The sequence below is a fragment of the Drosophila tropicalis genome, unplaced genomic scaffold, assembly GCF_018151085.1.
Source record: "Drosophila tropicalis isolate 14030-0801.00 unplaced genomic scaffold, ASM1815108v1 contig_629, whole genome shotgun sequence".
Classification (NCBI taxonomy): domain Eukaryota; kingdom Metazoa; phylum Arthropoda; class Insecta; order Diptera; family Drosophilidae; genus Drosophila; species Drosophila tropicalis.
The window spans coordinates 6,513-78,601 of record NW_027173108.1 but is presented as its reverse complement, the minus strand read 5'-3'; the positions used below and the strand labels follow the sequence as shown (position 1 = coordinate 78,601).

The 72,089-nt window shown below is 40.4% G+C and overlaps 3 protein-coding genes across 3 annotated transcripts; all 3 read right to left on the bottom strand.

The window, feature by feature from the left end:
- Window positions 1–15,145: 15,145 nt before the first annotated feature.
- LOC137578664 (E3 ubiquitin-protein ligase NRDP1-like) lies at window positions 15,146–15,772 on the bottom strand. The gene has a single exon (XM_068292236.1). It carries the CDS (start codon window positions 15,770–15,772, stop codon window positions 15,146–15,148), a length of 627 nt encoding a protein of 208 aa, XP_068148337.1.
- Window positions 15,773–16,430: 658 nt separating this feature from the next.
- Window positions 16,431–16,899, bottom strand: LOC137578663 (E3 ubiquitin-protein ligase NRDP1-like). The gene is made up of 2 exons (XM_068292235.1): window positions 16,817–16,899; window positions 16,431–16,719 (listed from the first exon to the last, which is right to left on the bottom strand). The coding sequence occupies exons 1-2, from the start codon at window positions 16,897–16,899 to the stop codon at window positions 16,431–16,433; spliced, it is 372 nt and encodes a 123-aa protein (XP_068148336.1).
- Window positions 16,900–24,804: 7,905 nt separating this feature from the next.
- On the bottom strand, window positions 24,805–50,766 carry LOC137578662 (E3 ubiquitin-protein ligase NRDP1-like). The gene is made up of 2 exons (XM_068292234.1): window positions 50,743–50,766; window positions 24,805–25,761 (listed from the first exon to the last, which is right to left on the bottom strand). Exons 1-2 carry the CDS (start codon window positions 50,764–50,766, stop codon window positions 24,805–24,807), a joined length of 981 nt encoding a protein of 326 aa, XP_068148335.1.
- Between the last annotated feature and the right edge of the window lie 21,323 nt (window positions 50,767–72,089).

The following is a 72,089-nucleotide window of genomic DNA, read 5'->3' as shown; positions in this document are numbered from 1 at the left end:
GTTTGTCCCATTGCACGGTATTTTATATACTACGTTACTTTTGTCCATTGTATCAATCTTGCTTTTTGTCCTGTTGAAAATACTCCGTAGCGTGTTGTTGGGTTTATGTGCTATCTGTATTTGTTCTGCGTCATAGCAATCGGAGTTTGCCAATCTTTCCGACAGTTGTGGGACATATGTGACAGACATAAAGCGTTTTGTCGAAACCTCTTTATTGGTTTTCTTATTGTTGGATTTTAGTAAAGTCCTTATGGTGTAGTTTGGAAAGTCATTATCCTTTAAAATTCGTCGTATTTCTTTCTTCGTGAAAAATTGGGTCCGATATGTTGAGCATCCGTTGTATACAACCTCTTGCTGTATTCATTATCATCGACTTCGGATGTTTGGAGTTGAAGTTGATGATTCGTCCTGATGATGTTGGCTTTTTGTACCATTTTAATTTTAGCTCGTTTCCTCGTCTGTGTATTGATGCGTCTAGATATGTCAATTTGTTGTCATTTTCTAACTCTATTGTAAACTTTATGTTTCTGTCAAATGAATTTAGGTTGTCAAGTGCGTTTTGGATCTCGTCTTCTTTAATTATGGCAAAGAGGTCATCTACATATTTCGTCATAACTCTAGGTGGTCGCTGCAGTGTTCTCATCATTTTGTCTAAGAGTTCTTCCATAATTATATCGGCTATTATTGGTGATGCTGGTGAGCCCATAGGCATTATTTTTATTTGTGTGTATATCTTGTCCTTGTATTTAAAATATCTGTTCTCTTGTATACAAAAACGTACTATTTCCATGAATGTTGATTTTGGAATGTTAGTGTGCGCTTTTATTTTTATCCACTTTTCCCTAATATTGTCAAGTGCCAATTCTATCGGAATACTTGGAAAAAGGGAGTCTACGTCAAATGATATCAATCGTTCATCATCGCAAATAAATGTGTCATTGATCCTTGTCTTAAATTCTGAGGCGTTCTTTACGTTGTATGTTGAGTCTGCTGTTATATTTTTTTAATATGTTGACTATGTATTTACATAGTCCGTATGATGGAGAACCAATTTAATGAGCAGATTGGTCTCAAAGGCTTACCTTTTTTATGAATTTTAGGTAATCCATATATTCTTGGTGGAATTGATGTGTTTATTATAAGCTTATAAGTTCTTGTTTGTATAATTTTTCCACCAATTCGTTGTTTCTGGTCTGTAGTCTAGTGGTCGGGTCCTTCCTTAAAGTTCTATATGTATTTAAATCGTTAAGTATATTATCCATTTTATTGTCATACTCAGTTTTATCCATTGCAACTGTCTTATTCCCTTTATCAGAAGTTAAAATTAATATGTCGTCATTCTGTCTAAGAAATTTCCTTGTTTGCTCCACTGTGTGAAGTATTGCACGATCAGCTGCGTCTTCTTTGTTAGATGTTTTGTGGTCTTTTATTAATAAAGAGAATTTTGTGCGTGCTTCCTCTTGTTTCTCTTTGTCTTTTAGAGTCTGTACTAGCTCCTCTCCGTCTGCTATATATTTAAAGAGAGGGAATTTTCTCTTCTCCACTGGGATTGCGAACTTAGGCCCTTTCGCCAGTAACGCTTTTACGTCGGTCGGAAATTCTATATTCGTCTTATTTACAAACCAATCGTTTGTGTTGTTGTTGTTCTTGTTCAAGAGAAAGCTGTTCCGTTGTTTTCGTTGTCTCTCATGTTTGGATTCGTGATGTCTCTTCAAAGTTGTTGATAATTTTTCGGCTATCGTGCTCTCACTCTTCATGAATGTTTTAAAATCATTTTCGTCCACCTATTCTTGTAACTTTTTTGTTGCTTTTTCCTTCTCTTTGTTTTGTCTGGCTAGTATGTTATGTTTATGTTTTATTAATAAGCTTAATATCTTCGTGTTAAAATTATGAGTATGTCTTTCTAATATTTTGTTAATGTCCGAATATGTGTCAGTATCTTTTGTGAAAATCCTATCGTATTTTGAGTTATTGATAATAAATTTTGGGACTAATTTTGATTTCCTACATTTTAAGAGAAATTTTATGCTAGACTTAAGTTTTAGTGATTTTTTTGTTGTTTATTGGTACTTGTTAATTTCCGTCTTATATTTGCTATAGTTGGACTTAATTTCTGCATAAGCCATGGTGTTGGAATATGCTTTCGGCGTGCCTTCCGTTCAAGTTAATTGTTGATTTTTTGCGACCTTTTATTGTTAGATGTATGTTTTGCCGGCTCGAAGTCAAATTTTCTTTTGTGAATAAAACAAAATAATAATATTTTGTGTTGTTCTTTTCCGATATATTTCGACCACTCATCGGTGATCGTCTTCAGGGCAACTATAAAAACATTTAATTGTGATTAACTTTAACATAACATAATTTAACAACAAGAAACACCTACTTATTTTTACACGTCCGCACACTGTGACGTGGAGCTACACACTGACTTGTCCCTAATAAATGCCTGTATAAATGCGCGCAGTTGTCTGTATCTACCTTATAATTAAGTCTTATATTTGTCGGTGTATCTCCAAAGTATAACGTTTGTTGTAATGTTGTTCTTGGTCTATTATGTTTACTTCGTCAAAAGGATAATGACTTTCCAAACTACACCATAAGGACTTTACTAAAATCCAAAAAGAAAATTTGACCTCGAGCCGGCAAAACATACATCTAACAATAAAAGGTCGCAAAAAATCAACAATTAACTTGAACGGAAGGCACGCCGAAAGCATATTCCAACACCATGGCTTATGCAGAAATTAAGTCCAACTATAGCAAATATAAGACGGAGATTAACAAGTACCAATCAACAACAAAAAAATCACTAAAACTTAAGTCTACCATAAAATTTCTCTTAAAATGTAGGAAATCAAAATTAGTCCCAAAATTTATTACGAGACATCACGAATCCAAACATGAGAGACTACGAAAACAACGGAACAGCGTTCTCTTGAACAAGAACAACAACAACACAAACGATTGGTTTGTAAATAAGACGAATATAGAATTTCCGACCGACGTAAAAGCGTTACTGGCGAAAGGCCCTAAGTTCGCAATCCCAGTGGAGAAGAGAAAATTCCCTCTCTTTAAATATATAGCAGACGGAGAGGAGCTAGTACAGACTCTAAAAGAAAGAGAAACAAGAGGAAGCACGCACAAAATTCTCTTTATTAATAAAAGACCACAAAACATCTAACAAAGAAGACGCAGCTGATCGTGCAATACTTGACACAGTGGAGCAAACAAGGAAATTTCTTAGACAGAATGACGACATATTAATTTTAACTTCTGATAAAGGGAATAAGACAGTTGCAATGGATAAGACTGAGTATGACAATAAAATGGATAATATACTTAACGATTTAAATACATATAGAACTTTAAGGAAGGACCCGACCACTAGACTACAGACCAGAAACAACGAATTGGTGGAAAAATTATACAAACAAGAACTTATTTCATGGACCGAACGAAATAAGCTTATAATAAACACATCAATTCCACCAAGAATATATGGATTACCTAAAATTCATAAAGAAGGTACGCCTTTGAGACCAATCTGCCCATCAATTGGTTCTCCATCATACGGACTATGTAAATACATAGTCAACATATTAAAAAATATAACAGCAGACTCAACATACGACGTAAAGAACGCCTCAGAATTTAAGACAAGGATCAATGACACATTTATTTGCGATGATGAACGATTGATATCATTTGACGTAGTCTCCCTTTTCCAAGTATTCCGATAGAAATGGCACTTGACAATATTAGGGAAAAGTGGATAAAAATAAAAGCGCACACTAACATTCCAAAATCAACATTCATGGAAATAGTACGTTTTTTGTATACAAGAGAACAGATATTTTAAATACAAGGACAAGATATATACACAACTAAAAGGAATGCCTATAGGCTCACCAGCATCACCAATAATAGCCGATATAATTATGGAAGAACTCTTAGACAAAATGATGAGAACACTGCAGCGACCACCTAGAGTTATGACGAAATATCTAGATGACCTCTTTGCCATAATTAAAGAAGAAGAGATCCAAAACGCACTTGACAACCTAAATTCATTTGACAGAAACATAAAGTTTACAATAGAGTTAAAAAATGACAACAAATTGACATATCTAGACGCATCAATACAAAGACGAGGAAACGAGCTAAAATTAAAATGGTACAAAAAGCCAACATCATCAGGACGAATCATCAACTTCAACTCCAAACATCCGAAGTCGATGATAATGAATACAGCAAGAGGTTGTATACAACGGATGCTCAACATATCGGACCCAATTTTTCACGAAGAAACAATGAAAGATATACGACGAATTTTAAAGGATAATGACTTTCCAAACTACACCATAAGGACTTTACTAAAATCCAACAATAAGAAAACCAATAAAGAGGTTTCGACAAAACGCATTATGTCTGTCACATATGTCCCACAACTGTCGGAAAGATTGGCAAACTCCGATTGCTATGACGCAGAACAAATACAGATAGCACATAAACCCAACAACAATGGACAAAAGTAACGTAGTATATAAAATACCGTGCAACGGGACAAACGAAGAAAGCTGTGATAAAATGTATATAGGGACAACCAAATCGAGGCTAAAAACTAGACTATCACAACATAGATCTGACTATAAACTTCGGCAACACTTCAATATACAAAAAACAGCACTTATGGCCCACTGTGCTGCCAGTGGACATTCCCCAAAAAATTTTGACGAAGTAAACATAATAGACCAAGAACAACATTACAACAAACGTTATACTTTGGAGATGCTGCACATAATAAATACACCGACAAATATAAGACTTAATTATAAGGTAGATACAGACAACTGCGCGCATTTATACAGGCATTTATTAGGGACAAGTCAGTGTGTAGCTCCACGTCACAGTGTGCGGACGTGTAAAAATAAGTAGGTGTTTCTTGTTGTTAAATTATGTTATGTTAAAGTTAATCAAAATTAAATGTTTTTATAGTTGCCCTGAAGACGATTACCGATGAGTGGTCGAAATATATCGGAAAAGAACAACACAAAATATTATTATTTTGTTTTATTCACAAAAGAAAATTTGACCTCGAGCCGGCAAAACATACATTTAACAATAAAAGGTCGCAAAAAATCAACAATTAACTTGAACGGAAGGCACGCCGAAAGCATATTCCAACACCATGGCTTATGCAGAAATTAAGTCCAACTATAGCAAATATAAGACGGAGATTAACAAGTACCAATCAACAACAAAAAAATCAGTAAAACTTAAGTCTAGCATAAAATTTCTCTTAAAATGTAGGAAATCAAAATTTGTCCCAAAATTTATTAGCAATAACTCAAAATACGATAGGATTTTCACAAAAGATACTGACACATATTCGGACATTAACAAAATATTAGAAAGACATACTCATAATTTTAACACGAAGATATTAAGCTTATTAATAAAACATAAACATAACATACTAGCCAGACAAAACAAAGAGAAGGAAAAAGCAACAAAAAAGTTACAAGAACAGCTGGACGAAAATGATTTTAAAACATTCATGAAGAGTGAGAGCACGATAGCCGAAAAATTATCAACAACTTTGAAGAGACATCACGAATCCAAACATGACAGACTACGAAAACAACGGAACAGCGTTCTCTTGAACAAGAACAACAACAACACAAACGATTGGTTTGTAAATAAGACGAATATAGAATTTCCGACCGACTTAAAAGCGTTACTGGCGAAAGGCCCTAAGTTCGCAATCCCAGTGGAGAAGAGAAAATTCCCTCTCTTTAAATATATAGCAGACGGAGAGGAGCTAGTACAGACTCTAAAAGAAAGAGAAACAAGAGGAAGCACGCACAAAATTCTCTTTATTAATAAAAGACCACAAAACATCTAACAAAGAAGACGCAGCTGATCGTGCAATACTTGACACAGTGGAGCAAACAAGGAAATTTCTTAGACAGAATGACGACATATTAATTTTAACTTCTGATAAAGGGAATAAGACAGTTGCAATGGATAAGACTGAGTATGACAATAAAATGGATAATATACTTAACGATTTAAATACATATAGAACTTTAAGGAAGGACCCGACCACTAGACTACAGACCAGAAACAACGAATTGGTGGAAAAATTATACAAACAAGAACTTATTTCATGGACCGAACGAAATAAGCTTATAATAAACACATCAATTCCACCAAGAATATATGGATTACCTAAAATTCATAAAGAAGGTACGCCTTTGAGACCAATCTGCCCATCAATTGGTTCTCCATCATACGGACTATGTAAATACATAGTCAACATATTAAAAAATATAACAGCAGACTCAACATACGACGTAAAGAACGCCTCAGAATTTAAGACAAGGATCAATGACACATTTATTTGCGATGATGAACGATTGATATCATTTGACGTAGTCTCCCTTTTTCCAAGTATTCCGATAGAAATGGCACTTGACAATATTAGGGAAAAGTGAATAAAAATAAAAGCGCACACTAACATTCCAAAATCAACATTCATGGAAATAGTACGTTTTTGTATACAAGAGAACAGATATTTTAAATACAAGGACAAGATATATACACAACTAAAAGGAATGCCTATGGGCTCACCAGCATCACCAATAATAGCCGATATAATTATGGAAGAACTCTTAGACAAAATGATGAGAACACTGCAGCGACCACCTAGAGTTATGACGAAATATCTAGATGACCTCTTTGCCATAATTAAAGAAGAAGAGATCCAAAACGCACTTGACAACCTAAATTCATTTGACAGAAACATAAAGTTTACAATAGAGTTAAAAAATGACAACAAATTGACATATCTAGACGCATCAATACAAAGACGAGGAAACGAGCTAAAATTAAAATGGTACAAAAAGCCAACATCATCAGGACGAATCATCAACTTCAACTCCAAACATCCGAAGTCGATGATAATGAATACAGCAAGAGGTTGTATACAACGGATGCTCAACATATCGGACCCAATTTTTCACGAAAAAACAAAGAAAGATATACGACGAATTTTAAAGGATAATGACTTTCCAAACTACACCGTAAGGACTTTACTAAAATCCAACAATAAGAAAACCAATAAAGAGGTTTCGACAAAACGCTTTATGTCTGTCACATATGTCCCACAACTGTCGGAAAGATTGGCAAACTCCGATTGCTATGACGCAGAACAAATACAGATAGCACATAAACCCAACAACACGCTACGGAGTATTTTCAACAGGACAAAAAGCTAGATTGATACAATGGACAAAAGTAACGTAGTATATAAAATACCATGCAACGGGACAAACGAAGAAAGCTGTGATAAAATGTATATAGGGACAACCAAATCGAGGCTAAAAACTAGACTATCACAACATAGATCTGACTATAAACTTCGGCAACACTTCAATATACAAAAAACAGCACTTATGGCCCACTGTGCTGCCAGTGGACATTCCCCAAAAAAATTTTGACGAAGTAAACATAATAGACCAAGAACAACATTACAACAAACGTTATACTTTGGAGATGCTGCACATAATAAATACACCGACAAATATAAGACTTAATTATAAGGTAGATACAGACAACTGCGCGCATTTATACAGGCATTTATTAGGGACAAGTCAGTGTGTAGCTCCACGTCACAGTGTGCGGACGTGTAAAAATAAGTAGGTGTTTCTTGTTGTTAAATTATGTTATGTTAAAGTTAATCACAATTAAATGTTTTTATAGTTGCCCTGAAGACGATTACCGATGAGTGGTCGAAATATATCGGAAAAGAACAACACAAAATATTATTATTTTGTTTTATTCACAAAAGAAAATTTGACCTCGAGCCGGCAAAACATACATCTAACAATAAAAGGTCGCAAAAAATCAACAATTAACTTGAACGGAAGGCACGCCGAAAGCATATTCCAACACCATGGCTTATGCAGAAATTAAGTCCAACTATAGCAAATATAAGACGGAGATTAACAAGTACCAATCAACAACAAAAAAATCAGTAAAACTTAAGTCTAGCATAAAATTTCTCTTAAAATGTAGGAAATCAAAATTAGTCCCAAAATTTATTAGCAATAACTCAAAATACGATAGGATTTTCACAAAAGATACTGACACATATTCGGACATTAACAAAATATTAGAAAGACATACTCATAATTTTAACACGAAGATATTAAGCTTATTAATAAAACATAAACATAACATACTAGCCAGACAAAACAAAGAGAAGGAAAAAGCAACAAAAAAGTTACAAGAACAGCTGGACGAAAATGATTTTAAAAATTCATGAAGAGTGAGAGCACGATAGCCGAAAAATTATCAACAACTTTGAAGAGACATCACGAATCCAAACATGACAGACTACGAAAACAACGGAACAGCTTTCTCTTGAACAAGAACAACAACAACACAAACGATTGGTTTGTAAATAAGACGAATCCAGAATTTCCGACCGACGTAAAAGCGTTACTGGCGAAAGGCCCTAAGTTCGCAATCCCAGTGGAGAAGAGAAAATTCCCTCTCTTTAAATATATAGCAGACGGAGAGGAGCTAGTACAGACTCTAAAAGACAAAGAGAAACAAGAGGAAGCACGCACTAAATTCTCTTTATTAATAAAAGACCACAAAACATCTAACAAAGAAGACGCAGCTGATCGTGCAATACTTGACACAGTGGAGCAAACAAGGAAATTTCTTAGACAGAATGACGACATATTAATTTTAACTTCTTATAAAGGGAATAAGACAGTTGCAATGGATAAGACTGAGTATGACAATAACATTTATAATATACTTAAAGATTTAAATACATATAGAACTTTAAGGAAGGACCCGACCACTAGACTACAGACCAGAAACAACGAATTGGTGGAAAAATTATACAAACAAGAACTTATTTCACGGACCGAACGAAATAAGCTTATAATAAACACATCAATTCCACCAAGAATATATGGATTACCTAAAATTCATAAAGAAGGTACGCCTTTGAGACCAATCTGCTCATCAATTGGTTCTCCATCATACGGACTAATACATAGTCAACATATTAAAAAATATAACAGCAGACTCAACATACAACGTAAAGAACGCCTCAGAATTTAAGACAAGCATCAATGACACATTTATTTGCGATGATGAATGATTGATATCATTTGACGTAGTCTCCCTTTTTCCAAGTATTCCGATAGAATTGGCACTTGACAATATTAGGGAAAAGTGGATAAAAATAAAAGCGCACACTAACATTCCAAAATCAACATTCATGGAAATAGTACGTTTTTGTATACAAGAGAACAGATATTTTAAATACAAGGACAAGATATACACACAACTAAAAGGAATGCCTATGGGCTCACCAGCATCACCAATAATAGCCGATATAATTATGGAAGAACTCTTAGACAAAATGATGAGAACACTGCAGCGACCACCTAGAGTTATGACGAAATATGTAGATGACCTCTTTGCCATAATTAAAGAAGAAGAGATCCAAAACGCACTTGACAACCTAAATTCATTTGATAGAAACATAAAGTTTACAATAGAGTTAGAAAATGACAACAAATTGACATATCTAGACGCGGAAACGAGCTAAAATTAAAATGGTACAAAAAGCCAACATCATCAGGACGAATCATCAACTTCAACTCCAAACATCCGAAGTCGATGATAATGAATACAGCAAGAGGTTGAATACAACGGATGCTCAACATATCGAACCCAATTTTTCACGAAGAAACGAATTTTAAAGGATAATGACTTTCCAAACTACACCATAGGACTTTACTAAAATCCAACAATAAGAAAACCAATAAAGAGGTTTCGACAAAACGCTTTATGTCTGTCACATATGTCCCACAACTGTCGGAAAGATTGGCAAACTCCGATTGCTATGACGCAGAACAAATACAGATAGCACATAAACCCAACAACACGCTACGGAGTATTTTCAACAGGACAAAAAGCAAGATTGATACAATGGACAAAAGTAACGTAGTATATAAAATACCGTGCAACGGGACAAACGAAGAAAGCTGTGATAAAATGTATATAGGGACAACCAAATCGAGGCTAAAAACTAGACTATCACAACATAGATCTGACTATAAACTTCGGCAACACTTCAATATACAAAAAACAGCACTTATGGCCCACTGTGCTGCCAGTGGACATTCCCCAAAAAATTTTGACGAAGTAAACATAATAGACCAAGAACAACATTACAACAAACGTTATACTTTGGAGATGCTGCACATAATAAATACACCGACAAATATAAGACTTAATTATAAGGTAGATACAGACAACTGCGCGCATTTATACAGGCATTTAGGGACAAGTCAGGGTGTAGCTCCACGTCACAGTGTGCGGACGTGTAAAAATAAGTAGGTGTTTCTTGTTGTTAAATTATGTTATGTTAAAGTTAATCACAATTAAATGTTTTTATAGTTGCCCTGAAGACGATTACCGATGAGTGGTCGAAATATATCGGAAAAGAACAACACAAAATATTATTATTTTGTTTTATTCACAAAAGAAAATTTGACCTCGAGCCGGCAAAACATACATCTAACAATAAAAGGACGCAAAAAAATCAACATTTCCATTTAATGTTTCGGGGCGCGAAAAAGCATTTAAAACTTCAGATTTTTTTAATTTTTGTAGGCAATAAAAACGCTACAAGGTCCTCAAGAGTTTACAAAAGCGAAACGCAGCATAAAACAAAGTTCAAATGACCGGAATAGTACATTGCTTATTATTTTTGTTTTTTTTTTTTTTTTTGCTTTTTAACTTTCTTAAAATTTAATTTATACGAGTATTATTCATATGAATATAAGTATATGCTTCTGCGCTTACGATACATTTTTCGGCTCCTTAAGTTTAAGGAATGTAACAAATTTAGATTGTTCTGTCGTTTGTCGAGTATCTTATATGTATGAATTCAAAATAGTATTAATTGGGTATATAAGATACATAGATGCGGCTAATGATAAGAACATTGCTTTAAATTTCAACTTGAGTGAACCACGGACAATATAAACTTTAGAAAAATATACAGCAACGGACCAAGACAGACGCTACTTAGGCCATCGCCTCCACGACTCCATCATCAAAGATGATGGCCATACCGATTCCAGGACCAAGATTCTCGGGCATGTGTCTGTTGTCGCAGCCCAGCATAACTACACAGGACTTAGCAGTCATAGTAATGGGCAAGATCCGTAAGACATACAGGACGAGGCTTTGATGATTTGCTCGAGCTGATCCCCAATATTTCCCACCACCGAATTTGTGTACGTCAAACCGGTGATATAATGCTGCAACATCTCTAGTTCCCGATAGTAGTACGACATGCGCTGCTGCTGACCATCCAAGGCCTCTTTCATTTTCAATACTAATTCGCGCAACTTTACCACGCAAATATGTTCAGGCATTTCATCTTTGGGCACCGTCATTCCGCAGCCCTTAAGGCACCGAACATCCATTTTGGGATTATGGTCACAGCTAGCCAAATGCGATCGAAAATCCTCCACCTCACGGCATCCGTTCTCAAAATAGCAGCATGAGCTTGAGCATCAGGCAAGAGGCTGGCACCAACTGACTATTGAACAATTGTGTACGATCCTCCGGGCAGTTGTTCTTCACACTAATGCATTTCGCAATGCACTCACGGCAATAGGCGTGCTCGCAAATGGACGACTGAACCGGATTCCAGGATATTGGTACATATCGGACATAAAAGTTCTTCGTCGGTGCGACCGATAATAAGAGCTATGTCGAAGCCCATGTTTGATTTTTGTTTCTTCTCAGGATTAGGTTTTCAATGATGCTCTGGCTAAAACAAAAAAAAAAAAAAACGAATAAAAATTTCAAATTTTAATTTGTTAAAAATAATGTTCTTAATCTTGGGCAAATTACCATAGACTTTTATATAGATATTGTCCGAACAACTTGATTCTAAAAATTTTCGTTCGAAATGAATGTGTCGCGTTCAGTCGGTAAGTAATGTTTTTTTAGCACTGACATTAAATCTCTCAGCCTACTAAATTTTAAATTCAATTCGAAAACATGAATTAATTCATCACGCCGACTTTGGTATACCCTATTGACCATTTATATTCTTGTCACTTCACTTCATCATCTCATCTTACGCCTTTGTTGTCAAATGTGTTTGAATTGAAACAGGACTTAAATTTATCCAATACAAGAGACTTAATAAATGTTAAACTAAAAAATAGTCAGAATCGGAGAAAGGAGGAAATATTGTAAGATCTTTCTGAAAAAGGTTAATTAAATTGCTTGTTTTGCTGAGAATGTACCACACATTTACGAGTCGTTTATTTGGTGTGTTCTTATTTTGCTGCCTTTACTTAACAACGAAATAAGCCCTTAAATTTGTCGACCTCATTTGTTGCCGCCATAGTCCTTCTTTTAGCCTTCGGATGATTATCATCAAATGAGTGGGACGCATCGTCGCTGCCAACGACAACACCAGTATCAGCAGCAACGGCAACAGCAACTTGGCAACTGTGGCACGTACGCTCTTTACAATGAAAGGACAACAAAAGCAAATTTTAATAAACAATTAATAAACGAAATAAAAAAAAAACCCTTAACGAGTCTCACGTATATAAAGTGTTTCTGGTTGGAGTTGAGCCAGCGTTGTTAGTTAGTTGCGAGTCGTTGGAATCCTCCTGCCAGCCGGAAGTGTCGATTTTCATTAAATAGCGTTAGTTAAATTGGAAAAATGTTGTTGCCCTACTTATCAAATGAGACCGCTTCAGTGGGTCGAGAATCAAGTCAAATGAAAATTGCTGATAACTTTTTAATTCGCTTTATCATTTAAAAATGTAGCAAAATATATTAATACGTATGTATATACGTGTTATTAAAGGAGCTGATTGATTGATTACAGCAACACATTTAGGGAAAAAACAGAACACTTTTCGAATAATAACTGTTTTTTTATCCTGGTGGACAAAAGTTATTCAAAGAGATGAAAACTTTCACAGAGACAGCTGCATTCGGAGAAAAGCAAGCTTTGGTCACTTGGAAATGCAATTCAAAAAGAGTTTTCAAATTATGAATTTTCGCGCATTGTTTGCCATTATATTGACTGCTTGCTGTCCTTCACCTCCAACTGAGTTGTGGGAAAGAAAACATTCGCATTTGGTTGAGGATATTTTGCACATGGAACTGACAGAAGACATTTACAATGAATCGTTAATAGACATCGTAGACAAATAGTGGAGGTGGGCGCATCTTCTTAGATGCTCCATTCCTCATCAGATTGATAGCTTTATCTCTTGCTTCATCTGGAATAGGTGCGACATTATTAGCTGGTGAAAGGACTGCTCATTCTGCGCTGAAGTTGCCATTGAATATGCAAATCATCGAGGCTCCCATGAGCAACATTTCCAGAGGATCAAGTATGGGAAAAGTATTTCAAAAATGTAACCCCATTGGTTGGGATGAATGCACGATGGCACATAACAAATCGCTGGAGACACTTGATGGATCATTACGGGACTTACGTAGAATCGCTCATTGAGGAATGCGTTGATAATGTTGCCAAGAGATTTCAGACAAACGTTGCCTGTAATTTCTCGATCGACACCAGCGGACGAAATAAATACTTGCCTGAAATATTCAACATTGTGGCGACACGTACGTACATTGCAGGTGAAGACAAATAGGGGTGGTATTCTCAAAACACTTCCTGGACATTGTGAAGGGCAAGCTGCCAGCCGATGAGACGTCAAGAAAAATGTCAACGCCGGAAAATTTTGGTAAGTTTTGTCGATGGAGAATAATATCTCGAGGTTGGAACTGATCCCCAGTCGGCCAATAGCCACTTTGTCTGTAGCTGGAGCATTATATCTCCTGACATGTTCTTCAGTGGGTGTTTTGTCTGCCTGGATGAAAATTTAGTGAGAAACCGAGGGGATCAAATCAAGTGCTATTTTGAACAAACACACCAACTTGTTTCGATTGTGAAGAAGCTCCTGTAGCTGCGAAATGATGGATCTCCTTACGGAGGTTGCCTTCGTTTCTATCATCACGGATAAAGTACATTTAAAGAAATTTATGTTCAACATCTGGGAAGGGGAGCAGGGCGCCAGCTTTGTGACCGATTTTCAGTGACTTTGAAAGTTGGCACGAATTGGGCAGCCACAATTTCCGCCTCAACTGACGTCATTTGGAAGCAGGAATTATATTTCGTAATGTTTGATAGTAAATGCTTTGATTCAGTAGTGGATCCGGAAAAAAGAGTTCGCATTGGCTCTTGTGGTGCTTCAAGTTAAGGTAATTTGATTTTGCCGCCAGCACAACACATTCCTTGCGTTTCATTATGGATCTTCAGAGCCTGACAGTAAGTGCATACGTGACTCATCTGGCCAATGAAAACATAGCGTCTGGAGCTTTAATCAGCACCTGGGTCATATCGAAATACAATAAGATGTTATTACTTATGTGGATATAGTCTTATCTGTACGCGGGATTCAACTACATTTCCGCCGACGACCCAAATTCGCTTTTATAGGAGGCATTGTTTCGTTAATGCCTGGTTGACAGGTAACTGACCTCTGGTCTTTGTCAGGACGGTGTGCTTTCGTTTCAGGTATCAGCCTTGAGTATTAGTTGGCCCCGATGCGGAATTTTCACATTTCCATTAAATGTTTCGGAGCGCGATGGCATCACAAAAAGTCATGAAGAGTTTACAAAAGCGAAACGCAGCATAAAACAAAGTTCAAACGACCGGAATAGTACATTGCTTATTATTTTTGTTTTTTTTTTTTTTGCTTTTTAACATTCTTAAAATTTAATTTATACGAGTAATATTCATATGAATATAAGTATGCTTCTGCGCTTACGATACATTTTTCGGCTCCTTAAGTTTAAGGAATGTAACAAATTTAGGTCGTGTTCTGTCGTTTGTCGAGTATCTTATATGTATGAATTCAAAATAGTATTAATTGTGTATATAAGATCCATAGATGCGGCTAATGATAAGAACATTGCTTTAAATTTCAACTTGAGTGAACCACGGGCAATGTAAACTTTAGAAAAATATACAGCAACGGACCCAGACAGACGCTACTTAGGCCATCGCCTCATCAAAGATGATGGCCATACCGATTCCAGGACGAAGGTTCTCTGGCATGTGTCTGTTGTCGCAGCCCAGCATAACTACACAGGACTTAGCAGTCATAGTAATGGGCAAGCTCCGTAAGACATACAGGACGAGGCTTTGATGATTCTCTCGACGGTTTTCGAGGTTCGCCAAACCTTCTGGCCAACGATCCTCGTTACACCGTTCAGCGATCTTGGTGATAAAATGCCAGGGACAATTACTTGCGCCGAGTCCATCCCTGATCCTCATGTGTAAAAATATATCTGGCGTAGATATGATACTTGCACAGTTAGTAATATGGGCCAGTCTCAAGCCGTTGCGCCACTGCGTTAGTGAGTAGCGATCGAGCTGATCCCCAATATTTCCCACCACCGAATTTGTGTACGTCAAACCGGTGATGTAATGCTGCAACATCTCTAGTTTCCGACAGTAGTACGACATGCGCTGCTGCTGACCAGCCAAGGCCTCTTTCATTTTCAATACCTCTTGACGCTGTTGCATCACTAATTCGCGCAACTTTACCACGCCATTATGTTTAGACATCTCATGTTTGGGCACCGTCATTCCGCAACTCTTGGGGCACCCAACATCCATTTTGGGATTACAAATGCGATCGAAAATCCTCCAGCTGCACCACCTCTTGGCATCCGTTCTCAAAATAGCAGCACTTTATCGTCAAGCTCCCGAGCATGTTGCGCATCAGGCGAGAGGCTGGCACCAACTGACTATTGAACAATTGTGTAAGATCTACCGGGCAGTTGTTCTTCACACTAATGCATTTCGCAATGCACTCACGGTGACTGAATCGGATTCTCCAGGATATTGGTACATATCGGATATAAAAGTTCTTCGTCGTTGCGACCGATAATAAGAGCTATGTCGAAGCCCTTGTTTGATTTTTGTTTCTTCTTAGGATTAGGGTTTCAATGATGCTCTGGCTAAAACAAAAAAAAACGAAAGAAAATTTCAAATTTTAATTTGTTAAAAATAATGTTCTTAATCTTGGGAAAATTACCATAGACTTTTATATAGATATTGTCCGAATAACTTGATTCTAAAAATTTTCGTTCGAAATGAATGTTTCGTTAGTCGAGTATCTTATGTGTATGCATTCAAAATAGTATTAATTGGTTATATAAGATCCATAGATGCGGCTAATGATAAGAACATTGCTTTAAATTTCAACTTGAGTGAACCACGGACAATGTAAACTTTAGAAAAATATACAGCAACGGACCAAGACAGACGCTACTTAGGCCATCGCCTCCACGACTCCATCATCAAAGATGATGGCCATACCGATTCCAGGACGAAGGTTCTCGGGCATGTGTCTGTTGTCGCAGCCCAGCATAACTACACAGGACTTAGCAGTCATAGTAATGGGCAAGATCCGTAAGACATACAGGACGAGGCTTTGATGATTCTCTCGACGGTTTTCGAGGTTCGCCAAACCTTCTGGCCCACGATCCTCCTGACACCGTTCAGCGATCTTGGTGATAAAATGCCAGGGACAATTACTTGCGCCGAGTCCATCCCTGATCCTCATGTGTAAAAATATATCTGGCATGGATATTATTCTTCCGCAGTTGGTAATATGGGCCAGTCTCAAGCCGTTGCGCCACTGCGTTACTCACTAACGCAAAATAGCGATCGATCTGATCCCCAATATTTCCCACCACCGAATTTGTGTACGTCAAACCGGTGATGTAATGCTGCAACATCTCTAGTTTCCGACAGTAGTACGACATGCGCTGCTGCTGACCAGCCAAGGCCTATTTCATTTTCAATACCTCTTTACGCTGTTGCATCACTAATTCGCGCAACTTTACCACGCAATTATGTTTAGACATCTCATGTTTGGGCACCATCATTCCGCAACTCTTGGGGCACCCAACATCCATTTTGGGATTACAAATGGATTACTATCCACCGGGCAGTTGTTCTTCACACTAATGCATTTCGCAATGCACTCACGACAAAAGGCGTGCTCGGAAATGGACGACTGAACCGGATTCTCCAGGATATTGGTACATATCGGACATAAAAGTTCTGCGTCGGTGCGACCGATAATAAGAGCTATGTCGAAGCCCTTGTTTGATTTTTGTTTCTTCTCAGGATTAGGGTTTCAATGATGCTCTGGCTAAAACAAAAAAAAAAAAAAAACGAAAGAAAATTTCAAATTTCCATTTGTTAAAAATAATGTTCTAAATCTTGGGAAAATTACCATAGACTTTTATATAGATATTGTCCGAATAACTTGATTCTAAAAATTTCCGTTCGAAATGAATGCGTCACGTTCAGTCGGTAAGTAATGTTTTTTTAGCACTGACATTAAATCTCTCAGCCTACTAAATTTTAAATTCAATTCGAAAACATGAATTAATTCATCACGCCGACTTTGGTATACCCCATTGACCATTTATATTCTTGTCACTTCACTTCATCATCTCATCTTACGCCTTTGTTGTCAAATGTGTTTGAATTGAAACAGGACTTAAATTTATCCAATATAAAAGACTTAATAAATGTTAAACTGAAAAATATTCAGAATCGGCAATTTAGTAACTGAAAGGAGCAAATATTGTAAGATCTTTCTGAAAAAGGTTAATTAAATTGCTTGTTTTGCTGAGAATGTACGACACAATTACGAGTCGTTTATTTGGTGTGTTTTTATTTTGCTGCCTTTACTTAACAACGAAATAAGCCCTTAAATTTGTCGACCTCATTTGTTGCCGCCATCGTCCTTCTTTCAGTCTTCGGATGATTATCATCAAATGAGTGGGACGCATCGTCGCTGACAACGACAACACCAGTATCAGCAGCAACGGCAACAGCAACTTGGCAACTGTGGCACGTACGCTTTTTACAATGAAAGGACAACAAAAGCAAATTTTAATAAACAATTAAGAAACGAAATAAAAAAAACCCTTAACGAGTCTCACGTACATAAAGTGTTTCTGGTTGGAGTTGAGCCAGTGTTGTTAATTAGTTGCGAGTCGTTGGAATCGGATCCTCCTGCCAGCCGGAAGTGTCAATTTTCATTAAATAGCGTTAGTTAAATTGGAAAAATGTTGTTATTGCCCTACTTATCAAATGAGACCGCTTCAGTGGGTCGAGAATCAAGTCAAATAAAAATTGCTGATAGAAAAAATCATCTTTCACTCGTTGCAGAGGACGGACGTGTTTTTTTGCGCTTATCAATTTTTATTTTTTACTCGCGATTAATTACTTTTACAAATTTAAATTAAATTAAATTCATTATCGGTTTAATTAATAAAAATTTCAACATCCGAATTTTATTTTCATTTCGCGAATTCTTGCTGTCGCTTTTGTTTAAATTTAAATAAAATCAACACTTACAACAATACTTGCATTAGCGGTGTTGTTGTTTTGCTTATTTCTTTTGCCTTTTGTCTTTACCGTTTTAACTAACTCTCGCGCTCTTGCGTACAAATTGTTGTTGCATGTGTTCAATTTGACGCGCTCTCCCGCTCTTTCCTATTCTTGATTGATTTGCGCTCTCGTCTTTTGCCTACCCGCGACTCTGTGATACGTGTTTTTGTTTTTGTGCTTTCATCTCTTTTTATTCTTTAGTTGTGAAGGCTTACTCTGCACATTAACCCTTGTGTCAGAACTGGTCAGTATATTCTTTACACAGAATTTTTACCTTTAGAATTTTTATTTTTTGTATTTCCTTTTTTAATTAAATTAAACTTTTTGATAAAATGGTTGTCTGCTCAAAAAATAATTGCATAGTTGCCACTAATGCGGTTGACTCCCATGATTATATTCTGTGTTGGTTGTGTGACAATGCGGTTCACGTTAAGTGTGCAGGTTACACAGGCAGAATCAAGGAGTCTATTGCTAAAGGTGGTGGCTTAAAATATGGATGTGATGCTTGCCGAGAGGTCGAGAATGAGATGCGCTCTTTCATGAGGCGGACTAGAGATAGTTTTGACACTTTAAGGGCAGGTTTTAATAAACTCCAAGCGGAGTTTACTGCGGTGGAGACTCAGTTCAGAAGTTTATCGCTTATGAATGAGTCTCCGAAACGTAAAAGGACCAGTCCTTGGGGTGTTTCTGCATCTGTAGACCCGCCAGCGTCTCTTATCGTCCCCGACCGGTCTCATGCACCGTCCACTCCTAATGTACAGCAATTGATTTCGTTTAAGAGCCCGGTTGTGAATGCTATTAGTAAGGAATTACCGGTATCACCTGGGAATGATCTCTTAAAAACGATGCCTATTGTAGTGTCCGATGTGTCCGGGCAATTACCCATTCCAATGGAAATTGCCGATAGTTCTAAAAGTATCGAGGGCCCCGTAAACAAGTCGACTGCTGCAGTGGGTAACTTGTCCAACGTTACTGCTGCGGCTGACGCTTCGGGACCGCGGCCTCTCGTTGGCATACCACCAAAGAAACATATATTTGTTTCTAGGCTAGACCCTGTTGTCACATCTGATGATGTAATAGCCTATATTCGGAAGAAAGTTAACGTCTCGAATATTGCGGTGGAGAAGTTTAAATTTTCTTATTCTCGGGACATTTCGTCTTTTAAAATTAGTGTTTCTGCCAATATCTTCGACACTATATGTCGAGAAGATTTTTGGCCAAAGCATATAATAGTTAAGGAATATACTGTGAAAAAGAAAAATCGGAAACCGATTCGCTTGCCAACAACAACAACTAATACTAATCCTGTCACATCAGCATCTGCTGGTGTGTCAAAAAACTAGCTTCGTCCCTTAACCTGGGTTACCAGAATGTTAGAGGGCTGAGATCTAAACTTTCTAATCTCTTTGTAGATAGTCTTTCTTTTGAACATAACATTCTAGCTTTTACAGAGACGTGGCTAAAACCTGATATTGCTGATGCATCGGTTTTTTCCACAAACTTTTCTATATTCAGACGTGACCGGATTTCTCGTATAGGTGGTGGCGTTCTAATAGCTGTTGATGCTGCTTTATCATCTGAAATGATTCAATTTTCTAGTACCCAGGAGATTGAGTTTGTCGGTGTTAAAGTAAATTTTAAATCTTTTAATGCTTTCATTACTTGTTCCTATATTCCACCATTGTCAGACATGGCGGTATATTTAAATCATTTAGAGGCAATTCAGTTTGTCTCCTCTTTAGTTTCCAGTCAAGACTTGCTCATAGTTGTAGGTGATTTTAATTTACCCGCTTTAGCATGGTCACTAACAGATGAATCTACCACGTTGCTGCCCTCTTTGTCACATGACTTTATTGATGGCCTTCTAGGCTTATCTTTATCCCAAGTCAATCCCGTCTTAAATTCTAATAGAAAATCGTTAGATCTTATTTTTGTATTGGATTCTTCTTATTGTGAGGTTTCTAGGATCGAACCTTTTGTTCTTCCAGAAGACAAATTTCATCCTACATTAAATTTAAAAATTGATTTGCCCTTGCTTTCACCATTACTTGGTTCAAATGAGTTACCTCTAACTAGGTGCTTTCGTAAGACTGACTTTGCCAGCCTTAATGAAAACATTGCTACTACTGATTGGTCTTATCTGTACAATTGTAGAGATATGAACTCAGCTGTTCGTTTTTTCTATGATACTCTGAATTCACTCTTTGATATTTGTGTGCCTCTTGGTAGGCTGGAGCGGCTTAACAAACCTCCCTGGTTCTCTCGTGAGTTATCCAATTTGAAAAATGTGAAGACACGATATTATAAGAAGTTTCAAAAAACACGTCGTTCATCAGATTATGCTCTGTATACAGTCGCTCGTTCAAAATTCATGATGCTTAATACACAATGCTATAAGAATTATCTTCAGCGGTGTAAGCTTCAGTTTTCTTCCGACCCTAAACAATTTTATAACTTTGTTAATTCTAAACGTAAGACCTCTGTGCACCCATCTTTTTTGTCTTTTCAAAATAAAAAAGCAAGCACTGATCAGGCAATTGCCGATATGTTTGCGAGTTTTTTTCAAAACAACTTATTCCTCAACGGAATATCGAGCAAGTCCGTATCCTTATCATTTAAAAAAGGCTAATTGCATTTTCAATCCAGTCATTGATGAAAGTTCTATTCTTAGCGAACTTAAATTAGTTAAACCTGTTTATTCTCCGGGGCCAGATGGTCTTCCTGGATGCGTACTCAGGTTCTGTGCAAACGCATTATGTAAACCCATTTTAAAATTGTTTCTATTGTCTGTCGAATCTTCCTCTTTTCCATCTATTTGGAAGGAGTCGTATATCATTCCTCTGCATAAAAATGGCAAAAAGTCCGAAGCCTCTAACTATAGGGGTATCTCAAAATTGTCCGCTATTCCGAAAGCTTTTGAGAAAATTATAACTTCTCAATTGCAACATTTTTGCAGTTCTATTATTTCACCATCCCAACATGGGTTTGTGAAACGTAGATCTACAACCACTAACCTTTTAGAATTTACATCAGTAATTATCAAGGGGTTTAAAAATGGTAAACAAACTGATGTAATATATACTGACTTTAGCAAAGCCTTTGATTCCGTTAATCATACCCTATTACTTTCTAAGCTGAGCGACATTGGGTTTCCACCCCTTTTCCTTTCTTGGGTTCGTGAATATTTAACAAATAGAAAACAGAAGGTACTTTTTAAGTCTTCTTTTTCCGCTTCCATTCCTGTGACTTCTGGTGTACCTCAAGGTAGTCATCTTGGCCCTCTGCTCTTCACACTATTCATTAACGATCTTCCATCAGTCATTGTTCATTCGCGTGTGCTTATGTATGCTGACGATGTCAAGCTTTGTCTTACTCATAAAGATACAGATTCATTTAGTCGGCTACAAGCTGATCTTAAAAACTTTCAATCCTGGTGCCAGTTTAATCTACTAAATCTTAACACTACCAAATGTAAGGTAATGACTTTTTTCCGTAACTCTCCTCAACTGGTCACTTATTTTCTAAACAATAGCCCTCTGGAACGTCTAAATAATATGAATGATTTGGGCGTACTTATGGACCATAAGTTAAATTTTAACACCCATATTTCCACCACGGTCGCAAAGGCCATGAGTGTCCTGGGTTTCATTAAAAGATGGTCAAAAGAATTTGATGACCCCTATACAACTAAAGTTCTTTTCACTTCGCTTGTCCGTCCTATTTTAGAGTATGGATCTTGCATTTGGTCACCTCAATATGAGTCGCACCAGATTAGACTTGAATCCGTTCAAAAGCAGTTCTTGTTATTTGCTCTTCGTGGCTTAAGCTGGGATCGCAATGTCAATTTGCCTTCGTATTCTAGTAGACTTCTCTTGATTAAACTTCCATCCCTAACTAACCGTAGAATTATGCTTGGTGTCATTTTTATGCACAAGCTCCTAATTGGTGATATCGACTCGCCTGAGTTATTAGCTCAGGTGAATCTGTCGGTACCATGTAGACGGAGTAGACATCCTTTGATACCTTTATCCCTTAGTCGTTGTTCTTCTAACTATGCTATGCATGAACCTTTTAGGGTCCTCTGCTCTGATTACAACCTTCTATTCCCTGTAATCGGCTCAGAGTTTTCTATTAATATGCTTAAAACATCTATCCTATCCCATTTAGTTAATAGATAGCTGTAGTATTATTTGTTTGTCTGTTTTTTCTATTGTGTACTTGTCCACGCGATTCGTGCCGTGCGTTATACGGCTGCACCCCTCGGTCGGTCGGGTGGGAGGTGGTGCTTGGGCTCGCGCGTAACAGGCTATGTCCTGGTGTCGTAGGGGCCACTTGAACGTACTGCGCATAGTATCGTCAACGTCCGCTAAAACTTTTTAATTCGCTTCATCATTTAAAAATGTAGCAAAATATATTAATACGTATGTATATACGTGTTATTAAAAGAGCTGATTGATTTATTTACAGTAACACATTACGGGAATTAGCTGGTGGAAGGACTGCTCAATCTGCGCTGAAGTTGCCATTGAATATACAAATCATCGAGGCTCCCATGAGCAACATTTCCAGAGGATCAAGTATGGGAAAAGTATTGCAAAAATGTAACCCCATTGGTTGGGATCAATGCACGATGGCACATAACAAATCGCTGGAGACACTTGATGGATCATTACGGGACTTACGTAGAATCGCTCAACCATTCAGGAATGCGTTGATAATGTTGGCAAGAGATTGCCTGTAATTTCTCGATCGACACCAGCGGACGAAATAAATACTTGCCTTAAATATTCAACATTGTGGCGACACGTGCGTACATTGCAGGTGAAGACAAATAGGCGTGGTATTCTCAAAACACTTATTGGACACTGTGAACGGCAAGCTGCCAGCCGATGAGACGTCAAGAAAAATGTCAACGCCGGAAAATTTTGGTAAGTTTTGTCGATGGAGAATAATATCTCGAGGTTGGAACTGATCCCCAGTCGGCCAATAGTCACTTTGTCTGTAGCTGGAGCATTATATCTCCTGACATGTTCTTCAGTGGGTGTTTTGTCTGCCTGGATGAAAATTTAGTGAGTAACCGAGGGCATCAAATCAAGTGCTATTTAGAACAAACACACCAACTTGTTTCCATTGTGGAGAAGCTCCTGTAGCTGCGAAATGACGGATCTCCTTACGGAGGTATGTATTCTATATCGTGCATTGGGTTCGTCTCTATCATCACGGATAAAGTACATTTAAAGAAATTTATGTTCACTATCTGGGAAGGGGAGCAGGGCGCCAGCTTTGTGACCGATTTTCAGTGACTTTGAAAGTTGGCACGAATTGGGCAGCCACAATTTCCGCCTCAACTGACGTCATTTGGAAGCAGGAATTATATTTCGTAATGTTTGATAGTAAATGCTTTGATTCAGTAGTGGATCCGGAAAAAAGAGTTCGCATTGGCTCTTGTGGTGCTTCAAGTTAAGGAAATTTGATTTTGCCGCCAGCACAACACATTCCTTGCGTTTCATTATCGATCTTTAGAGCCTGACAGTAAGTGCATACGTGACTCATCTGGCCAATGAAAACATAGCGGCTGGAGCTTTAATCAGCACCTGGGTCATATCGAAATACAATATGATGGTATTACTTATGTGGATATAGTCTTATCTGTACGCGGGATTCAACTACATTTCCGACGACAACCCAAATTCGCTTTTATAGGAGGCATTGTTTCGTTAATGCCTGGTTGACAGGTAACTGACCTCTGACCTCTTTGTCAGGACAGTGTGCTTTCGTTTCAGGTATCAGCCTTGAGTATTAGTTGGCCCCGAGGGGGAATTTTCACAAACAGTCCTGAAGAGTTTACAAAAGCGAAACGAAGCATAAAACAAAGTTTAAATGACCGGAATAGTACATTGCTTATTATTTTTGTTGTTTTTTTTTTTTTTTGCCTTTTAACATTCTTAAAATTTAATTTATACGAGTATTATTCATATGAATATAAGTATATGCTTCTGCGCTTACGATACATTTTTCGGCTCCTTAAGTTTAAGGAATGTAACAAATTTAGATCGTGTTCTGTCGTTTGTCGAGTATCTTATATGTATGAATTCAAAATAGTATTAACTGGGTAGATAAGATCCATAGATGCGGCTAATGATAAGAACATTGCTTTAAATTTCAACTTGAGTGAACCATGGGCAATGTAAACTTTAGAAAAATATACAGCAACGGACCCAGACAGACGCTACTTAGGCCATCGCCTCATCAAAGATGATGGCCATACCGATTCCAGGACGAAGGTTCTCCGGCATGTGTCTGTTGTCGCAGCCCAGCATAACTACACAGGACTTAGCAGTCATAGTAATGGGCAAGATCCGTAAGACATACAGGACGAGGCTTTGATGATTCTCTCGACGGTTTTCGAGGTTCGCCAAACCTTCTGGCCAACGATCCTCGTGACACCGTTCAGCGATCTTGGTGATAAAATGCCAGGGACAATTACTTGCGCCGAGTCCATCCCTGATCCTCGTGTGTACAAATATATCTGGCGTGGATATGATACTTCCCCAGTTGGTAATATGGGCCAGTCTCAAGCCGTTGCGCCACTGCGTTAGTGAGTAGCGATCGTGCTGATCCCCAATATTTCCCACCACCGAATTTGTGTACGTCAAACCGGTGATGTAATGCTGCAACATCTCTAGTTTCCGACAGTAGTACGACATGCGATGCTGCTGACCAGCCAAGGCCTCTTTCATTTTCAATACCTCCTTACGCTGTTGCATCACTAATTCGCGCAACTTTACCATGCAATTATGTTTAGACATCTTATGTTCGGGCACCGTCATTCCGCAACTCTTGGGGCACCCAACATCCATTTTGGGATTATGGTCACAGCTAGCCAAATGCGATCGAAAATCCTCCAGCTGCACCACCTCTGGGCATCCGTTCTCAATATAGCAGCACTTTATCGTCAAGCTCCCGAGAATGTTGCTCATGAGGCGAGAGGCTGGCACCAACTGACTATTGAACAATTGTGTACGATCCACCGGGCAGTTGTTCTTCACACTAATGCATTTCGCAATGCACTCACGGCAATAGGCGTGCTCGCAAATGGACGACTGAACCGGATTCTCCAGGATATTGGTACATATCGGACATAAAAGTTCTTCGTCGGTGGGACTGATAATAAGAGCTATGTCGAAGCCCTTGTTTGATTTTTGTTTATTCTTAGGATTAGGGTTTCAATGATGCTCTGGCTAAAACAAAAAAAAACGAAAGAAAATTTCAAATTTCAATTTGTTAAAAATAATGTTCTAAATCTTGGGAAAATTACCATAGACTTTTATATAGATATTGTCCAAACAACTTGATTCTAAAAATTTTCGTTCGAAATGAATGTGTCGCGTTCAGTCGGTAAGTAATGTTTTTTTAGCACTGACATTAAATCTCTCAGCCTACTAAATTTTAAATTCAATTCGAAAACATGAATTAATTCATCACGCCGACTTTGGTATACCCTATTGACCATTTATATTCTTGTCACTTCACTTCATCATCTCATCTTACGCCTTTGTTGTCAAATGTGTTTGAATTGAAACAGGACTTAAATTTATCCATTACAAGAGACTTAATAAATGTTAAACTGAAAAATAGTCAGAATCGGCAATTTAGTATTGTAAGATCTTTCTGAAAAAGGTTAATTAAATTGCTTGTTTTGCTGAGAATGTACGACACAATTACGAGTCGTTTATTTGGTGTGTTTTTATTTTGCTGCCTTTACTTAACAACGAAATAAGCCCTTAAATTTGTCGACCTCATTTGTTGCCGCCATCGTCCTTCTTTTAGTCTTCGGATGATTATCATCAAATGAATGGGACGCATCGTCGCTGACAACGACAACACCAGTATCAGCAGCAACGGCAACAGCAACTTGGCAACTGTGGCACATACGCTTTTTACAATGAAAGGACAACAAAAGCAAATTTTAATAAACAATTAATAAACGAAATGAAAAAAAAAACCCTTAACGAGTCTCACGTACATAAAGTGTTTCTGGTTGGAGTTGAGCCAGCGTTGTTAGTTAGTTGCGAGTCGTTGGAATCGGATCCTCCTGCCAGCCGGAAGTGTCAATTTTCATTAAATAGCGTTAGTTAAATTGGAAAAATGTTGTTGTTGCCCTACTTATCAAATGAGACCGCTTCAGTGGGTCGAGAATCAAGTCAAATAAAAATTGCTGATAACTTTTTAATTCGCTTCATCATTTAAAAATGTAGCAAAATATATTAATACGTATGTATATACGTGTTATTAAAAGAGCTGATTGATTTATTTACAGTAACACATTACGGGAAAAAACAGAACACTTTTCGAATAGAATTTTAATAACTGTTTTTTATCCTGGTGGACAAAAGTTATTCAAAGAGATGAAAACTTTCACAGAGACAGCTGCATTCGGAGATAAGCAAGCTTTGGTCACTTGGAAATGCAATTCAAAAAGAGTTTGCAAATGATGAATGTTGTAGATAAACAAAGTTCGCGTATTGTTTGCCATTATGTTGACTGCTTGCTGCCCTTCACCTCCAACTGAGTTGTGGGAAAGAAAACATTCGCATTTGGTTGAGGATATTTTGCACATGGAACTGACAGACTGAACTGACTTAATAGACATCGTAGACAAGTGCTTAGCTATGACAAATAGTGGAGGTGGGCGCATCTTCTTAGATGCTCCATTCCTCATCAGATTGATTCTGGCCACGGTTCGATCAAAAAAAAAAAAAGCTTTATCTCTTGCTTCATCTGAAATACGTGCGACATTATTAGCTGGTGGAAGGACTGCTCAATCTGCGCTGAAGTTGCCATTGAATATGCAAATCATCGAGGCTCCCATGAGCAACATTTCCAGAGGATCAAGTATGGGAAAAGTATTGCAAAAATGTAACCCCATTAGTTGGGATCAATGCACGATGGCACATAACAAATCGCTGGAGACACTTGATGGATCATTACGGGACTTACGTAGAATCGCTCAACCATTCAGGAATGCGTTGATAATGTTGGCAAGAGATTGCCTGTAATTTCTCGAACGACACCAGCGGACGAAATAAATACTTGCCTGAAATATTCAACATTGTGCCTGGATGAAAATTTTGTGAGTAACCGAGGGCATCAAATCAAGTGCTATTTTGAACAAACACACCAACTTGTTTCCATTGTGGAGAAGCTCCTGTAGCTGCGAAATGACGGATCTCCTTACGGAGGTATGTATTCTATATCGTGCATTGGGTTCGTTTCTATCATCACGGATAAAGTACATTTAAAGAAATTTATGTTCAACATCTGGGAAGGGGAGCAGGGCGCCAGCTTTGTGACCGATTTTCAGTGACTTTGAAAGTTGGCACGAATTGGGCAGCCACAATTTCCGCCTCAACTGACGTCATTTGGAAGCAGGAATTATATTTCGTAATGTTTGATAGTAAATGCTTTGATTCAGTAGTGGATCCGGAAAAAAGAGTTCGCATTTGCTCTGGTGGTGCTTCAAGTTAAGGTAATTTGATTTTGCCGCCAGCACAACACATTCCTTGCGTTTCATTATGGATCTTCAGAGCCTGACAGTAAGTGCATACGTGACTCATCGGGCCAATGAAAACATAGCGGCTGGAGCTTTAATCAGCACCTGGGTCATATCGAAATACAATATGATGGTATTACTTATGTGGATATAGTCTTACCTGTACGCGGGATTCAACTACATTTCCGACGACGACCCGAATTCGCTTTTATAGGAGGCATTGTTTCGTTAATGCCTGGTTGACAGGTAACAATTGGAGTTAATGGTTGTAACACAAAGTTGATAATATTTTCGCGCACAGTTGGCGTAAATATTTTTCACTGTTGTAGACTTTTGAGCAGTACCCGTAAGTTCTTGATGTCGGATCGGAGTTTTATAGTGATTATTTACTAATTCTATGTAACACGCGGATAGAATAACAGGTTCACTATAGTGATTATTCCCTAATTCTATGTAACACACGGATAATAAATCTCTTTGTAACACGGATACAATAACAAGTTCACTTTTACCGATCCTACCATACAGCAATTAAATATCTGGTTTTCTCAAAGAGAAAAAAAAAACCAGCGGGCCGGGGCTAACTTCGACCGCGTCAAAGTTTGTATACCCTTGCAACTTTTTTGGTAACTCTTTCCTTACCTATTAGCCATCAATGTGGAAGAACGTTTTATCCAAAAAGGCTTATGTTTGCGAAAGAGTGGCCTACAATCATAGGAAATAACGAAGATATTGATCATAGTCACTGTTTTCCACCGATCGTTCCTATGGGAGCTGTATTATATAGTCACCCGATCTTTATCAAATTCGGCACAGTCATTAACAGATATATCAAACTAACAAATGTTTAATTTGAAAGCAATCGCGTTAAAAGTAACGAAGTTATTTACAAAAGTCACTGCTTTCGACCGATCGATACTATGGGAGCTATAGTCATCCGATCTTGATCAAATTTGGCACAGTCGTTTATAGGCGTAGTAAACTCTCTAATATTAAGCTTCTTGAAAATAGCACAGAAAATAACGAAGTTATTGAGAAAAGTCACTGTTCGTGAATTTGGGGTTTGTATGGGAGCTATATGATATATTGGTCCGATCCGGATGAATCCGAGATATACAACCCCTGCAGTATATACAAGCCTATGTGCGAAATTTCAGCTCCGGAGCTCTTACGGTCTAGGAGGAGTTTGCGTTGATCCAGACGGACGGACGGACGGACGGACGGTCGGACGGTCGGACATGGCTATTTGAACTCGTCTCGTCGTGCTGATCAAGAATACTTTGTATGGTCGGAGATGCTTCGTGCAATGCGTTGCACACTTCTGACCAAAATTGATATACTCTTTTTGCAAGGGTATAAATATAGTGAGTTAAAAGCAACGTACTTTATTATTTATTTTATTTATTTATTTCTTTACGTCAACTAACACAGCAGTCGACGAAAAAGCTTAAGCTAAAGACAGATAGTAATTAAATGAAGAAGGTAGCTTAGCTTTATACACAACTAAACATCCCCGACCCGGCCATGCTGACAAGGAGAAATAGTAGATCTGGATAGATGTTGAAAGGAAGACGTAATAATTTTCTCAAACAGTTTAGGTATTGCCGAAAGTTTGGCAATGCGACGGTATCCGATTTGCTACCCTTTTTAAAAAGCGGAATAATAAAAGACTCCTTCCAAATATCAGGAAAGCTACAAGTCTCACTATATAACGAATATATATATAACGAATGAACGAGCTAAAGGCTTAGATAGGGAAATCGAACACATTTTAAGGATGCAACTAGGTATATTATCAGGCCCGGGAACGAAGGAAGACGTCATAGATGACAAGCTAGAGATAATACAGTCTTTAGTAATACTGGGAAAAAACATACAATTTAAATGTGGGATTGAAAAGAGATAGGGTGTGGGATCCGAAACAGTAGTAGAATAAGTCGACTGAAAGAATGTATATTAGTTGACGTTGACGATGCTATGCGCAGTACGTTCAAGTGGCCCCTACGACACCAGGACATAGCCTGTTACGCGCGAGCCCAAGCAGATAACTGCCCACCTCCCACCCGACCGACCGAGGGGTCGACCGCCACGAATCGCGTGGACAAATACACAATAGAAAAAACAGACAAACAAATAATACTATAGCTATCTATTAACTAAATGTGAAAGGATAGATGTTTTGAGTATATTAATAGAAAACTCTGAGCCGCTGACCGGGAATAGAAGGTTATAATCAGAGCAGAGGACCCTAAAAGGTTCATGCATGGCATAATTAGAAAAACAACGACTAAGGGATAAAGGTATCTACTCCGTCTACATGGTACCGATAATTATTTACATCAACAGATTTACATCATATAATTTAAACGTTCTAAAGTACTATTGTTTAGAAAATAACTGAACAGTTGAGGAGAGTTACGGAAAACAGACATTACCTTACATTTGGTAGTGTTAAGATTTAATAGTTTAAACTGGCACCAGGATTGAAAGTTTTTAAGAACAGCTTGTAGCCGACTAAATGAATCTGTATCATTATAAGTAAGACAAAGCTTGACATCGTCAGCATACATAAGCACGCGCGAATGAACAATGACTGATGGATCGTTAATGAATAATCTGAAAAGCAGAGGGCCAAGATGACTTCCTTGATGTACACCAGAAGTCACAGGAATGGAATTGGAAAAAGAAGACTTAAAAAGTACCTTCTGTTTTCTATTTGTTAAATATTCTTGAACCCAAGAAAGGAAAAGAGGTGGGAACTCAATGTCGTTAATTTTAGAAAGTAATAGAGTATGATTAACAGAATCCAGTTTGTTTAGCATTTTTGAACCACTTGATAATTATAGAGGTAAATTCTAAAAGGTTAGTGGTTGTAGATCTACGTTTCACAAACCCATGTTGGGATGGGGAAATAATAGAGCTGCAAAAATGTTGCAATTGAGAAGTTATAATTTTCTCAAAAGCTTTCGGAATAGCGGACAATTTTGAGATACCCCTGTAGTTAGAGGCTTTTTGCCATTTTTATGCAGAGGAATGATAAAAATAGATGGAAAAGAGGAAGATTCGACAGACAATTGAAACAATTTTAAAATGGGTTTACATAATGCGTTTGCACAGAACCTGAGTACACATCCAGGTAGACCATCTGGCCCCGGAGAATAAACAGGTTTAACTAGTTTAAGTTCGCTAAGAATAGAACTTTCATCAATTACTGGATTGAAAATGCAGTTAGCCTTTTCTAAATGATAAGGATACGGACTTGCTTGATATTCCGTTGAGGAATAGGTTGTTTTGAAAAAACTCGCAAACATATCGGCAATTGTCTGATCAGTGCTCGCTTTTTTATTTTGAAAAGATAAAGAAGATGGGTGCACAGAGGTCTTACGTTTCGAATTAACAAAATTATAACATTGTTTGGAGCGTAACCTGATGAACGACGTGTTTTTTGAAACTTATTATAATATCTTCACGTTTTTCAAATTGGATAACTCACGAGAGAACCAGGGAGGTTTGTTAAGCCGCTCAAGCCTACCAAGGGGCACACAAATATCAAAGAGTGAATTCAGAGTATCATAAAAAAAATCAAAGAAGCTAAGATCGGCTATGCCGAAGTTTATATACCCTTGCAGTCCTTGGTAATAATAATTTTACATGTTCAAAATTTGTTTTCTGCAACTCAATTCATCAATATACAAACAAAACAATTTTACTCTCTATTTTTATTTATCACATATGTAAATTTCATAGCATACTCGATTTTTATGAAAATGTTTCTTCTAGTTCTTCTAGAGCTATATGATATAGTGGTCCGATCCTGATGGTTTTCAAACTTTATTTTTGACGGGTAATAAAAACCCCCGAAAAAAAATTTCAGCCCGATAGCTCTTTTGACACACCAGCAGATGCTGATGTGGCAGGAATAGTGTTAGTTGTTGTTGGCAGGCGAATCGGTTGCCGATTTTTCTTTTTACAGTATATTCCTTAACTAGCCTAGAAACAAATATATTTTTCTTTGGTGGTATGCCAACGAGAGGGCGCGGTCCCGAAGCGGAAGACGCAGCAGTATCATTGGACAAGTCACCCACTGCAGCAGTCAACTTGTTTACGGGGCCCTCGATACTTTTAGAACTATCAGCAATATCCATGGGAATGATATGGACACTATAATAGGCATCGTTTTTAAGAGATCATTCCCAGGTGATACCGGTAAGTCCTTACTAATAGCATTCACAACCGGGCTCTTAAACGATATCAATTGCTGTACATCCTAATGTGGACGGTGCATGAGACCGGTCGTGGACGATAAGAGACGCTTGCGGATCTACAGATACAGAAACACCCCAGGGTCTGGTCCATTTACGTTTCGGAGACTCATTCATAAGCGATACACTTTTGAAATGAGTCTCCACCGCAGTAAACTCCGCTTGGAGTTTATTAAAACCTGCCCTTAAAGTGTTAAAACTATCTCTAGTCCGCCTCATGAAAGAGCGCATTTCAATCTCGACCTCACGGCAAACATCACATCCATATTTTAAGCCACCACCTTTAGCAATAGACTCCTTGATTCTGCCTGTGTAACCTACACACTTAACGTGAACCGCATTGTCACACAACCAACAAAGAATATAATCATGGGAGTCAACCGCATTAGTGGCAACTATGCAATTATTTTTTGAGCAGACAACCATTTTTTCAAAAAGTTAATTTATTTTAAAAAGGAATAAAAAAACCAAAGGTCCGGGGCTAACTTCGACCGCGTCAAAGTTTGTATACCCTTGCAACTTTTTTGGTAACTCTTTCCTTACCTATTAGCCATCAATGAACGTTTTATATAAAAAGGCTTATGTTTGCGAAAGAATGGCCTACAATCATAGGAAATAACGAAGATATTGGTCATAGTCACTGTTTTCCACCGATCATTCCCATGGGAGCTATATGATATAGTCATCCGATCTTGATCAAATTTGGCACAGTCGTTTATAGGCGTAATAAACTCTCTATTAGTTTCACGATAATAGCACAGAAAATAACGAAGTTATTAAGAAAAGTCACTGTTCGTGACTTTGGGGTTTGTATGGGAGCTATATGATATAGTGGTCTGATCCGGCTGAATCCGAGATGTACAACCCCTGCAAGCCTACGTGCAGCTCTGTAGCTCTTACGGTCTAGGAGTTTGCGTTGATCCAGACGGACGGACGGACGGACATGGCTATTTGAACTCGTATTGTCGTGCTGACCAAGAATATATATACTTTGTATGGTCGGAGATGCTTCGTTCTATGCGTTGCACACTTCTGACCAAAATTAATATACCCTTTTTGCAAGGGTATAAAAATAAAAATTGCAAATGTAAAAAATCTGTGTATAAGAATATACTGACCAGTATTGACACAAGGGTTAATGTGCAGAGTAAGCCTTCACAACTAAAAAAAATTAATAAGCAAGAATACACAAAAACAAAAAACACGTATCACAGAGTCGGGGGGTAGGCAAAAGACGAGAGCGCAAATCAAACAAGAATAGGAAAGAGCGGGAGAGCGCGTCAAATTGAACACATGCAACAGCAATTTGTACGCAAGAGCGCGAGAGCTAGTTACAACGGTAAATACAAAAGGCAAAAGAAATAAGCAAAACAACAACACCGCTATTGCAAGTATTGTATGTTTTGATTTATATATATTTTAAGTTTAAACAAAAGCGAATGCAAGAATTCGCGAAATGAAAATAAAATTCGGATGCTGAAATTATTATTATGAGATTAAAAGTTATAGAAATGTATTTAATCACGAGAAAAAAAAAATTGATAAGCGCAAAAAAAACACGTCCGAGTGCAACGAGTGAAAGTTTAGTTTTAGGAATGTAACAATTTAGATCGTGTTGTGTCGTTTGTGGAGTATCTTTTGTGTATGAATTCAAAATAATATTAATTGGGTATATAAGATCCATAGATGCTCTTCACCCTAATGCATTTCGCAATGCACTCCCGGCAATAGGCGTGCTCGCAAGTGGGCGACTGAACCGGAAGCTCTAGGATATCGGACATAAAAGTTCTTTGTCGGTGCGACCGTTAATAAGAGCTCTGTCGAAGCTCTCTCAGGACTTTTATTTATCCAATACAAGAGACTTAATAAATGTTAAACTGAAAAATAATCAGAATCGGTAATTTAGTAACTGAAAGCAGCAAATATCGTCAAACGCGGACTTCAAACACAAAAATTACTGCAAACAACACTATCCACGTTCATCATTTGGTTCAAACACAACACGTTTGTCTTAACCTATTGTTACATATATATTCTTATGCTGTGATTTAGGCGACAGCTACAAAAGAGAGGGAGAGTGTCAATACATACATACATTGTTTGGAGCGCTTGCATCATGTCGCTTGATCAGCGTTCACACGCTGGCCTGGCCCTAGCTCATGTTACGCCTGTACATTGCCGCTCATGTGTATACAATTTATATATATATACTATTTATTATTTATTATTTATTTATATATACTATATACATATATGAACATGTTTAGCTGTATATTTATGTTTTTTTTTTTTTTTAATTCATTTATTAAGAAATAGAAATATGTACAAGAAGAAAAAGAAAATTTGGAAAAAAAGGTTTGCGAGGGGAAGTAGCTCGTGTGGTACTGCGAGGGTATTGCTTCACAGGTATTGCGAGGGTATTGCTTCACACAATCGTCCTTCCACCCGCTTCCTGCTCTCAGGTTCGACTCAGCTGCTCCACTCTGTCCGACGACCTATCTTCTGAAGCCATAAAAACAGACATGAAATCTGCGTTAAGTGTCCTAGATCCACTATCTTGGGTCCTGTGTCCGACGACCTAATATCTATAGCCATAAAAACTGACTAATGTCTTCTTGCCATAAAAACTGAATGATGTCTTCTAAAACTACTATCTTAGGTGTTTTAAGAGACACTTTGGCTTTCAAAGCCATAAAAACTGAATGACATATTTTAGACCCACTATCTTGGGTCTTTTGACAGACACCTTACCTTCTACAGACATGAACGCTGCATTATGTGTCCTAGATCCCCTTTCTTGGGACCTGTGTACGACGACCTAACTATGGCCATAAAAACTAAATGATGTCTTCTTGCCATAAAAACTGAATGATGTCTTCTAAAACTACTATCTTAGGTGTTTTAACAGACACTTTGGCTTTCAAAGCCATAAAAACTGAATGACATATTTTAGACCCACTATCTTGGGTCTTTTGACAGACACCTAACCTTTACAGACATGAACGCTGCATTATGTGTCCTAGATCCCCTTTCTTGGGACCTGTGTCCGACGACCTAACTTCTGAAGCCATAAAAACAGACATGAAATCTGCGTTAAGTGTCCTAGATCCACTATGTTGGGTCCTATGTCCGACGACCAAACATCTATAGCCATAAAAACTGAATGATGTGTTCTAGAACCACTATCTTCGTTCTTTTGACAGACACTTTTTCTTCTACAACCGCTATCTTGAGTCCTGTGTTCGACTACCTAACTTCTATAGCCAAAAAACTGAATAATGTCTTCTAGAACTACTATCTTAGGTGTTTTAACAGACACTTTGGCTTTCAAAGCCATAAAAACTGAATGACATATTTTAGACCCACTATATTGGGTCTTTTGACAGACACCTTACCTTCTACAGACATGAACGCTGCATTATGTGTCCTAGATCCCCTTTCTTGGAACCTGTGTTCGACTACCTAACTTCTATAGCCAAAAAACTGAATAAAGTTTTCTAGAACTACTATCTTAGGTGTTTTAACAAACACTTTGGCTTTCAAAGCCATAAAAACTGAATGACATATTTTAGACCCACTATCTTGGGTCTTTTGACAGACACCTTACCTTCTACAGACATGAACGCTGCATTATGTGTCCTAGATCCCCTTTCTTGGGACCTGTGTCCGACGACCTAACTTCTGAAGCCATAAAAACAGACATGAAATCTGCGTTAAGTGTCCTAGATCCACTATGTTGGGTCCTATGTCCGACGACCAAACATCTATAGCCATAAAAACTGAATGATGTGTTCTAGAACCACTATCTTCGTTCTTTTGACAGACACTTTTTCTTCTACAACCGCTATCTTGAGTCCTGTGTTCGACTACCTAACTTCTATAGCCAAAAAACTGAATAATGTCTTCTAGAACTACTATCTTAGGTGTTTTAACAGACACTTTGGCTTTCAAAGCCATAAAAACTGAATGACATATTTTAGACCCACTATATTGGGTCTTTTGACAGACACCTTACCTTCTACAGACATGAACGCTGCATTATGTGTCCTAGATCCCCTTTCTTGGAACCTGTGTCCGACGACCTAACTATGGCCATAAAAACTAAATGATGTCTTCTTGCCATAAAAACTGAATGATGTCTTCTAAAACTACTATCTTAGGTGTTTTAACAGACACTTTGGCTTTCAAAGCCATAAAAACTGAATGACATATTTTAGACCCACTATCTTGGGTCTTTTGACAGACACCTTAGCTTCCGCAGACAAGAAAGCTGCATTATGTGTCCTAACGCCGCCATCTTGGGTCCTGTGTCCGACGACCTAACATCTATAGCCATAAAAACTGAATGATATTTTTTAGACCCACTACCTTGGTTCTTTGAACAGACACTTTGCATTGCACTTGGTTCCTGTGGTCGACGAGCTAACTTCTAAAGCCATAAAAACTAAATGATGTCTTCTAGACCCACTATCACACTTTTTCTTCTACAGACATGAACGCTGCGTTATGTATCCTAGATCCACAATCTTGGGTCCTGTGTCCGACGACCTAACTTCTATAGCATAAAAACTGAATGATGTCTTCTAGACTCTGGCTTCTACCGACAAGAAAGCTGCATTACGTGTCTTAGATCCGCTACCTTACCTTGGCTTCTACAGACATGAAAGCTGTATTATGTGTCCTAGATCAGCCATCTTGGATCCTGTGTCTGACGAACTAACTTCTATAGCCATAAAAACTAAATGATCTCTTCTTGCCATAAAAACTGAATGATGTCTTCTAAAACCACTATTTTAGGCCTTTTAACAGACACCTTGGCTTCCAAAGCCATGAAAACTGAATGATATATTTTAGACCCAATATCTTCGGGCTTTTGACAGACGCCTTGGCTTCTACATACATGTAAGCTGCGTTATGTAACCTAGATTTACTATCTTGGGTCCTGTGTCCGACGACCTAACATCTGTAGCCATAAGAACTGAATGATGTTTTCTAGAACCACCATCTTAGGTCTTTTAACAGACACCTTGGCTCCTACAGACATGAAAGCTGTAGCCTGTGTCCTAGATCCGCCATCTTAGGTTCTGTGTCCGACGACCTAACATCTATAGCCATAAATACTGAATGATGTCTTTTAGAACCACTATCTTAAATCTTTTAACAGACACCTTGACTTCTACAGACATGATAGCTGCGTTATGTAACCTAGATCCACTATCTTGGGTTCTGTGTCCACTTCTAAAGCCATAAAAACTGAATGATGTCTTCTACACCCACTATCTTCGATCTTTTGATAGACGCATTAGCTTCCACAGACATGAAAGCTGCATTATGTGTAATAGTGTGTCCAAAGACCTAACTTCTATAGCCATAAAAACTTAATGATGTCTTCTAGAGACACTATCTTCGGTCCTTTGACAGAGACTTTGGCTTCTACCGACATGAAATCTGCCTTATATGTTCTACATCCACTATCTTGGTTCCTGTGTGCGGCGACCTAACTTCTTTAGCCATAAGAAGTAAATGATGTCTTCTAGACCAACTATCTTCGGTCTTTTGACAGACACCTTGGCTTCTACAGACATGAAAGCTGCATTTTGTGTCCAAGATCCGCTATCTTGGATCCTGTGTCCGACGACCTAACTTTTATAGCCATTAAAACTTAATGATGTCTTCTAGACACACTATCTTCTTCTTTGGCTTCTACCGACATGAAATCTGCATAATGTGTTCTAGATCCACTATCTTGGGTCCTGTGTGCGGCGAACTAACTTCTTTAGCCATAAGAAGTAAATGATGTCTTCTAGACCAACTATCTTTTGACAGACAAGATGGCTTCTACAGACATGAACGCTGCGTTATTTGTCCTAGATCCACTATATTGGGTTCTGTGTCCACTTCTATAGCCATAAAAACTGAACAGTTTGTTGTAGACCCACTTTCTTCGGTCTTTTGACAGAGACTTTGGCTTCTACCGACATGAAATTTGCATTTTGTGTCCTACACCCGCTATCTTGGGTCCTGTGTCCGATGACATAACTTCTATAGCCATAAAAACAGACATGAAATCTGCGTTAAGTGTCCTAGATCCACTATCTTGGGTCCTGTGTCCGACGACCTAACATCTATAGCCATAAATACTGAATGATGTCTTTTAGAACCACTATCTTAGGTCTTTTAACAGACACCTTGGCTTCCAAAGCCATAATGATATTTTGTAGACCCACTATATTCGGTCTTTTGAAAGACTCTGTGCATTATGTGTTCTAGATCCGCTTTCTTGGGTCCTGTTTTCGACGAGCTAACTTCTAAAGCCATAAAAACTAAATGATGTCTTCTAGACCCACTATCACACTTTTTCTTCTACAGACTGGAAAGCTGCATAATGTGTCCTAGATCCGCTATCTTACCTTGGCTTCTACAGACATGAAAGCTGCATTATGTGTCCTAGACCCCTCTGGCCATAAAAACTGAATGATGTCTTCTAGACCCACTATCTTCGGTCGTTTTTTGACAGACACCTTGGCTTCTACCGACATAAAAGCTGCGTTATTTGTCCTAGATCCACTATATTGGGTTCTGTTTCCACTTCTATAGCCATAAAAACTGAACAGTTTGTTGTAGACCCACTTTCTTCGGTCTTTTGACAGAGACTTTGGCTTCTACCGACATGAAATTTGCATTTTGTGTCCTACACCCGCTATCTTGGGTCCTGTGTCCGATGACATAACTTCTATAGCCATAAAAACTGAATGAGATCTTCTAGACCCACTATGTTCGGTATTTTGACAGAGACTTTGGCTTCTACCGACATGAAAGCTGCATTATGTGTTTTACAACCGCTATCTTGGGTCCTGTGTCCGACGACATAACTTTTATACCCATAAAACTGAATGATGTCTTCTAGACCCATTGTCTTCGGTCTCTTTTTGACAGACACGTTGGCTTCTACAGACATGAAAGCTGCGTTATGTGTCCTAGATCCACTATCTTGGGTCCTGTGTGCGGCGACCTAACATCTATAGCCATAAAAACTGAATGATGTCTTCTAGACCCACTATGTTCGGTATTTTGACAGAGACTTTGGCTTCTACCGACATGAAAGCTGCATTATGTGTTTTACAACCGCTATCTTGGGTCCTGTGTCCGACGACATAACTTTTATACCCATAAAACTGAATGATGTCTTCTAGACCCATTATCTTCGGTCTCTTTTGACAGACACGTTGGCTTCTACAGACGTGAAAGCTGCGTTATGTGTCCTAGATCCACTATCTTGGGTCCTGTGTGCGGCGACATAACTTCTATAGCCATAAAAACTAAATGATGTCTTCTAGACCGACTATGTTCTACAGACATGTAAGCTGCGTTATGTAACCTAGATTTACTATCTTGGGTCCTGTGTCCGACGACCTAACATCTGTAGCCATAAGAACTGAATGATGTTTTCTAGAACCACCATCTTAGGTCTTTTAACAGACACCTTGGCTCCTACAGACATGAAAGCTGTAGTCTGTGTCCTAGATCCGCCATCTTAGGTTCTGTGTCCGACGACCTAACATCTATAGCCATAAATACTGAATGATGTCTTTTAGAACCACTATCTTAAATCTTTTAACAGACACCTTGACTTCTACAGACATGATAGCTGCGTTATGTAACCTAGATCCACTATCTTGGGTTCTGTGTCCACTTCTAAAGCCATAAAAACTGAATGATGTCTTCTACACCCACTATCTTCGGTCTTTTGATAGACGCATTAGCTTCCACAGACATGAAAGCTGCATTATGTGTAATAGTGTGTCCAAAGACCTAACTTCTATAGCCCTAAAAACTTAATGATGTCTTCTAGAGACACTATCTTCGGTCCTTTGACAGAGACTTTGGCTTCTACCGACATGAAATCTGCCTTATATGTTCTACATCCACTATCTTGGGTCCTGTGTGCGGCGACCTAACTTCTTTAGCCATAAGAAGTAAATGATGTCTTCTAGACCAACTATCTTCGGTCTTTTGACAGACACCTTGGCTTCTACAGACATGAAAGCTGTATTTTGTGTCCAAGATCCGCTATCTTGGATCCTGTGTCCGACGACCTAACTTTTATAGCCATAAAAACTTAATGATGTCTTCTAGACACACTATCTTCTTCTTTGGCTTCTACCGACATGAAATCTGCATAATGTGTTCTAGATCCACTATCTTGGGTCCTGTGTGCGGCGACCTAACTTCTTTAGCCATAAGAAGTAAATGATGTCTTCTAGACCAACTATCTTTTGACAGACAAGATGGCTTCTACAGACATGAACGCTGCGTTATTTGTCCTAGATCCACTATCTTGGGTTCTGTGTCCACTTCTATAGCCATAAAAACTGAACAGTTTGTTGTAGACCCACTTTCTTCGGTCTTTTGACAGAGACTTTGGCTTCTACCGACATGAAATTTGCATTTTGTGTCCTACACCCGCTATCTTGGGTCCTGTGTCCGATGACATAACTTCTATAGCCATAAAAACAGACATGAAATCTGCGTGTCCTAGATCAACTATCTTGGGTCCTGTGTCCGACGACCTAAAATCTATAGCCATAAATACTGAATGATGTCTTTTAGAACCACTATCTTAGGTCTTTTAACAGACACCTTGGCTTCCAAAGCCATAATGATATTTTGTAGACCCACTATATTCGGTCTTTTGAAAGACTCTGTGCATTATGTGTTCTAGATCCGCTTTCTTGGGTCCTGTTTTCGACGAGCTAACTTCTAAAGCCATAAAAACTAAATGATGTCTTCTAGACCCACTATCACACTTTTTCTTCTACAGACTGGAAAGCTGCATAATGTGTCCTAGATCCGCTATCTTACCTTGGCTTCTACAGACATGAAAGCTGCATTATGTGTCCTAGACCCCTCTGGCCATAAAAACTGAATGATGTCTTCTAGACCCACTATCTTCGGTCGTTTTTTGACAGACACCTTGGCTTCTACCGACATAAAAGCTGCGTTATTTGTCCTAGATCCACTATATTGGGTTCTGTTTCCACTTCTATAGCCATAAAAAACTGAACAGTTTGTTGTAGACCCACTTTCTTCGGTCTTTTGACAGAGACTTTGGCTTCTACCGACATGAAATTTGCATTTTGTGTCCTACACCCGCTATCTTGGGTCCTGTGTCCGATGACATAACTTCTATAGCCATAAAAACTGAATGAGATCTTCTAGACCCACTATGTTCGGTATTTTGACAGAGACTTTGGCTTCTACCGACATGAAAGCTGCATTATGTGTTTTACAACCGCTATCTTGGGTCCTGTGTCCGACGACATAACTTTTATACCCATAAAACTGAATGATGTCTTTTAGACCCATTATCTTCGGTCTCTTTTTGACAGACACGTTGGCTTCTACAGACATGAAAGCTGCGTTATGTGTCCTAGATCCACTATCTTGGGTCCTGTGTGCGGCGACCTAACATCTATAGCCATAAAAACTGAATGATGTCTTCTAGACCCACTATCTTCTGTCTTTTCACAGACACTTTGGCTTCTACAGACGTGAAAGCTGCGTTATGTGTCCTAGATCCACTATCTTGGGTCCTGTGTGCGGCGACATAACTTCTATAGCCATAAAAACTAAATGATGTCTTCTAGACCGACTATGTTTTGACAGACATCTTAGCTTCCACAGACATGGAAGCTGCATTATGTGTAATAGTGTGTCCGACGGCCTAACTTCTATAGCCATAAAAACTTAATAATGTCTTCTAGACACACTATCTTCGGTCCTTTGACAGAGACTTTGGCTTCTACCGACATGAAATCTGCGTTATATGTTCTAGATCCACTATCGTAAGTCCTGTGTGCGGCTACCTACCTACTACAGCCATAAAAACTAAATGATGTCTTCTAGACCCACTATCTTCGGTCTTTTGACTCTAACTCTAGAACACATAATCTGCATTATGTGTTCTAGATCCACTATCTTGGGTCCTGTGTGCGGCGACCTAACTTCTATAGCCATAAGAAGTAAATGATGTCTTCTAGACCAACTATGTTTTGACAGACAAGATGGCTTCTACAGACATGAACGCTGCATTATGTGTTCTAAATCCCCTTTCTTGGGACCTGTTTCCGACGACCTATCTTCTGAAGCCATAAAAACAGACATGAAATCTGCGTTAAGTGTCCTAGATCTGGCTTCTACAGACATGAACGCTGCATTATGTGTTCTAAATCCCCTTTCTTGGGACCTGTTTCCGACGACCTATCTTCTGAAGCCATAAAAACAGACATGAAATCTGCGTTAAGTGTCCTAGATCCACTATCTTGGGACCTGTGACTGATGTCTTCTTGCCATAAAAACTGAATGATGTCTTCTAAAACTACTATCTTAGGTGTTTTAAGAGACACTTTGGCTTTCAAAGCCATAAAAACTGAATGACATATTTTAGACCCACTATCTTGGGTCTTTTGACAGACACCTTACCTTCTACAGACATGAACGCTGCATTATGTGTCCTAGATCCCCTTTCTTGGGACCTGTGTCCGACGACCTAACTTCTGAAGCCATAAAAACAGACATGAAATCTGCGTTAAGTGTCCTAGATCCACTATCTTGGGTCCTGTGTCCGACGACCAAACATCTATAGCCATAAAAACTGAATGATGTCTTCTAGAACCACTATCTTAGGTCTTTTAACAGACACCTTGACTTCTACAGACATGATAGCTGCGTTATGTATCCTAGATCCACAATCTTGGGTCCTGTGTCCGACGACCTAACATATGTAGCCATAAATACTGAATGATGTCTTCTAGACCCACTATCTTTGTTCTTTTGACAGACACTTTTTCTTCTACAACCGCTATCTTGAGTCCTGTGTTCGACTACCTAACTTCTATAGCCAAAAAACTGAATGATGTCTTCTAGAACCACTATCTTAGGTCTGTTAACACACACCTTGGCTTCCAAAGCCATAAAAACTGAATGATATTTTTAGACTCATTATATTCAATCTTTTGACAGACTCTTAGCATTAAGTGTTCTAGATCCGCTTTTTTGGGTCCTGTTTTCGACGAGCTAAAGCCATAAAAACTAAATGATGTGTTCTAGACCCACTTTGACACTTTTTCTTCTACCGACTTGAAAGCTGCATAATGTGTCCTATACGCGCTATCTTGAGTCCTGTGTTCGACTACCTAACTTCTATAGCCAAAAAACTGAATAATGTCTTCTAGAACTACTAACTTAGGTGTTTTAACAGACACTTTGGCTTTCAAAGCCATAAAAACTGAATGACATTTTTAGACCCACTATCTTGGGTCTTTTGACAGACACCTTAGCTTCCGCAGACAAGAAAGCTGCATTATGTGTCCTAACGCCGCCATCTTGGGTCCTGTGTTCGACGACCTAACATCTATAGCCATAAAAACTGAATGATATATTTTAGACCCACTACCTTGGTTCTTTGAACAGAGACTTTGCATTGCACTTGGTTCCTGTGGTCGACGAGCTAACTTCTAAAGCCATAAAAACTAAATGATGTCTTCTAGACCCACTATCACACTTTTTCTTCTACAGACTTGAAAGCTGCATAATGTGTCCTACACGCGCTATCTTCAGTCCTGTGTTCGACTACCTAACATCTATAGCCATAAAAACTGAATGATGTCTTCTAGAACCACTATCTTAGGTCTTTTAACAGGTACTTGACTTCTGCAGACATGATAGCTGCGTTATGTATCCTAGATCCACAATCTTGGGTCCTGTGTCCGACGACCTAACATATATAGCCATAAACCCTGAATGATGTCTTCTAGACCCACTATCTTCGTTCTTTTGACAGACACTTTTTCTTCTACAACCGATATCTTGAGTCCTGTGTTCGACTACCTAACTTCTATAGCAAAAAAACTGAATGATGTCTTCTAGAAGCACTATCTTAGGTCTTTTAACACACACCTTGGCTTCCAAAGCCATAAAAACTGAATGATATTTTTAGACCCATTATATTCAATCTTTTGACAGACTCTTAGCATTAAGTGTTCTAGATCCGCTTTTTTGGGTCCTGTTTTCGACGAGCTAAAGCCATAAAAACTAAATGATGTGTTTTAGACCCACTATGACACTTTTTCTTCTACAGACTTGAAAGCTGCATTATGTGTCCTACACCCGCTATCTTGGATCCTGTGTCCGACGACCTAACTTCTAAAGCCATATAAACTGAATGATGTTTTCTAGACTCTGGCTTCTACCGACAAGAAAGCTGCATTACGTGTCCTATATCCGCTACCTTACCTTGGCTTCTACAGACATGAAAGCTGTATTATGTGTCCTAGATCAGCCATCTTGGATCCTGTGTCTGACGAACTAACTTCTATAGCCATAAAAACTAAATGATCTCTTCTTGCCATAAAAACTGAATGATGTCTTCTAAAACCACTATTTTAGGCCTTTTAACAGACACCTTGGCTTCCAAAGCCAATTTTATTTTAGACCCAATATCTTCGGTCTTTTGACAGACGCCTTGGCTTCTACAGAGATGATAGCTAACGCTACATAACGATGTAACCTAGATCCACTATCTTGGGTCCTGTGTCCGACGACCTAACATCTGTAGCCATAAGAACTGAATGATGTTTTCTAGAACCACCATCTTAGGTCTTTTAACAGACACCTTGGCTCCTACAGACATGAAAGCTGTAGTCTGTGTCCTAGATCCGCCATCTTGGGTTCTGTGTCTGACGACCTAACATCTATAGCCATAAAAACTGAATGATGTCTTCTAGAACTACTATCTTAGGTCTTTTAACAGACACTTTGGCTTTCAAAGCCATAAAAACTGAATGATATATTTGTGTCCGACGACCTAACTTCTAAAGCCATAAAAACTGAATGATGTCTTCTAGACCCACTATCTTCTGTCTTTTCACAGACACGTTGGCTTCTACAGACATGTAAGCTGCGTTATGTGTCCAAGATCCACTATCTTGGGTTCTGTGTCCACTTCTATAGCCATAAAAACTGAACAGTTTGTTCTAGACCCAATTTCTTTAGTCTTTTGACAGAGATCTTTTCTTCTACCGACATGATAACTGCATTATGTTACCTACACCCGCTATCTTGGGTCCTAATGTGTTTTACACTTTTTCACACTTTTTCTTCTACAGACTGGAAAGCTGCATAATGCCTATAGCCATAAAAACTGAATGAGATTTTCCACTATGCTCGGTATTTTGACAGAGAATTTGGCTTCTACCGACATGAAAGCTGCATTATGTGTCCTAGATCCACAATCTTGGGTCCTGTGTCCGACGACCTAACATATGTAGCCAGAAACCGAAACAACCGCTATGTTGGGTCCTGTGGCGACTTTTGCAGCCATTAAAAATGAATGATGTCTTCTAGAACTACTATCTTAGGTGTTTTAACAGACACTTTGGCTCTCAAAGCCATAAAAACTGTGTTATGTGTCCTAGATACACAATCTTGGGTCCTGTGTCCGACGACCTAACATGTGTAGCCATAAAAACTGAATGATGTTTTCTAGAACCACTATCTTTTAACAGACACCTTAGCTCCTTTAGACATGAAAGCTGTATTATGTGTCCTAGATCCGCCATCTTGGGTCCTGTGTCCGACGACCTAACATGTGTAGCCATTAAAAATGAATGATGTCTTCTAGAACTACTATCTTAGGTGTTTTAACAGACACTTTGGCTCTCAAAGCCATAAAAACTGTGTTATGTGTCCTAGATCCACAATCTTGGGTCCTGTGTCCGACGAACTAACATGTGTAGCCATAAAAACTGAATGATGTTTTCTAGAACCACTATCTTTTAACAGACACCTTAGCTCCTTTAGACATGAAAGCTGCATTATATGTCCTAGATCCACAATCTTGGGTCCTGTGTCCGACGACCTAACATATGTAGCCAGAAACACTGAATGATGTCTTCTAGACCCACTATCTTCGTTCTTTTGACATACACTTTTTCTTCTACAGACTTGAAAGCTGCATTATGTGTCCTACACGCGCTATCTTCAGTTCTGTGTTCGACTATTTAACTTCTATAGCCAAAAAACTGAATGATGTCTTCTAGAACCACTATCTTAGGTCTTTTAACAGACACCTTGGCTTCCAAAGACATAAGGATATTTTGTAGACCCACTATATTCGGTCTTTTGAAAGACTCTGTGCATTATGTGTTCTAGATCCGCTTTCTTGGGTCCTGTATTCGACGAGCTAACTTCTAAAGCCATAAAAACTAAATGATGTCTTCTAGACCCACTATCACACTTTTTCTTCTACAGACTGGAAAGCTGCATAATGTGTCCTACACCAGCTATCTTGGGTCCTGTGTCCGACGACCTAACTTCTAAAGCCATAAAAACTGAATGATGTCTTCTAGACTTTGGCTTCTACCGACATGAAAGCTATCTTACCTTGGCTTCTACAGATGTGAAAGCTGCATTATGTGTCCTAGATCAGCCATCTTGGATCCTGTGTCTGACGAACTAACTTCTATAGCCATAAAAACTAAATGATGTCTTCTTGCCATAAAAACTGAATGATGTCTTCTAAAACTACTATCTTAGGTGTTTTAACAGACACTTTGGCTTTCAAAGCCATAAAAACTGAATGACATATTTTAGACCCACTATCTTGGGTCTTTTGACAGAACACCTTAGCTTCTGCAGACATGAACGCTGATCCCCTTTCTTGGGACCTGTGTACGACGACCTAACTTCTGAAGCCATAAAAACAGACATGAAATCTGCGTTAAGTGTCCTAGATCCACTATCTTGGGTCCTGTGTCCGAGAACCAAAGAAAACATCTATAGCCATAAAAACTGAATGATGTCTTCTAGAACCACTATCTTAGGTCTTTTAACGTATTCGATTTCGTACAAGCGGGAAGATGCGTGGGAGGCATAACGAAAAACCAATATACATGCACAGGCGACGGACAACCAAGTCCAACATGGCTCGATCGAACCGAATCGAACCCCATGCAACCGTTTGGCGATTTCGTACAAGCGGGAAGATGCGTGGGGAGCATAACAAATATGAGTGGCTGTATAAGAGTAAATGAAGCCGGGCTTGAAGACACAATTGCATGTAAAAAGGGGGCATTGGCCTCATTTGACAAATTAAGAGCATGGAGAGGCAAATAAATGCATGCATTAGCATACATATAGGTCACACGTACACTATGCGTGAGACGGCAAGAGAGAATACCGGTGGCCAATGGGCCGCGCTATGCATACGTCACGCTCATGAGAGCGAAAGCGGTAAATTGCAAGCACCAAAAGAAATTCGTGAGCGAGAGAAAACGAAAGTGAGGGCTATGCAAACGCTGTCCGAAATAAACCAAGTGAGCTATCTTATGAAACGGGGAATAGGGGGAGAGCAAAGAAATTGTAAAACGAAAATGGTTTGTGGATTTGTGAGGGGAATATGCAAGCCGAAGGGGGAGGGATGAGCCATGGGGAAGCCCTCTATCTAATAGATACGAGATGCATATGAAAGTGTTTTGCGTGGGGAATTAAATAATGTTATATATTAAAGTAATCAAGCTGATTATGTTTAAACGTTAATTTAGTTAATACAATTAGCATATATGTATGTAAGATAACACTACACTATGCAACAAAATGAAGATTTGTAAAATCAAACCGCACCGGACCTTTTTTTCTGAAAGTTCATGTATTGAATAGCAAAACCCTATTTGGGTTTTTCAAAGTTAGCTCGTTTTTTTTTATAGCGAGTTGAAATTTTTCATTTGGGGGTAATTTTTTGTATGTCTTATGAGCTAAATATGACTTATATATCGATTTCTTCTTAATGCATACGACTTAAATCAACTTCATTTATTGTAGAAATATTGTTAATGGTTAAATAAATTCATTTTAAGAATGTTATATAACCCAAAATGACTTTTTCAGCTACAGTTCTAGAAAAACTTACAATTTCATCTTCTTCGAATTGAAATATTTGCTTAGTCAACCAACATATTTCGGCCAGTATAGGATCTGGAGCTTTTTCAAGGGTTCCTGGCGATTTCGATACGCTGTGACTCTTGTATCTGTTGCTAACAAGTTATGGGATTTTAAAAGAGATGCAAACATTTCTGATTTTCTCTGCGTTAGCTCTAATTTTGCAAACATTTGATCCAATTTGCTTTGTGTTATAAGAACTGGGTGATTTGATACTGATGGTTCGGGGATATACTCGGAGTAATCATCAAATACAGTCGCATCGGGGTAAAGACTAACATTGTCTGTGCCTGGATACTTTGGTACTGGAATATTTTCGGCATGGTCTATGGGCAGTTGCACACTCGAAACGAAGACGTAGACTGTGTTTTTCGCCTATCTTTTGTTAAGTCCAGTCACATTGTTGGCACAAGCATAAAAATTTTTGGGTCACGTTCTCCTGGATTTTACCATATCATTGGTACACCAAATGGCATTTTTTTTTTGTTTTTTATGCATCCAGTTAACTAACCCGACATAACAAGCTCTGCAAACTGTATGTCACAAATAAAGTTATGTCGAAATGCCCTAACAAAATTTACAGTAACTGATCCGTGCCTTTCACTCGCCGGGGGTGAAACGTCCACAAATTTTGACACGCCCACTTCCGCCCTCGAAAATGAAATAAAACAGATTTTCTGGAAAACTAAAAAGCTAAAGCTAAAAAAAACTAAATTAAAAATGTAGATTTTTTTTAGTCAGCGCGCAGGATTTGTATACTTTAATATTTTTTCACGCCCATTTCCGTAATTCCATAATTTAGAAAAAATTGATTGCCAGCTACAATTTCTTGACTATCGCAATCAAATTCTGCAGACCAATTAATCTTATATATTTTTACCAAACTACCAAATTGGAAATCGGACTAGAAACATGCAAAATATGCATATGAACGTATTTTACTTTGCGATCCATAAGGGCAGAATTGGCCGTTGGCTAGTGGCGAATCGGATTACTTTGATCTTAATAAAGGAAATGAACCACAACCAAAAAGAACTCGTTTCTAATTTTCCATATTTCAAAATATATTGGTTGTTTTAAATTAATCTTGATATTGTTCCATCGAAAAATAGTTATAAATTAAAAAATACTTCCAAAACTACTCTTAAAGAGGGCTTAATTGTAAGTTTTTCTAGAACTGTAGCTGAAAAAGTCATTTTCGGTTATATAACATTCTTAAAATGAATTTATTTAACCATTAACAATATTTCTACAATAAATGAGGATGATTTAAGTCGTATGCATGAAGAAGAAATCGATACATAAGTCATATTTAGCTCATATGACATACAAAAAAATTACCCCCAAATGAAAAATTTCAACTCGCTATAAAAAAAAAAACGAGCTAACTTTGAAAAACCCAAATAGGGTTTTGCTATTCAATACATGAACTTTCAGAAAAAAAAGGTCCGGTGCGGTTTGATTTTTGGTGTTGCACAGTGTAATAATATTGAGTAAATGTGGGTGAATTTGGGTATGACGAGTGGATCAAAGGGAGCGACGGGTGACGGCAGCGTTGGCAGAGAAAGCAGAGAGAGTCAACGGGATACGGAGGGCGGCCAATAGAAATGCGACGCCAATGCGAGAAAGTGATGCAAGTCAAGATGTACAAACAAGAGAGACAAGGACAAGGCGTAAATGGGCGCTCAGCCACAAAGAAAGTGGTCATATGCGCCAAGGATTTACGGGACTTTCACCACGCATAGCAACAAGTGGATGCGTGGGTGAAAGCAGAGGGTCGATGGAAATGTACCAGCTGTATAGCGGTACTACACCAAGATATTCCTGAGGCCGGGGGATCTGCCTATATAAAGGCCATGCCCATCAAGCAAATCAGGAAGTCGACAAGTCGTGATCAAATAACAAGTAATTAAGGCCTTACGAGTAACCTTAAGAAACTTATCAAGGAAACACAAGAAACAACAGCAAATTTAAGAACTATACAGGCCTTACGAGTAACTTGTACAGCTTCAACAAGTCCTTCAACAAGGATAACAAGCAACGTACCCAAGCCAAAGTAAATTTGAGAGAAGCAAAGCAATCTCCAGGGGCATCCAAAGTCAGTGGTAGGCACGAGGATATATCCTACTGCCGAATTTCAGGATCTATATATCCTGATGTATACCAATTTCTGAGGAAACATCCTGCGTCGTGATAACAGCCTTAAAGCAAAAGCATTCTCAACAAATTTAGCGGAAAGGGTGCAGAGGTGTATCGCAAATCAAGCACATTGTACGGATCGAGGCAGTTGCCAACAACGGCTACAGAAACAAGAGGAAGACACAAACAGGACAGCGAGGGATTCAAAGTAACTCACTAACGCTATCCAAGCCCAGCACTACCATATCCAACCAACTCCATTAACGATTTGAATAAACATACAATTAACATTAGCAATTGAAGTCGAGCGTGTTTTAATTTCACCGGGGCACAAAATAAATTTGTTGTGCCGAACCTAGCCCAAGAGATATTGTAGATATCCCGAGGGACGAAAAAGGATCGTTACAACTGGCGCCCAACGTGCTATACTGGTGAAATTTTAACAAAACAAAAGTGTTAAATTGTAAAGAAAACATTCAAAATGGGTAAAGGATGGATTTACCACATGATGAAGGAGGATCTGTTACAGACAGGCCAAAGGATTGGGATCGAGATGACCGGCACAGTGGAGGAAATGAGGAAACAGCTAGGCGAGTGGGTAGAAAAGAACGAAACGGACCCAGACTGGAAGGAGGAAATAAATAGATTAGAGACAAAGTACTCGAAAAATCTAAAAATGAAAGCAAGCACACCAAAAACATGCGAAAATGGCGTAGACAAGGAGGCCGATGAATTCCAGAAAATAAACATCGCCACACTAGCAATTCCTCCATACTCACCACCAAGATGGGGAAGCGAAGGAGCCCTAGATAGCACAGAAACAAAGAGGGACATAAGGAGACAAACGATAGACCCCAAGAAAACGGTACCACAGGCAACAAACAGGACCACCGAATACGCCAAGGTGGCAAAACAAGTGAGGGAATGGACATTCAGGTTCGACGGCAATTCCAGACCGCTAGAGTTCATAGAACAGATCGAGTGGTCAGCAGACATGTATGGCATCGAGCTGGACATGATCCCAAGAGCAATGCCAGAACTACTGAAAGACAAAGCACTCAAGTGGTACGTCGCAAACAACACGCAGTGGCGATCGTGGAAGGAGTTCGTTGAGGGCTTCAAGAAATGCTTCCTGCCAAGAGGATTCTTCAACAAATTGGCGGATCAAGTGAAAAATCGCAAACAAAACAGAAACGAGTGTTTTAAGGATTATATGATCGACATGCAAACAATGATGAGACCCCTCAAAATACCAGAGTACGAACAATTGGAGGTTATATTAGAAAATTGCACTCCAGATTTGAAGATATTCGTTCGGCCGCACAGAGTCAGAAACCTAGAGGAGCTGATTCAGTTGGCGGATGAACATGAGATGCTTGAACAAGAACGAGCAGATTTCCATCGCCCAAATAATGCTCAAAGAACACACAATAACCAATCAAGCCACAGAGGAGAAAATAATTACGGGCCAGCAGTCACACAGTGCCGGAGATGCCAAGACAACGGCATGGAGAACAATTCAAGACCAAGCCAAGAAAATAAAAACATCCAAGATGGGAAAGTTTTGAACCCAAACCAGGCATGCCGCAGATGCGGAGGAGCCGGACACTGGGCAAGGGAGTGCAACAATCAGAGACTCATTTTCTGTTGGCAGTGTGGAAGGATTGGGAAAAGAACAAAAGAATGTTGTTGGAGTTCGGGAAACGAAAGGCGGTTCCAGCCTATCAGGGGCGAGCAGGGACCCAGCCAACAAGCTCCTCACCACTAATAGGCCAACTAATAGAGGAAGAGGATCAATTGTCGGCAATCATCGAAGTAGCAGGAGTCCAGATGAAAGCGACAATTGACTCCGGAGCCACGAGTAGTTTCATCAGCAAGCAGATGTTGGAAACAGTGAGGAATAAGGGAAAATGGGAGAACACACACAAACAGGTATACATGGCAGACGGAAAGGTGCGAGACATTGAAGAGCAATGGACAGGATACGTGAGATTTGGGGACAAGGAAATCCACATGCCATTCCTGGTCATGCCAGAAGGAATGGATGCGTTGATACTAGGTTGGAATTTCCTCCGGATTATGAACACAGAGATATCGTGTGGAGGCCACAAAGTGCTAATACCGACAGTCAAGCGAATACAGGGCAGGCTGGTAGAAAGAATATTCATCATGGTCACTCAGAATAGTGATCAACAAGAAATACAAAGTTTCCTAAATCAGGAGTTGAAGGAATTAGGGAAAGTGAAGGGACTGTCAAACGTGGGGATACATCGCATAACGATGAAGGATGATATCCCAATAAAACAAAGATACTACCCGAAGAATCCAAAAATACAGGGAGAAATCAACACAAAGGTCGATGAACTGTTGACAATGGGATGCATCGAACCATCACAAAGCCCTTATAGCTCACCCATAGTGATGGTGAGAAAGAAACAGACGGGAAAATGGAGATTATGCGTAGATTTTAGACAGATTAACGTGAAATCTATAAAAGATGCATACCCAATGCCACGCATCGACTACATCTTAAACCAACTACGTAAAGCGAAATTTATAAGCAGGCTAGACCTGAAGGACGGCTATTGGCAAATTCCATTGGAAGAAAACAGCAGGCCAATGACAGCATTCACAGTCCCAGGGAAAGGTTTATTCCAATGGAAAGTAATGCCATTCGGGTTACACTCTGCATCAGCAACGTTCCAACGGGCATCGGCCCAGAATTGATACCAAACGCGTTCGCCTATCAAGACGACATAGTGGTGGTAAGCAAAACAATCTCAGAACACATGATCCACCTACAAGAAGTGTTCAGGAGATTGAAAGAAGCAAACCTGAGAATAAATGCCGAAAAGTGCCAATTCTTCAGAAAAGAGCTAAAGTTTCTAGGACACTTGGTAACAGAAAACGGTATTGCAACGGACCCAGACAAGTTGGCAGCAATAGCCCAATTAAAGCCGCCCGCGTGCACAAAAGAATTACGGCAATACCTAGGGGTGGCCTCGTGGTACAGACGATTTGTACCGAATTTTGCGATGATAACTCATCCGTTAAACGCATTGCTCAAGAAAAAAACCAAATGGCATTGGAGCGAGGAGCATCAAGCAGCATTCGAATCGGTAAAAGAAAAACTCACGAGTGACCCAGTATTGGCATGCCCAGATTTCACAAAAACGTTCGTACTCCAGACAGATGCAAGCAACACAGGATTAGGGGCCATACTAGTACGAAACACCGAGGAGGGGGAAAGAGTGGTTTCAGATCTGTCGAGAGAATTGAATCAAGCAGAGAAGAACTATTCAGCAACAGAGAAGGAATGCTTAGCCGCATAGCTCGATGGGCACTGGAATTACAACAATACGATTTCGAAATAGCATATCGAAAGGGCAAACTAAACATTGTCGCCGATGCACTATCAAGACAACCGATGGAAGGGTGCAAAAGAATAGTAGACAATGGCGCCCGATTACGACAAGCAAACAAAGAATGCGAGTGGATTCAAGAAGTAATAAATAAAATACAACAACAACCACAGAAGTACCCAGATTACATAGTAGAAAACAGCCAGGTGTACAGAAATATTCCTCATAGAGCAGGTCAAGAAGAAGTAATATCATGGAAATTGTGTGTGCCCAAGACGCTACGAAACCAGGTGATGGAAGAAAACCACACTTCCATGACGGCAGGGCATACAGGAAGCAGGCGAACGATTTCCAGAACTGCGTCAAGATATTACTGGCCAGGAATGCAACGAGATATCAGGAAATTCGTGGGAAAATGCACGACATGTCAGCAATACAAACCCAACCAGCAGCAAGCAGCAGGAAAAATGCTGACGCAAATACCTGATGAACCATGGGCCACGGTTTGTGCTGATTTCGTCGGACCGTTACCACGGTCGAAACATGGAAACTCAATGTTACTGGTAATCATTGACCGATTCTCAAAATGGACAGAATTAATACCCAAGCGAAAGGCAACGGCGGATAATCTAATCAAGGCCTTTAAGGAAAGAATTTTGTCGAGATTTGGAGTCCCTAAAGTAGTAATAACTGACAATGGAGTCCAATTCACTAGCAGAACATTTAAGAAAATGCTAGAGGAATGGGGATGCCAACACCAGTTGACGGCACCATACACACCACAAGAAAACCCAACCGAAAGGGCAAACAGAACGGTGAAAAAAATGATTGCTCAGTTTACCGGTGAAAATCAACGGAAGTGGGATGAGAACCGGCCGGAAATAACACTGGCTGTAAATACCAGTCAATCAGAGTCAACTGGATTTACGCCAGCATACGTGATACAAGGACGCGAACCTAGAATGCCAGGCGCGATATACGATAGTGTCACGACAGGCACAGGAAAGCAAAGCGTACCACCAGAGGCAAAGGCAAAACAAGTGCAAGAGCTTTTCGAGCTGATAAGACGTAATCTGGAGACGGCGGCACAGGATCAGGCACGTCACTACAATCTAAGGAGGAGAGAGTGGAGACCAACAATTGGAACAACAGTATGGGCAAAAAGAACACCATCTCTCAAATGCGGCCGAAGGATTTGCAGCAAAGTTGGCACCAAGATTTGGAGGCCCTTATGAAGTGACAGGTTTTGTATCTCCAGTTATATGTAAATTACGGCACAAAGAAACAGGAAAAACCAGGCAAGCACATATCAGCCAGATGAAACAACAAATGTGTGAACAGACAGATGTCAATAAACTAGATGAACAATGAGTATTGACGATTCTGATGACATGGCAGCGAGAAATCTGCACAGACCGGCCGGCTGGGCAAAAATCTCAAAGACATGACACAGAGCCAAAAATCTCAAAGTGCATCGAAATTGTACAAAATCACATAAAACAACAAACAAAAAAGAACAAGCAGAATAGCAAAGGCGCAAACCGTATACTGGAACAAAATAAATATATGTGGACATCTTATACATACAGTCAGGCAAATATGCATGAACAAATAGAAAATAGCAAACAAAAACAATGATAAACAAAAAAAAAAAAAAAAAAAACCCGATCACACAATCAAGGAGAGCCAATACCAACACATGCGCACGATATTACACATGTAGTAGTATGAGTGCACAAAGAGAAAACAAAAGGAAAGAGAGGAGAACACACATACACATGCGCATAAGAGTGAGCGTGTAATCGTGCAGCATCGCGACATACACACACATGCGCGCGTTTATGCAGTAGTATTAGTGGAGCATTGCAGGGGCATTAAATACTCGGCATCAGTAGTTAGAATAGAGAATCCAAAGTTTTGAATAACGGGAAGGATCTAACAAATATCAAAGATGCGAGGTTTCCTGCATGCAAAAATCACAAGCAAGAGCCACTCAAAGTTTAACACTCAGCGAGTAAAGCCCACCAGGAAGCAACTAAAAAAAAAAAAAAAAACAATGAATGCGTTTAACGTAGACTTTGGCCAGGATGAAGGCGTAGTTCGAGGAGGTGCGGCACCACGGGCCAATATGGAACGCGGTGACTGGCACTGGTCCGATGAGGAGTCCGACGACGATGAGCCGGATATGATGGATCCGGAAATCGCCGCCTCATCGGACGAGGAGAACGATGAGGACGTAGAGGACAGTGGCTACGGGTCAGAAGAGATCGAGGCAGAGTCGGCGATGAATCCGGGCCACCAGGAGGAGGAAGAAGACGAGATGTGGAGAGAGCTGGGCGAGGCGATAGCCATGATGGAGAACGAAGTGGCGGATGAAACAAGCAGCGGCCGAAGCAGCCCAGATGAGTATGCGCCGTGGGAGCAGAACGAAGTATACGAGCCGCCGGCAAGATTGTGGGAGCCAGCGCGGCCACCATCGCCGTTTCGCATGGTGGACTCAAGGTCAGAGGCCAGTGAAACGGCGGAGGTGGCCGTGGCTGATGAAGGTGCGGCTGATGGAGTAGCCAGCCCACCTCCACTCGAGCCAGAGAGGATAGATGATAAGTCCGAACGCGCCATGATGGAAAACCATCAATGGATGAGTTGGTGGCGCCAGCAGATCCTGCAGCAGCAGGAGGCGGAGAGGGATCTGCTGACGTGGGAAAGGCACCAACAAGACGAGCTAGAAAGGGCCAGGGAAAGGCTGGCAGAGGCAGTGAAGCAACAGCAACAGCAACAACAACAACAGCAGCAACAACAACAGCAGCAACAACAACAGCAGCAGCAGCAACAGCAACAACAGCAACAACAGCAACAGCAACAGCAACAACAGCAGCAACAACAACTGCAGCAGCAACAACAACAGCAGCAGCAACAGCAGCAACAGCAGCAACAGCAACAGCAACAACAGCAGCAACAACAACTGCAGCAGCAACAACAACAGCAGCAGCAACAGCAACAACAGCAACAGAAACAGCAACAACAGCAGCAACAACAACTGCAGCAGCAACAACAACAGCAGCAACAACAACAGCAGCAGCAACAACAGCGACGGCAACAACAACAGCAGCAGCAACAGCAACAACAGCAGCAGCAGCAGCAACTGCAACAACAACAGCAGCAACAGCAACAACAACACGAGATAGAACATCAAGAGTGCCCATGGGTGTGGCCAAGACCGGCATTAAATAGGCAAGTGTCCGCACCCATGGGGGCACAACATCAGTACTCGGCCAATATTGGCCCGGCAGCTGTCATGCCCAGTGCCATACGGGCATGAAAGGTATGAGGCAGTGCCAGCAGAAGAATGGCCAGAAAGGGTGGTGGATGTTGTGGGCCAAATGGCCCAGCACGAAGGACCACGAGTAGTAAGATTGGTGTGGGCGGGTCAAACGAGGTATAGGGAAAGGAGGGTATAATAAGTAGGATAATTAGATGTAAGTAGGAAAACAAAAGATGCGGAACGGGCCAAGAAAAAAAAAAAGAAAAAACAATGAAAAGATGCCCTAATCCGACAACATTTAAGAAAAGATACTCAGTAATCGCCAACAATAGAAGATGCCAATGGGCCAATAAAAAATGCGAGCTGAGTCCCAAAAAAAAAAAAAAAAAAAAAGGGCACAAAATAAGCACAAGACAAGCCAAACCCATAAGCAAAACACACAAAACAAGCAAAAACACATAGAAAAAAAAACCACACAAAGAGAGCAAAACACAGGCCAAAGCTACAAATGCAAACATATTAAAGTCACAAATACGAGAATGGAAAATACACATAACAAACACAAGGTACAAGGGACAGGGGAGGGCAAATCCCTCCCGAAGAAGGGGGGAGTGTGAGGAACATTATATAGACAAGAATAATGTCCCACACAACAAACAAGCTACAACAAACAAAATGCAACAAACAATCTACAAAGATACAACAAACAGCCAGATACAAACACAGCCAAGACACAAACTAAATACACAATATAAGACCAAGCACAGAATTGGTCGTATAAGAGTGAAATCGGCTGTGAATGAGCAAATGAAGCGAGGCCAGCCGAACATGGCCAATCGAACCCCACGCAACCGCTGGCGATTTCGTACAAGCGGGAAGATGCGTGGGAGGCATAACGAAAAACAAATATACATGCACAGGCGACGGACAACCAAGTCCAACATGGCTCGATCGAACCCCATGCAACCGTTTGGCGATTTCGTTCAAGCGGGAAGATGCGTGGGGAGCATAACAAATATGAGTGGCTGTATAAGAGTAAATGAAGCCGGGCTTGAAGACACAATTGCATGTAAAAAGGGGGCATTGGCCTCATTTGACAAATTAAGAGCATGGAGAGGCAAATAAATGCATGCATTAGCATACATATAGGTCACACGTACACTATGCGTGAGACGGCAAGAGAGAATACCGGTGGCCAATGGGCCGCGCTATGCATACGTCACGCTCATGAGAGCGAAAGCGGTAAATTGCAAGCACCAAAAGAAATTCGTGAGCGAGAGAAAACGAAAGTGAGGGCCAAGCAAGCCCGAAAGACGGGTGCGGGGAATGCTTGGTACCGAAATGAAACCAAGTGAGGGCTATGCTTATGAAACGGGGAATAGGGGGGAGAGCAAAGAAATTGTAAAACGAAAATGGTTTGTGGATTTGTGAGGGGAATATGCAAGCCGAAGGGGAGGGATGAGCCATGGGGAAGCCCTCTATCTAATAGATACGAGATGCATATGAAAGTGTTTTGCGTGGGGAATTAAATAATGTTATATATTAAAGTAATCAAGCTGATTATGTTTAAACGTTAATTTAGTTAATACAATTAGCATATATGTATGTAGATAATAATATTGAGTAAATGTGGGTGAATTTGGGTATGACGAGTGGATCAAAGGGAGCGACGGGTGACGGCAGCGTTGGCAGAGAAAGCAGAGAGAGTCAACGGGATACGGAGGGCGGCCAATAGAAAGGCGACGCCAATGCGAGAAAGTGATGCAAATCAAGATGTACAAACAAGAGAGACAAGGACAAGGCGTAAATGGGCGCTCAGCCACAAAGAAAGTGGTCATATGCGCCAAGGATTTACGGGACTTTCACCACGCATAGCAACAAGTGGATGCGTGGGTGAAAGAAGAGGGTCGATGGAAATGTACCAGCTGTATAGCGGTACTACACCAAGATATTCCTGAGGCCGGGGGATCTGCCTATATAAAGGCCATGCCCATCAAGCAAATCAGGAAGTCGACAAGTCGTGATCAAATAACAAGTAATTAAGGCCTTACGAGTAACCTTAAGAAACTTATCAAGGAAACACAAGAAACAACAGCAAATTTAAGAACTATACAGGCCTTACGAGTAACTTGTACAGCTTCAACAAGTCCTTCAACAAGGATAACAAGCACCGTACCCAAGCCAAAGTAAATTTGAGAGAAGCAAAGCAATCTCCAGGGGCATCCAAAGTCAGTGGTAGGCACGAGGATATATCCTACTGCCGAAATTCCAGGATCTATATATCCTGATGTATACCAATTTCTGAGGAAACATCCTGCGTCGTGATAACAGACTTAAAGCAAAAGCATTCTCAACAAATTTAGCGGAAAGGGTGCAGATGTGTATCGCAAATCAAGCACATTGTACGGATCGAGGCAGTAGCCAGCAACGGCTACAGAAACAAGATGAAGACACAAACAGGACAGCGAGGGATTCAAAGTAACTCACTAACGCTATCCAAACCCAGCACTACCATCAAGAAACCGTCATATCCAACCAACTCCATTAACGATTTGAATAAACATACAATTAACATTTGCAATTGAAGTCGAGCGTGTTTTAATTTCACCGGGGCACAAAATAAATTTGTTGTGCCGAACCTAGCCCAAGAGATATTGTAGATATCCCGAGGGACGAAAAAGGATCGTTACAAAGTTCTCGCATCTATTTCTTTTTCATTTCTTTTAAAAGATTAAATGTATTATCACTAACCATAGAACACATAGATGGGACAAACTCATGTTTTTTTGATTGCAAACGCTAGCCTAGTCATGGAACCCCAGAGAACTTCGGGGAAAACCCGAACGTCCGTACTCTCAATGAGAGCGTAAAATGGGGAGAGGGCCAAGCAGCTACGAAAATAATTTAGTGTAGCACAGACTACAGAACGACGAGGGCAGGCCTATGTCGCTTGTGATTTCGTTCTGTCAATGTATGTGTACACTCGTCGGTACATGCTCAGGCTTCGTAGTGTGTGTGTGACGTGAAGTTGTACAACATCGCATTTCAATAGCTCGCTCGACCAAAATTTTTAATTTTCGACAAAACAGCGACAATGCGAATAGGATGTGCCCTGTCGAAAGAACATCGAGAAATATTGGCCTCAGCTTCGTATGTATTCCGGTGGCTGTGCCGATAAAGTGCTCGCTTGGCGATCGGAATGTCCCTGGTTCAAACCCCAACTCGTACTCGTTAAAAAGGGTTTTCTTTATTTCTAAAAAACAAAATAGAAATAAACTCGATTATCGTTGACGAAGGTTTTTTGTTTTTTTTTTTCTATTTTGTTTCTTTTTGGTTTGTTTTTTTTTTAAATATTTTTATATAAATAAAAAAATAGGCAAAGAAAAACCTTTTAACGAGTACGAGTTGGGATTCGAACCAGGGACATTCCGATCGCCAAGCGAGCACTTTATCGGCACAGCCACCGGAATACATACGAAGCTGAGGCCAATATTTCTTGATGTTCTTTCGACAGGGGCACATCCTATTCGCATTGTAGCTGTTTTGTCGAAAATTAAAAATTTTGGTCGAGCGAGCTATTGAAATGCGATGTTGTACAACTTCACGTCACACACACACTACGAAGCCTGAGCATGTACCGACGAGTGTACACATACATTGACAGAACGAAATCACAAGCGACATAGGCCTGCCCTCGTCGTTCTGTAGTCTGTGCTACACTAAATTATTTTCGTAGCTGCTTGGCCCTCTCCCCATTTTACGCTCTCATTGAGAGTACGGACGTTCGGGTTTTCCCGAAGTTCTCTGGGGTTCCATGACTAGGCTAGCGTTTGCAATCAAAAAACATGAGTTTGTCCCATCTATGTGTTCTATGGTTAGTGGTATTATTGTACATATTTAACATTTTTAGCCAACAATTTTCTATGACCTTAAAAAAAACTTGTGAACTTTAATGTTAATTCTAGTATTGTCACTAGTTAGTTAGCAAGAACTAATCTGCATTTCTCCAAGTGTTTCCTTCGACTTGGTTCACTCTTTTGTTTGGTTGTTTGCCATTTTAAATTATGTATTATGCAAGTAGTAAAATTAAAATTTATATCCTAGTGGCTATTTTATAGTTTTCACAACGAAGAAAAAAGGAAATACGGTTAAATGGCATACGTTTTTCATATATCCTGCTTGGATGGGGCCAGATTTCTAGTGCAAGTTTATCCTGGCTGCCATTTTAATTGCCAATTCAAGAGAGTTAATCAAATGCATTTGGATTTCATTGTTTCCACTTCGAAGGAGAGAAACATACACCTTTATTTTTTTTCTTTCTTTTTTTAATGGCCAATGGAAAGTTTAATCGTTTCTCATTTTAATTTCGTTGAATTTCTCTCTGTCTCCCCTCCTTACACTTCCGCTTTCCCTTCCAGCCACGTACATTTTGGGCAACAGTTTGGCTAGCAATAAAAACTGGATGGAGGGGCGAGCATTGGGTAAGGCGCGTGTTATGGCATATTTAAACGTAGTCTTAAGGCAGCTCCATTATGACAAAGCAGCCGTCATGTTACCATATTTTCTTTTTGCCTTTTTTCCCATTTTTATCACTTAATTTTTTTTTCTGGAAAACAGTCTTAAGCTTTTAGTGAGATGGCAGACGCTGCTGCTGTTCGTTCTCTTAAAATCCTTTCGCTTAAGCCTTTTTGCATTCGTTTGCCATTCCGTTGTCTCTTGCTTCGTCTGCTTCTTCGGTGGATTTTATTGTGCAATTGTATTTGGTGCTCATGAGAAATTGTATGCGTGCAAAGATGCTTAAAAAACTTTCTACTTTACTTCATTTTTACCTTCGTTTTTTGTGCTAGCTGCACTTGAGCCTCAAGGTTTATTGTTTGGCTTAAGACCTACTTATAACGGGTATTCAATTTTGATGTTCTCACATAAATCGAAGATAATTGTATCTTGCAATACTTAAGTCCCACGACCCTCCTCCAACCGCACCAAACTTTCACCGAAATGAAGCCAATGTAATTGCCCATAGTTACAAAAGGTCACGACAACGAATGTCAAAAGTCTAGACAACTGACAAAAATGGTTTTTTATATGTGCCATAATCTGTATATGTCTCTCCATCTGCCAGTCTGTCTGTCTATTTTTCCGTTTGTCCAAGAGGCCATAAGTGTACATATCTGGTAATTTGATTAAAACATTTGTCCATTTTGTCGCAAAAAGTAAATCGGATTAACTATTAAAAGCAAGAAAATGAAAAATATGAAATTAATTCCAGCTAAAACCACAAAAAAAAATCGACTCATTTGATGGGAGGATAATGATAAAAATCATTCTCATCGTTGAGCAAACCAAATATTAGCTCTACCCAACTGCAACGTTTTCAATTAATTTCACCTAATGCTTCTTCAATCGTGCATTAAAATGAAAATTTAATCACAGCCAAGCGGCAAAAAAAGAACAACAGCAAAAACGAATATTAAAAAAAAACCAGAGGGCCTGGGGCTAACTTCGACCGCGTCAAAGTTTGTATACCCTTGCAACTTTTTTGGTAACTCTTTCCTTACCTATTAGCCATCAATGGCTAATGTTTGCGAAAGAATGGCCTACGTAGGAAATAACGAAGATATTGATCATAGTCACTGTTTTCCACCGATCGTTCCTATGGGAGCTACATGATATAGTCACCTGATCTTGATCAAATTTGGCACAGTCATTAACAGTGTAAACACCTATTTATTGGGTGAAAATTATAACGATTAATTTGTATTTCTTGGATTTTATCTTTGGTTTTCTGCGCAGATGCAACTTGCTCGTTGCGTCGCCGGAAGAGAAGAGAGACGCCGTCTCTCAACCTATCGAGGACTTATCGCTAACAATCGATACTTATTACTAACAATCGATACTTATTACTAACAATCGATACTTATTACTAACAATCGATACTTATTACTAACAATCGATACTTATTACTAACAATCGATACTACAATACCGGTTTCGGTATATACATGAGCATTTAACAGACTTTGTAGATAATTGGAATCTTACAACTCGGCCGTCCTGACGAGGAATCGACCTCGATTCCAATGGTTAACAACGAAGGGGGGGTAAATAAGAATCTTAAGTGGCTGGTGTCGCCTTTGTTTGGCTATCAGAAGTGCAATCTTGATCAGGGGCAACCCATAGCTTTAATTTGGAGGCTTCTAGGACCCCATCATATGGTAGTTGGGTGATTTGGGGAGCCCTCTACATCCCGGATTACATATCGGTCATTCGGAAGTTTTTTATGAACCACATACGGACCACGATACCGCCTGATAAGCTTTTTGTTTGTGCCTGCCGAAGTATCCACATTCTTAATAACTACGAAATCCCCCTCCTCAAAACAAACGGCAGGGGGGTGATGCTTCGAATAATATTCCGAATTATATTCTTGGGACTTAACAATGTTACGGAAGGCTAATCTCCGGACGTCTACCTCTGAGGCATCGACCTCCTCCGTTCTCTCACCCAACCGTTCGGTTAGTTCGTCTACTACCACACCTCATTGTTCAACACCGAATAGAAGTACGGAAGCGGCAAATTTGGTTGTGGAGTGGACGGAGTTATTCAATGCAAACTCTATGTTCGGCAGTTGTTGGACCCAATCTGCATGGTCCACAGGTTCCGTCAGTTTACCCAACATGGGGCCCAACACGCGGTTAACCCGGTCGACTTGGCCGTTGGCCCGGGGTGAGGCAGTGGCATTCAGCACATGAATTATATTATTGGCCTTCAGAAATTCTTCAAACTCGGAGGAAGTAAAGCAGGTATCTCGATCGCTGATGATTCGGCGGGGTCTACTGTAATTTGCGAAATACTGAGATTCTAATGTCTGGCATACTTCACGTGAATTCGTCGTGGCGGCAGGGTACAGCTTCACAAATTTGGTGAAAGCGTCAATGACAACCAGAAGATACTTTTTCTTAGAACGTATGGACGGAAGGGGGCCCAAATGGTCAATATGGACGGTATCACACGGAAGGGGCACTTTCGGAATACTATGTAGCGTGACACGGTGGTCCGAAGCGGACGCGGAGTAGTAGATACACTTGAGGCAATTTTTAATGTAATTGTTAACATAAGACTTCATACACGGGAACCAGTAATGCTTCTTGATCTGTGCACAACATTTCTCCGTGGCCATATGGCCAAGCTTCTCGTGCACTACTCGTATGACATGATTTATCATTTCGGAAGGGACATAAAGTTGGGGTACACTCGTCGAGGACAGGCGGTACACTACTCCATCTCGCAGTTCGAAATCCGCTATCTCATATTTCTCTAACTCATCTCGGAGTTTGACAATCTCAGGGTCCCGGTTCTGGGTTAACTGCAGTTGGAAGTCGAGGTTTATATCGTCAACGTATGCGGCAGTTTCTATTCTGCTTAGAGCATCAGCATGGGGCATACCAACCCCCGAGCGGTGTACAATCGTGTAGTTATAGTTTTCCAACAGCAGGGCCCAGCGAGCAATCTTGGCGGAATGTCCACCATTTCTCAGTGTCAGCGCAAGGGAATTACAATCGGTCACGATTTTGAACGGGATGAACTTAAGGTATGTCTCAAAACGTTTCAAGGAATACACTATAGCTAACGTCTCTAGCTCATAACTGTGTAGTTTCGATTCAGCGGCGGAGGCCATCTTAGAGAAGTAGGACACTGGGTGTAATTTACCGTCTGTTTGTTTCTGGAGGAGCACTGCTCCAAAACCAATTGAACTAGCATCGCAGTGTAACTCTGTTTCAGACTTCGGGTTGTAAATAGATAACACGGGGGATTCGATCAATTTCAACTTCAGTGTTCGGAAAGCTTCAAGGCATTCATCGGAGAAGACATAAGGGGTATCTTTTCTTAACAATCGGGACAGCGGACACGCAATCTTAGCGAAACCTGATACAAATCGGCGGAAGTATGAGAATAGGCCTAGGCAACGCTCTAGTTCCTTGCTATCCCTTGGAATGGGCAAATCCCGTATCGCCTGAATATGAGCTGGTTTAGGCGTGATACCGGCGGAATTGGCTAAGTAGCCCAAGTACTCTAGTTCCCTATACGCAAAACGGCATTTCGTCAGCTTCAGGCAAAGCCCGTTCACTCTTAACACATACAATATTTCCTTCAGAATCTCAAGGTGGGTTTCAAAGTCATGCGACGCGACTAGAATGTCGTCCATATATATCACCAGTTGACCTCGGTTTATAAATTCCTTAAGGACAAAATAAACGAATCTAGCGAACACGGAAGGGCCATTACAAAGTCCGAAGGGCATGCGTACATATTCAAACTGGCCATCAGGGGTTACAAAGGCAGTATATTTGATTGAGTCTGGGTGCATTTTCACGTGGTGGAAACCGTTCTTCAAGTCCAAGATAGTGAAGAATGATTTGCCACCCAGATGTTCAATGCAATCATCTATCAGAGGAATCGGAAAATGATCTCGAACTGTAATTTTGTTCAACGGGCGGTAATCTACACACTTCCTTAGGGTATTGTCCTTTTTGCGTACAGGGACAATCGCGGCAGCGTAAGGGGAACTACTGTGGCGAATAATGCCAGCTTTCAAGAGATCGTCACAAAGACGGCGGGGGCGGCAGAAAATCGGAGTTTGGCTAGTCAATTCTATTTTCATCTCATAGTTCGTGGTCTTGATTAAATCTGGATCAACTTGTACATACGAAGTGGAAATAATAGACTTAAGGGCTGCGGTTTGCTCTTCACGTAACGCGGGCTCTATATCAAAGTCTAATTCACTGACAGCAGGGAGCTCAATGGCATTTATCGCCATAAGTGCATCGTTCAATGTTTCCGAAGGTACAGCAGAAGTTTTCGGAAGGGGAGAATCAGACAACAATTCGGCAGATACAATCTCATTCCTATCATACGGCAGTATCACTCTCTCTTCCATAAATATGTCAAAGGACTTCAGAACAGCAGTAAGATTTGGATTTATACATTCAGTCGGTTTATTCATGAGTATCAACGATTCTTTTCCATATTTCAGTTCTTTCAGTTTACAGAGTCTAATATTAATTTTATACAGAAGATCTCTACCTATAATCATCGGCAGTTCGGTTGCGTGGTTCGTCAGGACTTCAAACGTATGTATTGTATGTGTGTTGCGGAGGCGAACCCTACACTGGACTTGGCCTAAGGACAGAAGTTGGCTATTTCCTAAACCACGGCAGTTCAATGTACGGGGGCTAAGACGGCAGTTGGAGGGGACTTCAGGGGGACTTCAGACTATCTATAAATCTCCTATCTTGCACTTCATCACAAACAAAAGCAACACTCACCAGTTGTAAATGGTCTAGTCGATTTCCCGCTTCATCAGCGGCGGCGGCAGCAGTGATATTGGTGGCATTTCCAATTCGAGACGGGCAGTTTTTGTAGCTGTGGCCCACTATGCCACACTTGAAACATGAATTCGGAGGTCTCATTGGTTTCGGGCATTGACTCTTGTAATGCCCCCATCCTGAGCAGTTGAAGCATCTGGTCTCACTCGTGACGGTGCCTGACGATTTGTTTCCAGGCGCCACGGCAGTTGTTGTTGGCTGCGCCTTCACACTATTGCTTTGTCTGGAGGCAGCGGCCTGCATACGGAGGCGCTCGTAGCGTTCCAGTAGGGGCTTCAGTTCAGCCATTGTCCGAGCTGAGTACAGCATGCCGACTCGAGTAGAGTTGTCCCGCAATCCATCAATGATCAGGTCGACCAGCTCGTTCTCCGGAATCGGAGCATTCATGGCAATCTCCTGCATCTCGATTGCGAATCTTAAACATCCCTCGATGCTACACGAGCGTCCAAATTCTCGCAAGAGGATTGCCTTCAATTCTTCGTAGCTGTGCACCGATACCGTGCGCAGCAGCACCGCCGCCGTACCTTCCAGCATACGACGGCATGCGACCAACCGTAGGCGGTCGTTCAACTGCAGAATTTCAAATGCGTCTTCCAGATCGTTCAGCCATTTCTTCACATCGTATGCGGTATCCGCTGAAAATCGAGCCACCATGCTCTCAATGACACTCACGTCGCTGACTTGCTGTCTCGGTGCTTGGAATTCGTCAATCCCCTGCTGCAGTTTGATGCTGTAGCTGTAGCAACTCATGTTGTTTCTGCAGCGTCCCCAGTTGCTCATCCAGGCTGGGGGAGGCGGAAGTGGCCGGTGTGATGGCGGCCGCGGCAGTCGATACGGAGGGCACTAAAGCGGGCATCTCCTCCCATGGGTCCGCGTCGGGACCAGTGGCGGGGGCGGCGAGCGAGGCCGCAGCCCGCATGGCAGACACATAGTCGGAGGGCACAGCATCCGCAGGCACAGTGGATGTGGCAGCGGCGGCGGGCACAGCAGTGGCAGTGGTACAGCAGTGGCAGCGGGTGCAGAGGCGGCGGGCACAGCAGCGGCAGCGGTGGTGGGCACAGCAGCGGCGGCAGGCACAGCAGTGGCAGCGGGTGCAGAGGCGGCTGGCACAGCAGCGGCAGCGGTGGTGGGCACAGCAGTGGCAGCGGCGGCAGCGGTTACAGCGGGGGCGAATATAGCCGCAGCGGGGCCGGCAGGGTCGAGTGTGGCAGCGGTTGGCCCAGCAGGGGCGAGTATGACGGCAGCAGCGGGCCCAGCAGGGGCGAGTGTGGCAGCGGTTGGCCCAGCAGGGGCGGAGGTGTCATCAGTTAGCACAGCAGGGGCTCGTATGGCGGCGGTTGGCCCAGCAGCGGCGGGCCCGGCAGGGTCGAGCATGTCAGCAGCGGGCCCAGCAGGGGCGAGTGTGGCAGCGGTTGGCCCAGCAGGGGCGGTTGCGGCAGCGGCGGGCCCGGCAGGGGCGAGTGTGGCAGCGGTTGGCCCAGCAGGGGCGGAGGTGTCATCAGTTAGCACAGCAGGGGCTCGTATGGCGGCGGTTGGCCCAGCAGCGGCGGGCCCGGCAGGGGCGAGCATGTCAGCAGCGGGCCCAGCAGGGGCGAGTGTGGCAGCGGTTGGCCCAGCAGGGGCGGTTGCGGCAGCGGCGGGCCCGGCAGGGGCGAATGGGGCATCAGTTAGCCCGGCAGGGGCGAGTATGGCAGCAGTTGGCCCAGCAGGGGCGGTTGCGGCGGCGGCGGGCCCGGCAGGTGCGAATGGGGCATCAGTTAGCCCAGCAGGGGCTCGTATGGCGGCGGTTGGCCCAGCAGCGGCGGGCCCGGCAGGGGCGAGTGTGGCGGCAGTTGGCACAGCGGCTCTCGGTACTGCAGCGGCAGGCGCAGCAGCGGCGGCTCCTGTGGCCGTCGGTACTGCAGCGGTAGTCACAGCAGTGGGTGCACCAGCAGCGGTGGGCGTGGAGGCGGCCGTCCTAGATGTGGAACGTGTGGCGCGCCGTGTCCCGAAATATGTATCCTTTCGGGTGGTCATCCCACTTCTGAGTTGTAAACACCTATTTATTGGGTGAAAATTATAACGATTAATTTGTATTTCTTGGATTTTATCTTTGGTTTTCTGCGCAGATGCAACTTGCTCGTTGCGTCGCCGGAAGAGAAGAGAGACGCCGTCTCTCAACCTATCGAGGACTTATCGCTAACAATCGATACTTATTACTAACAATCGATACTTATTACTAACAATCGATACTTATTACTAACAATCGATACTTATTACTAACAATCGATACTACAATACCGGTTTCGGTATATACATGAGCATTTAACAGACTTTGTAGATAATTGGAATCTTACAACAGATATATTAAATTAAGAAATATTTAATTTGAAAGCAATCGCGTTAAAAGTAACGAAGTTATTTACAAAAGTCACTGTTTTCGACCGATCGTTCCTATGGGAGCTATCAAGATCAGGTGACTATATCATTCACCTGATCTTGATCAAATTTGGCATAGTCGCTTATAGGCGTAGTAAACTCTCTAATATTAAGTTTCACGACAATAGCTCAGAAAATAACGAAGGTATTGAGAAAGTCACTGTTCGTGACTTGGCCGTTTGTATGGGAGCTATATTATATAGTCACCCTATCTTGATCAAATTTGGCATAGTCGCTTATAGGCGTAGTAAACTCTCTAATATTAAGTTTCACGACAATAGCTCAGAAAATAACGAAGTTATTGAGAAAGTCACTGTTTGTGACTTTGGGGTTTGTATGGCAGCTATATGATATAGTGGTCCGATCCGGCTGAATCCGAGATATACAACGCCTGCAGTATATACAAGCCTAGGTGCAAAATTTTGTAGCTCTTACGGTCTAGGAGGAGTTTACGTTGATCCAGACGGACGGACGGACAGACGAACGGACGGACATGGCTATTTGAACTCGTCTCGTCGTGCTGATCAAGAATATATATACTTTGTATGGTCGGAGATGCTTCGTTCTATGCGTTGCACACTTCTGACCAAAATTTTTGCAAGGGTATAAAAAAATCGGAAAAAAATGAATCGCATCCGTTGACCTGATGACAAGATGAGTTGCGAAGAGATTGAGGAGATGAGATGAGGCCATGCGAGTATGTGCTGAACGTGACGACCGCCCATGGAGATGTGCGCAGATGTGGATACTGGGGCGTATACGTATTGTGAAGATATTTCTTGAATTACATATTCATTGTTCACGCCACCGGGTGAACAGCAGAGAGTGAGGGGTAGGGTTTTTCCCAAAACCGAATTCGGTCATACTGAGGAGGGGGACGAAGGGTTCTCCTGTAAATCGCCATAGGGAGTCTGAATCGAGGTCTTCACCCGAACACCCGTTCTTTTGCTTTTACGATTTGTCATTTTTTTCAACCCGAACCATTTCGTGTGTGTCGGGCTCCCTGTGAATATTTAATAAAGCATAAGTTTATTTAACCGAAGTTTTCGCGCGTTTTTAATTCACCACTCGCTCACCATATCCAGAAGAAATTGGCACCCGCCAACTACTTGTATTTATTTGGATCCTTCCGCCCCTCCACGAACATTGGTCCTTCGAGCCGGATCCTTCCGCTATTCCAGCTTGCATCGGCGGGATTCCTGATAAGTACAACATTTCTTATTAAAAATCTCATTCACATTATATTCCATTACAAACTTATAAAAGTGTGAGGTTTCCCGCTTTTCCATAGCGACCTACACACTTTTGTATACTTGTATGTACATACCTGACCTGTTCCAAGGGTTACATGGTATTTCCCGATCATTTTTGTGTTTATGAAGTGCATTTTTTTTTTCCATTCTTCGAAATTCGGATTGTCCAAAAGTCCAATTGCATAGCAATACATACATATGTATACATATACATTCCTATATATACACATATATACACACATATACATTCCTACAGGTAAAAACAGCTGTTTTCTAACCTGCAAGTAGAGGTGCTTTATAATCGAGAATTTATAAAGTACCACTTACCTTTACTTAAAGTGTACAGCACACTCCACGGGCTGATCATTAGTCCATCGGCATAAATTATTTATGTCAAATAATTTTTACATCCATACATACATATGTATGTACATACATAGGTACATACACATGTAATACTTTTGCCGCGTTAAGCACACATTAACACAGATACATACATATGTCCACATACAATTTGAATTCACCCACACAAAATTAATTGCAGCCACTCCGATTGGCTTTCCGCAATTTAATAATTCGAAACCTACATAATTAAAGTAGGAAATCGTGATCCTCGTTAACCAATTTACAATTAATTAAACTCACAAAACATAAACAACGGCAGAACAGCTGACTCTCGATCAGTGCTGACACTCAAGTCTCATCAGTGCTGACACTTGAGCCAAGCCGTGACTCGGTCACGACATCCATTTTTTCCTTCGTGATTTTCTTATTGTGCAAACATATTTCAATCGACTGATTGAATTTAATTCGCAAAATATTTTCTAAAGAGAAATAAGTACAACTTTATTTATATGGAATTAATATTTTGGCTTGTCTTGGTGCATTTTGATCTTTTCCTCAGGGATCCATGAAATTGATCTTGTCCGTTTAATGAAAACTAATTCCGAGTTTTTTTTCCTTATTCAAAAGTTTTCGGCACTCCCAATCCTACTGGTCTCAATTTTTCCATACTTTTAAATACTCTTATAAATTTAAACATTTTTCCACATTGTATAAATTTTAATATCCAAGTGATTATATATCCTTATAATTATTCACATAACTGCGAGGAAAATTATAAATCCTTCTAATTTTATTTATGCTATCTATGCTTATTCATTGTGTTCATTAGAAAGAGGAGTCATTTCTTTTTCTCACTCCTCCTCTATACTTAAATTATACAGTCCACTTACGGCTTCGTTTCGATCTCCTCGCTTGAGAGCTCTAATTCCACGAAGTTATTTGTTTCCATTCGATTCGTAATAGCTCAGAGAACACTCTACGATGTCTCTTTCCGACTTTGTTGCCGTGTGCGAGGCATTAACGGCGTTCGAGACTCGCGAGTCCCAGGCTTTAGCTGACGATGTGCCACTCGTCTCCGTTAAAATACACTTAGACCAGCTTAAGTCACTTTGGACAAAAGTCGAGGCAGAGTTTTCACGATGCTATAAAGCCTTGACGGCTCAAAAGAACGAAGATAGTCCGAAGCACATAGCTACAATTAAAGCTAAACATGAATATTGTTATATGGTATATGTGCGAGGCGGGACTTTGTTTGGAGAGCGAATCGAGCAGTTGTCCGCGAAAATGGCTTCCCCACCAGTCACGCTCTCCGTCGATTCCACCCACCAAAGCCACACAGTTCCCACGTGCGATGTCGAAATCTTCAACGGAGACGGCCTGGCTTGGCCTACATTCCGTGATTTGTTTACCGCGATTTTTATCCATAATCCAAGCCTAACACAAGTGGAGAAACTTTACCACTTAAGTTGCAAAACTCGCGGTGAAGCCAGAGCCATTGTTTCTAGGTCACCCTTGACCAATGAAGGGTTCCAGTCCGCGTGGG

Coding starts and splice junctions, on each gene's coding strand:
- LOC137578662 (XM_068292234.1), bottom strand. CDS start 50,766: ATGGTAGTGCTGGGCTTGGATAGC. Junction 25,762..50,742: donor TAGTGCTGGGCTTGGATAGC/GTTAGTGAGTTA, acceptor AAATCAAACAAG/GGCTTCGACATAGCTCTTAT.
- LOC137578663 (XM_068292235.1), bottom strand. CDS start 16,899: ATGTTGCAGCATTACATCACCGGTTTGACGTACACAAATTCGGTGGTG. Junction 16,720..16,816: donor CAGATCGATCGCTATTTTGC/GTTAGTGAGTAA, acceptor TTTACACATGAG/GATCAGGGATGGACTCGGCG.
- LOC137578664 (XM_068292236.1), bottom strand. CDS start 15,772: ATGGATGTTGGGTGCCCCAAGAGTTGCGGAATGACGGTGCCCAAACAT.